This window comes from Salvia splendens, chromosome 18, assembly GCF_004379255.2.
Source record: "Salvia splendens isolate huo1 chromosome 18, SspV2, whole genome shotgun sequence".
Classification (NCBI taxonomy): domain Eukaryota; kingdom Viridiplantae; phylum Streptophyta; class Magnoliopsida; order Lamiales; family Lamiaceae; genus Salvia; species Salvia splendens.
The window spans coordinates 1,395,929-1,464,911 of NC_056049.1; the positions used below are offsets into that span (position 1 = coordinate 1,395,929).

General features: G+C 38.5%; 12 protein-coding genes, 1 long non-coding RNA gene and 2 pseudogenes across 18 annotated transcripts; 10 read left to right on the forward strand and 5 right to left on the reverse strand.

Annotated features, from left to right (window-relative positions):
- The first annotated feature begins 7,486 nt into the window (after positions 1-7,486).
- LOC121776236 lies at positions 7,487-10,661 on the forward strand. Of its 2 annotated transcripts, XR_006045266.1 has the most exons (3): positions 7,487-7,701; positions 9,660-9,942; positions 10,469-10,661. It is a non-coding gene; the product is annotated as an uncharacterized LOC121776236 (long non-coding RNA). The 2 variants fall into 2 exon arrangements; XR_006045265.1 differs by lacking the exon at positions 7,487-7,701 and having other exon boundaries at positions 9,565-9,942.
- A 4,595-nt stretch (positions 10,662-15,256) lies between these two features.
- LOC121776016 lies at positions 15,257-17,105 on the forward strand (annotated as a pseudogene).
- Positions 17,106-18,175: 1,070 nt separating this feature from the next.
- LOC121777829 (berberine bridge enzyme-like 18) lies at positions 18,176-18,757 on the forward strand. Its single transcript, XM_042175182.1, has one exon. The coding sequence runs from the start codon at positions 18,176-18,178 to the stop codon at positions 18,755-18,757; it is 582 nt and encodes a 193-aa protein (XP_042031116.1).
- A 222-nt stretch (positions 18,758-18,979) lies between these two features.
- LOC121777832 (berberine bridge enzyme-like 15) lies at positions 18,980-19,693 on the forward strand. The gene is made up of 2 exons (XM_042175185.1): positions 18,980-19,354; positions 19,403-19,693. The coding sequence occupies exons 1-2, from the start codon at positions 18,980-18,982 to the stop codon at positions 19,691-19,693; spliced, it is 666 nt and encodes a 221-aa protein (XP_042031119.1).
- A 1,014-nt stretch (positions 19,694-20,707) lies between these two features.
- LOC121777076 lies at positions 20,708-23,493 on the forward strand. Its single transcript, XM_042174211.1, has 5 exons — positions 20,708-20,932; positions 21,755-22,279; positions 22,380-22,605; positions 22,721-23,172; positions 23,267-23,493. Exons 2-5 carry the CDS (start codon positions 21,755-21,757, stop codon positions 23,285-23,287), a joined length of 1,224 nt encoding a protein of 407 aa, XP_042030145.1. The 5' UTR covers positions 20,708-20,932; the 3' UTR covers positions 23,288-23,493.
- On the forward strand, positions 20,944-26,209 carry LOC121777078. The gene is made up of 3 exons (XM_042174214.1): positions 20,944-21,232; positions 25,232-25,591; positions 25,662-26,209. The coding sequence occupies exons 2-3, from the start codon at positions 25,256-25,258 to the stop codon at positions 26,079-26,081; spliced, it is 756 nt and encodes a 251-aa protein (XP_042030148.1). The 5' UTR covers positions 20,944-21,232; positions 25,232-25,255; the 3' UTR covers positions 26,082-26,209.
- Positions 23,614-25,296, reverse strand: LOC121777079 (putative B3 domain-containing protein Os03g0621600). Its single transcript, XM_042174215.1, has 3 exons — positions 24,322-25,296; positions 24,026-24,204; positions 23,614-23,941 (listed from the first exon to the last, which is right to left on the reverse strand). The coding sequence occupies exons 1-3, from the start codon at positions 24,599-24,601 to the stop codon at positions 23,708-23,710; spliced, it is 693 nt and encodes a 230-aa protein (XP_042030149.1). The 5' UTR covers positions 24,602-25,296; the 3' UTR covers positions 23,614-23,707.
- Positions 26,210-26,232: 23 nt separating the features above from the next.
- On the reverse strand, positions 26,233-28,035 carry LOC121777077. Its single transcript, XM_042174212.1, has 3 exons — positions 27,699-28,035; positions 27,183-27,535; positions 26,233-27,056 (listed from the first exon to the last, which is right to left on the reverse strand). The coding sequence occupies exons 1-3, from the start codon at positions 27,751-27,753 to the stop codon at positions 26,448-26,450; spliced, it is 1,017 nt and encodes a 338-aa protein (XP_042030146.1). The 5' UTR covers positions 27,754-28,035; the 3' UTR covers positions 26,233-26,447.
- A 2,129-nt stretch (positions 28,036-30,164) lies between these two features.
- On the forward strand, positions 30,165-32,387 carry LOC121775904 (interactor of constitutive active ROPs 4-like). Of its 4 annotated transcripts, none has more exons than XM_042172990.1 (3): positions 30,165-30,399; positions 30,937-31,017; positions 31,100-32,387. In XM_042172990.1, the coding sequence occupies exons 1-3, from the start codon at positions 30,233-30,235 to the stop codon at positions 32,223-32,225; spliced, it is 1,374 nt and encodes a 457-aa protein (XP_042028924.1). In that variant the 5' UTR covers positions 30,165-30,232; the 3' UTR covers positions 32,226-32,387. The 4 variants fall into 4 exon arrangements, with proteins under 4 accessions (XP_042028924.1, XP_042028925.1, XP_042028926.1 ...); XM_042172991.1 differs by having other exon boundaries at positions 31,103-32,387; XM_042172992.1 differs by having other exon boundaries at positions 30,261-30,395.
- Positions 32,388-32,633: 246 nt separating this feature from the next.
- On the forward strand, positions 32,634-33,920 carry LOC121777833 (aspartic proteinase CDR1-like). Its single transcript, XM_042175186.1, has one exon. The coding sequence runs from the start codon at positions 32,634-32,636 to the stop codon at positions 33,918-33,920; it is 1,287 nt and encodes a 428-aa protein (XP_042031120.1).
- Positions 33,921-35,621: 1,701 nt separating this feature from the next.
- Positions 35,622-36,410, forward strand: LOC121777834 (aspartic proteinase CDR1-like). Its single transcript, XM_042175187.1, has one exon. It carries the CDS (start codon positions 35,622-35,624, stop codon positions 36,408-36,410), a length of 789 nt encoding a protein of 262 aa, XP_042031121.1.
- LOC121777759 (tyrosine--tRNA ligase 1, cytoplasmic-like) lies at positions 36,160-39,476 on the reverse strand. 2 transcript variants are annotated; one of them, XR_006045557.1, is made up of 11 exons: positions 39,307-39,476; positions 39,074-39,221; positions 38,284-38,573; positions 38,111-38,207; positions 37,611-37,716; positions 37,446-37,528; positions 37,157-37,302; positions 36,930-37,035; positions 36,755-36,814; positions 36,461-36,553; positions 36,160-36,280 (listed from the first exon to the last, which is right to left on the reverse strand). XR_006045557.1 is itself a non-coding variant. In XM_042175110.1 (10 exons), exons 1-10 carry the CDS (start codon positions 39,390-39,392, stop codon positions 36,533-36,535), a joined length of 1,143 nt encoding a protein of 380 aa, XP_042031044.1. In that variant the 5' UTR covers positions 39,393-39,476; the 3' UTR covers positions 36,306-36,532. The 2 variants fall into 2 exon arrangements, 1 of the variants encoding a protein (XP_042031044.1); XM_042175110.1 differs by lacking the exon at positions 36,160-36,280 and having other exon boundaries at positions 36,306-36,553.
- A 1,284-nt stretch (positions 39,477-40,760) lies between these two features.
- Positions 40,761-43,180, reverse strand: LOC121777658 (gibberellin 2-beta-dioxygenase 1-like). Its single transcript, XM_042174977.1, has 3 exons — positions 42,717-43,180; positions 41,664-42,012; positions 40,761-41,119 (listed from the first exon to the last, which is right to left on the reverse strand). Exons 1-3 carry the CDS (start codon positions 43,103-43,105, stop codon positions 40,868-40,870), a joined length of 990 nt encoding a protein of 329 aa, XP_042030911.1. The 5' UTR covers positions 43,106-43,180; the 3' UTR covers positions 40,761-40,867.
- Positions 43,181-64,844: 21,664 nt separating this feature from the next.
- Positions 64,845-66,497, forward strand: LOC121777835 (annotated as a pseudogene).
- Positions 66,498-66,765: 268 nt separating this feature from the next.
- On the reverse strand, positions 66,766-68,911 carry LOC121777654 (cationic amino acid transporter 8, vacuolar). The gene has a single exon (XM_042174973.1). The coding sequence runs from the start codon at positions 68,747-68,749 to the stop codon at positions 66,953-66,955; it is 1,797 nt and encodes a 598-aa protein (XP_042030907.1). The 5' UTR covers positions 68,750-68,911; the 3' UTR covers positions 66,766-66,952.
- Between the last annotated feature and the right edge of the window lie 72 nt (positions 68,912-68,983).

Sequence of the window (68,983 nt, forward strand, 5' to 3'; positions counted from 1 at the left end):
ACGACTTCCTCCTAACGTGTAGAAGCACCTCAAACCCGCTAGGCACCGGCGAACTTGATGGAGTTCCGAGAATCGAGCTATGCAATGCTCCTATATGTGAACTAGGATGTAGAGAGCTAGAGAAGAGAGAAGCTTGTTGTGATGTTCGTTGTGTATTCTACTCTCCCAAGCTCCACCTATTTATAGGATGGGGAAGGCCACCTCAAAGGTCTTGGCATTAAGGGACACCATAAACCAAAATGAGGTGAAAGGCCAAAGGACTTGGAAATGAAAGGCTAAAAGCCATTCCATTTCACACGTTTCCAACAAGTTGGGACAGAGTAAAATTTATCATTGTTTTTTTATTTCTATTTTGGAGTTGATCATTTTTTTTAAAGATTGTTTTTTCACATATTCCATATTTTTTCAAATTTTGAATTTCTGTAATAATCACGTTTAAACTTGTGAATACTTTTTCACATACTGACCAAGTGTTCGCAAGAAAGTAAATGCCGAAAGCAACATTGGAAGGCGTTTATGATGAATTTCATAATTTATAGCGTAATTAAAATAGCAAACAATCATTGTAAATTAATTTCCTAAAAATCATAAATAGTGCATGGTATATGTTGGCAAGTTTCGTTGTAAATTCTTGTTCTTTTCCTTTTTAATTTTGCCTTTTATATGTAAAATTTATGGGAAGATGTGTGTGTGTGTTTATGATGAATATCCTAATTTATAGCGCACTCAAAATAGCAAACAGTCATTGGCTCAATGCAAATTAATTTCCTAGAAATCATAGATAGTGCATGTAGTATATGTTATTGAAAAGTAAGTTGAATTTCGTTGTAAATTCTTGCAATTTCCCTTTTTTAAAATCGCGTTATTTCGCAGAGGCAAGAACAGAGGCGGCGCAAGGAGATACTCTAATTTATTACTCATTTTTAAAATATAAACATATTAGTATTATTTTATAATTTAAAATATAATAATTAAAATATAATTTGAGGTTGCGATCATATTATAAATATTTATACGAAATTGGAGAGGTTGGTATCGGGACGGCATAATTATACTACCTCGTCCATGAAAATATAGTCTTTATAATAGATTGTATGAATTTTAATACTCCCTCCGTCTTATAAAAATATGGGCAATGAGTATGACACGAGAATTAAGACAAAATTAGTAAAATAAGAGAGAAAGAGGAGAAAGTGATAAGAAGAATGATAGTTAAAGTAGTGTTAGTAGATAATGAGACTTACATTATTAAATTAATATAACTTTCCAAAAATGGAATGCACATATTTTTGTGGGATGAACAAAAATAGAAAGTGTACATACATTTATGGGATGATAGTACAAAATAAGTAAAAAGAGAAACTAAGAGAAATATTATTAAAGTATTAATAGTAGAAAATTACTACTTAAAATAGAGACCAACTAATTATAATGAACAAATCCAAATGAAAAAAAAAAAGATTTTTGATAAAACAAGATAGTAGCATTAAGTTTCGAAATAAATTAAAGACTAAAGGCCCATTTTGGTCCTTAACATATTGCGATTTTATGATTTTTGTCCAAAATATTATCTTTTAAATTATTCGGTCCCTCACAAATAAAAACGGGTCACATTTGGTCCGAATTTGACGGAACTGTTAAAATTTAACGGTCAACGAATCTTAATCCGATTTAGACCGGATTAAATTAATAATTATGTTTTATTAATGTCTAATATTTAATTAATCCAAAACTAAAAAATAAAAAAATTTAAGTTAATAATATTTATTACAAAAATAAATTAAAACATAAAATGATTTAACAAAATTAAAACAAATGAACCGACGCCTCTTTCTTCACAATTACTCATTCAATTTGTTAAACCAATTTGTTTACCATTCGTCATTAAAGAGAGCAGAAGCCACCATTCTTTTTGTTAAACCAATTTGTTTACCATCCGTCATTGAAGGTATACTTCATCCACCCAAATCCGAGTTCACACTGCATACACCACCATATACCACAATCTGTAATCAACCTACTAATCGAATAAATTGAAGCAACCCGAATTAAGAATCGGATATAAAAGAATCAAGAATTGACCCAGCGTCGACAGTGTCTTCGGGGTGGAATCAGGGCTGCTGCGGCGACAGCGTCGCATTTCCGGCATTGCGCGGACGCGGAGGACGGCCCTTACCGGCGACGATTGCCGCTTAAATCAGTCGACTGGTGCAATCACGAAGGCGATCCTGCAGCGGTGAATTGGGGATCTTGTTTGAGAGAGGTTGACAATACCTGAAGGAGAGGGAGCTCAAATTTCCTGTTCAATTTTATGTTGTGATTTTCTCTGAGGGCCGAGGGATCTGGGCATGTGTTTCAATTTGGGGGTGTAGTTCAATTGTTCCATTTTATTAAAAATAATTTCAAATAAAATTATAATTTTTTGGAAAAGAATAAAAATTCACTTAATCCGGTCAAAATCGAATTAAGATTCGTTGACATTTAAATTTGAACAGTTCCGTCAAATTCGGATCAAATGTGACCCGTTTTTATTTGTGAGGGACCGAATAATTCAAAAGATAATTTTTTGGACCAAAATCATAAAATCGCCGTATATTAAGGACTAAAATGGACCTTTAGTCTAAATTAAAATTTGTATATTTCGAAATATATAAATTTCATCACGCGGAGCTTATGACTTACGCTTTCCTTCTCCTGTCTTTACCAGTCAATTCTATGTGAAGTTTTCCTTACATTTTCTTGCTGAAGCTGTTAAATTTAACATTAAAAATAGCAAATCTGTCCATGAATTAAAAATAGATACTACTCCACTATCTATCTTCATATACAGTGATTAGTTTGAAAATTAAAAATAATTAATAATCAAACACCTCTATATAAATCAAACTATCCCACTCCTCAAATTCACAAATTCAGATATCACTTCTCCATAAACTCAAACTGCAGCCTTCTCTCAAATTCCCAATTCAGACTTCACTTCAAATTTTGTAGGAATTTGATCCTCATTCTCTGTTTACCACTTCAACTTTGTTTTATATTTTCATTTTAGATTTATTTTTTTCATGCAAAATTGTACTATAATTTTCTACTATAAATACATATATATATCTAGCTTAACACTTGTTTTTGTTTTATAAATGCAGGGCAATTGATAGTGAGAAGTTGCAATGACTCTGTTTTGGAAGTTATTGTTGGTGTTTATGAATGTAGTGATTCTCTCACAATGTTTGAGAGATCCATTCTCTGCTAATGGCGTGAAGCCATTATTTTCTCCAACAAATGAGAATTATCCAACTGCACCGGCGCCGCCGACTCCTCTGAAGAACCGTTCGATGCTGACTGTATATGAACCGGAATCGGATCCGCCACCTAAGCCAACTTCTAAATCTTGTAAACCAGGTTGTAAGTAGTCACTTATAAATGATGTCCTGTTTATTTAAATTAATGTAATCATAATATAAGAGTATTTTCTAATTGTTCACTTCTCGGATCGTAAAAACCACATTTATGGGTTTTCTAACTATTCTTTCCCGAATTACAAAAAAGAGAATCAGATCTCACACGGTAACTTTTAGAAAATAAAAAATTGGTTGCATCAATATAGTTCAAAATTTTCACGAATTTAAGCTCTTCTAACTCATGAATTGTAATTCATGCGTGAATTTGATGAGCAAAATTCGTGAATTTAACACGTATGGACTTACTACAACGTGAGACATTATCCATTCTGATGTTGGATCGATCACGAGAATGCATGAGCATATGTGAAAACGAAACCATGGATCGCTCAAGTTTCTAAATCTCACTTATTAAATTATCCAAAAGCTACCACTCAACTAACAATAAAGTCTATATATACGCAATAAAATCCTATTACAAATTGAAAGCGAAAAGATAAATTCAAATGTGTAAGGAGCTTGGATTATATGCAAACTCAACCTCTAATCCTAACTAAAACGACTGTAAACAAATCCAATCTCTTAATCTTCATCTCAAGAGGCCTAACACCAATACATTGTATGTGTGTTGGAATGATGCATCCAAATCGAGGGATGGAATCAAGACGATGACTAAGAGCATCCGCATCGGCGTCTCGAAGGGGGCTCGATCTCGTCCCAGCGAGACGAGACCGCATCGAGACGCCGATGTGGAGGCTCCGTCTCGTCGCTTAGCCCAGGGGAAGGGGGGGTGGCAGGCTGTCTCCCCACGCGCCAGCGCCACGTGCACATTGGGGAACTTGTTCGACAAGTACCTGCACATTGGGGAAAACACTAGGAGACTGTGTTTGATGAACTTCTGCAAAGGCGTCCGGGTAGCCTTCACCGACGAATTTCTCCTGAACCCAAGCCACGTAGATTGTCAGTTTCTGCTCCGACTTCACGAACAAGTGCACGGATTCCCCGGGATGCTTGGCAGCGTCGATTGCATGCATTGGCAATGGAAGAATTGCCATGTGGCGTGGAGGGGATCATACACGAGCGGCCACAAAGGCACCCACCCCACCGTTATACTCGAGGCCGTTGCTGACTACCGGCTATGGATTTGGCATGCGTTTTTCGGGGTCCCCAGATTTCGCAGGCCATCAACTTCACCGCTAACAACCGCCAGTTTAAAATGGGGTACTATCTTGCCGACGACATCTATCCGAAGTGGCCAACCTTCGTGAAGACGTTCAACAGGCCGATAGACGACAAACAAGCTCTTTTGGCGCAGAAGCAAGAGGCTGCTCGCAAGGATGTGGAGAGAGCATTCGGGGTTCTACAAGCTCGATTCCACATTATCAAATCTCTGGCTCGTATGTGATTTATGGAGAATATGGTCGACATCATGTATACGTGCATAATCTTGCACAACATGATTGTCACCGACGAAGGACCTGCACCGGGAAATTGGTTCGACCCTGAAACCCCGGGAAGCTCTTCCGCAAGTAGTCCGCCTCGCAGTGGAGTGCATCCTTCTTTGCAAGAGCGGTTGTGTGTTCGGGCAAGGACACGTGATTCTATTGCCCACGCCCAACTCCAGGAGGATCTAATGGAGCATATTTGGGCAAAATTTGGCAACCGTTAGATGATCACCGCATCACTTTCCATGATTATGCGGATTTCAATAAATTGTAATATTAGGATTTCAATTATGTATTTTCGTATTTTCGGATAATGTAATTTTCATGATTTTTAATGCTTTTATGAATTATTAGTATTAATTTAATATTTCAATGAGATGTTAATTGAATTTGTTGGAAATAAAAATAAAAATAAAATTGAATGAATAGTTAAGGGATGAGATGGTTAAGAGATGGAGACGGATGCAGGTGTTGTCTCTTAGTTAAGAGATGTGGTAAAAAGTGCATTGGGGCCCATGAATAGTTAAAGGATGAGACAGTTAAGAGAGAGTATTGAGACATGGATGTGAATGGCCTAAGGGGATGAACGAGGAAAGATCAAGCCAATGACAGATTTTGTGGATTGTCATTTTCTTTGTACTTTCATTCTGTTTTCTTTGGGTTCGGTCATTCTTGTAAGGCTGCTGCTGCTGCATCGCACTATATATAGTCGATACATATATATATATATATATATATATATATATATATATATATATATATATATATATATATATATATATATAATCAATATACTCCATCAATTCATTATTATTAAATGAAGAAAACTTATATTCTCTCCGTTCAATGTTAATAGAGTTATTTTTCTATTTTGGGAAGTTATAAGATAATTGAGTCATTTCTATTTTTGACAAAAAATTTTCCTTTTATTTTATTATCTCTTACTTTATTCACCATTCATTTAACATATTATTCTTAAACTCAGCGTCAACGTCAGAAAGAAATACATCTATTAATAAGAAATGGAGAGAGTACTACTAAATAATTTACTCAAAGGAATACATTTCGACATACTTGAAACTATATGTTCTTCCATGTGTGACAGTGTGAACTTATACAGTCATCAATGCTGACATTGCCATGCGCTTACATATAAAATATAATTTCTTCATTCCCTAAAAATAAACTCTTTTCTTTTCTTTTTATCTGTTGCTAAAAATAGAAACTTTTTATTTTATGAAATTTCTTTTTCTTTGATGACGTGAGATTTATTTTCCATTAGCACACTTTTTTTTATCTACTTTTACTTTACCAATTTTGCATTAAAATCTGTGTCGTTTCAAAAGTTTCTATATCTGGAGGACGAAGGGAGTATGTATATATATTCAAAACATGTTTTTTTTTATCAATTTCTTTTTTATTGGAGAATAAGTACAATTATAGATATGTAAGTAAATTAAATTTAGACATAAGATAATGTATATGGCCCATTGAAGCCCATCAAATGTAGCCCAGTTTTATCCTACAAAAGGAGCCCACCAAGTTCTGGCCCAATATGTTTCTATTGCATTTAAATGTCTTCGTGCTTTAATTTCATATTATAGTTATTAATTAGGATCTATCAAACTATTCAAGTAGAGATTATAATTATTTTTTCGTATTTACTAATTTTTATCTTAAATTAGTATAATTGTTTAGTACGATCGATTATTCTATAACTATAGCATATAGTTTTTGAAGGTTAAGTTTTTATAATCAATGGTAATTAGATATGACGAAGTGATACAAGATTTTGATATAAATTCGATCACAATTGTTTTCTCGGAATCCTCTATCCATTTATAAATCAATCTTCCTTGGGACGAATGGAGTATCATCTTAACCGAGACGAAGGGAGTACTACTTTAATTAATGATTCAATATCATTTCAGGCATCCTCTAAATAGTACTGCTACATGTTAGTATTTACTTAATAGACAAAATTATTATTCATATAAAAATTAAAAAAGAGAAAAATATTAATTAACAACCCCATGTGATACCTATGGTTTATGAAGTTTGATCAAATTTTGGTTTGTCTCGCACTGTTTTCAAATTTAAATGACAAATCATTAAGTTTGAAAAATTCTTAAATATAATCATGATAACTTTTTGAGCGTAAGCCGATTTTAAATTGGTGCACACATGTAAACTTTTTATGATGTCTATGAATATTGCCGTACATGTGTACTAATGACACGATGCATACGACTAAATAATATCGTTTTAAGCCTAAAAACTGAAAACTAAAAAAATAATAAAATTTGGTCAAATGGAATAATTGAAAATTCTAAAACTTTATAATTTATCATTTAAATTTTAAAAGGTGCTAGACAAATCTGAATTTAACCAAATTTTATAATTTTATAATTAACTATTCATAAAAGTTACTGGAAATCACGAATGCGCAAACTGTATTATTGAAAGTATTTTTTGTAATTCACTCATTAACTAAACCAATCATTTTCTGTACCAAACACCAATGAGTCCGTGACACTTCTGCTAAAGGTAAAAAAGTTATCACACTTTGTAATATACTAAAAACGTTAAGAGATAGTCCAAAAAGGACAACTTCCCATCAATATTATACAACCACCAATTTCACAACAATTCATATCTTCCCCACCCTCCACAACCACCACCTCCGATCGCATCCCACCGGCGACTCGAATGACTGAATTTAAAAGAATTTGTTAGTGGACCGAGGCCGAGATGAGCCCACTATTGTCCGGCCCTCTACACCGGCCCCATACTTGGACAATGGCAGCGCTGTCTCCGATGATCTCTCGTTGCAGACCTAATATATTCATTGCTTCGAGGTATGTCGATTTTGTCAAGATCAACACATAAAAATTTAGTGATCAAAACATATTCGCATTATGTGTCTATATTACAGAAATATTGTTATGTCTATCTTTTCTTTCTCACTTTAAACAATTGTTTGTAATAATACGGATGGAGAGAGTTTTTTGAAAGACAATGCTAAAGTAATAAAACGAAATATTATAGGAAAACAAAGCAAAGTTCTAAAACAATATAAAAATTAATCAGACAGGAGATAAAGGAGTACAACGTTTCAAAATAAAAAATGAAGGGAGCCAAATATGTACCGCTTAATGTTTAGAGATATACGTTTTTTCAATATTAGAAGTAGATCTGAATATTTTTTTGATCCACCAACTTTACTAAAGTATCAATTTTGGTTTGTAACATTCGATAATATCTTCTGAAGTTCATTAACTTTGATATAATATCGTTTGGGCTACTTTTTTACTGTTTTAAACTTTTTTAGATGAAAAAACCCTGAAGGACATTTCAGTCTATTTATTCACTTTTCTTTACAAAAATATTTAATTTATCTCTTAATTTTTCCTCTTTATAATAAGAGAGAGGGACAAAATGAGAAGAAAAGAGAAAAAAAGAAGGAAGAAAGGGGAAAAAAAATTAAGAGAGATAAATTAAATATTTTAATAAAGAAAATAGATCAAATCGATTGATATGTTCTTTATGGATTTGAGGGTATTTTTGTCCAAAAAAGTTTGAAACAGTGAAAAAGTAGCTCAAACGATATTACATTGAAGTTAATAAACTTAAAAAGATATTTTCAAATGTAAAGAACCAAAATTGATATCTTGGCAAAGTTTGCGGACCTAAATAAATGTTCGCTCTTATTTTTAATAATTGTTATTTATAATATATAAATATTTATTGTAATTATCATTCTTTACATTCTAATTATATCAAATCCACCAAATTTATGGGATAACTTTTCCACCAAAATGAGTTTGATTTTCGGGGCCCAAACGGGCTTTGTTTTTTATTACGGGCTTCAAATGAGTAATTTATCGACAGTCAAACAAACATACAAAAACTTTGATCAGTGTGCTTATCCATCATTATCTTATTATTTCCGTATCCATCATTTTCTTATTATTTCCAAATTCCAGCCAATCAAACAAGGGTACAAAGAGAAGAGGGAGATATGATATGCCAAAAAAATTCCTTTATATTTTACATGCTATACATGCATTCGGTTCATTTCAATGTTTTCGTACTTTAATTTATTGTTGTATAAAAATTAATTTGAATTTATTACATCCAGGCTGCAAAGTTTATAATTTGAAATATATTAAAAATGGAGTATATTTTATTAGGATAGATTCAGGGCTTGATGGATGTCCATGAAATTGGAGGTCACGTGCAGCTTAATATAACTTGAAAAGATGATTTAAAGCACGTGCAGCTTAATATACACGCTACTAGATTACTAATAATCTAGATCCTTCTACATTTTCAGAGACGGCGCAGAACGAGATGCCGACATATTATTTTTTTATTAAAGTAATAATACAATATTGTAATTGGATATTGAAACTATGCTTTAGTTAACTAAAAGGTTGGTTACTAAACATAGTACTCCCCCGTCTCGCACTACTTGCACTTATTTCCTTTCTGAGCGTCCCAAGTTATTTGCACTCTTTCCATTTTTAGTAACAATTTATACCTACAGCCGTAATTGTTGACTTTGTCTATCACTCATTCCTTAATCTCCGTGCCCAAAAGGAAATGTGCGAGTAGTGCGGGACGGAGGGAGTATAATTAAACCTTTTTCCTTTTTTTCTAAATTTCCTTTCGTGGCTTACGGGCGAAGCTAGGTTAACCCAAGTGGTGGGCAGCCAATATTCAAATTGCTCTTCACTATATAAGTAGCTCACAAATTCACTTTATTCTTCTGATTGTTGAATTTGCTAACCACTTCTTTTCTTCTTCTATAAAGATACTCACTCGGGAGTTGCAATGAAATCGAGTTGGGTAAAATTGGCGGTGATTTTGCATTTACTGATTCTCTCGCAATGCATGCGGCATCCGAATGGTATTTCTGTTTCGGATCAAAGGAAGCCCTCTTTCTCTGGAATAAATGACAATCATCCGACAGCGCCGCCGGAAGCAAAGACAGGAGGCAATCGTTGGTCTGCCGCACCGCTGGAGACAGTGTTTGAGCCAGAATCAGATCCACCACCTAAGCCACCTCCTCCCACTTGCTTACCTTTTTGTTGATGGTTAGCCAATCTTTTTATAATATACTCTCTCTCTCTCTCTCTCTCATATGCCAACAACTGTCTACAATTTTCTTGGATTTGCTGCATTATGTGAAGAGATTCTGTTGAATTTAAGTGGTAGTGAAGCAAATCCCAAGATCTAGTGATGATTGGAGATGAAAAGGGTGATTGTAATTGAATTGTTCCTTTCTGCTGTGGGGGTATAAATGTGTCTGAATTGTTCCATTGAATTTACTTCCTCTTCTGTCCGCGAATTTTAAGAAATGTAAGTGGAACATGGATCTCACTTGTATATATTACTTTTAAATGATATACGAGTGAAATGAGTTAGTCGAATATGGAGACCTCTTTACCTTTATAGTAATTATAAACAGGAACTCATATTTGCGGATAGAAGGATTAGATATAAGAGTATTTATTTTATTTGATGGTGAAATTGAAGATGAATTTGGGGTTTATGCGTTGGATTTGATGATGTAGTATTTGTCTGTTTTATGATCAATTGTTTTGGTTTTTCATGGTGCAGAGTTTTGAAGATGTAGGAGAGCAGCAGATATAGGGTTTGGAAGGAAAACAACACAATAAAGAGGAAGATACCCACACAAATAAGATATAGGTTAATTGTTTGGATGCAACAGTTTTGTGATGTTCTTTTATTTAAGGTTATATCAATTCAACACCTAGAACAGAAATAAAGATTTGTTTTCCAACGTTGCTAATCTTTCTCTCTCCGCTAATGCTTTTCTCTCCATTTACCAGTCAAATTTGTCAACAATCATTTTCCAACCTTATCTGAACTGCAATAAAAGAATATCATAAAAGCAATAATTAATTAATGTGTCGTTTAATGCTCAATACGCTTTACTAACCATTTGTTTTAAAGGCATATAGGAATTTTATAAAATCTGAAAACATAAAATTAATTCAATAATTAGAGTTTTCCATTGATTTTATAGTTGACTAAATTATTTGGAATTCAATACGAAAATTTCATTGTGATTCAAGTCAATAGTTAGAATTCTCATTCAAATTTGATTGACTGATAGCAAATTAAATATTTCAGTTGACTTAAATATTGACCGATCAAATATGTTTAAAACTTCACACACTACACACATTTCACGCACTACACATTTAACACACTACACACTACACATTTCACAAACTACACACTTCACACAATTCACACACTACAAACACTACTCACATTTCACACATTTCAAGCATCATATTTTTGAGTTTTTTTAGCTTTTAGATTTTTTTTTAGATCCTAACCTAACCGAATAAAAAAAATGAAATTTTTCAAAAGCTTAAACTGCATCAAACCGAAAAACTGAACTAAAATTAAATTTTAGATTGTGTGAAGTGTGTGTAGAGTGTGTATTTCGTGTAAAATTTGTAAGTGTGTGTAATGTGTGTACAATGTGTATATTTTGTGTAGTGTGTTTATTTTGTGTGCAATGTGTGTATTTTTTGTGTATAGTGTGTGAAATGTGTGTAGTGTGTGAAGTGTGTGTAGTGTGTGAAATGTGTGAAGTGTGTGAACTGTAACGCCCCGACTTTTCGCATCTTTTATTTTGATTATTCTAGAAAGAGCGTCAAACTTTAAGTCGAACGCCGTCCTTATTATATTTCGAGAATTTATGGAGTTGTTATCCAAGAGCCTAATTTCTATTTTGCTATTTATGAATCAAAAGCCCAAGTCTTTCCATGTTTTATTTTCGATTACTCGATCAAAGTGAAGAAAGTTTCGATAGAACTAGACGATTAAAGGAGCATTGGATATTAAAGGAGCATTGGATGTTTACGACCGATCAAGAGAATTTTCGATTTTCATTTAGTACAAAAGAATTCTAGTCCAAATAAGCAATCAAGTCCATAACGATCTAAAATACAAGTGTTGGGCTATGTCTTTTTTTTTTCTCTCGAGTCCAAGTTCTTTTATGCTCTGCCCAATAGTGGAAGATCAGCCACTTGAAGCCAACCTATCTCTTTCCCGCTTCCTGCAGTGAGCAAACAAAGCCATTTAATACCAAGACCTGTGCAACCACCGTATTAGTAGAAATGAGACAGCCATGCTTTTCCAACAGCCTACAAACCTGAAGCATTCAAAGAAGGAGGAGTTATTAAAGTTAAGTACATCTACACAAAATGTCAAAACCTGACTGTCCCTAATCAAAATCTTGACCAAATCCCAATAAGTTATAGGAGCTGCAACAAGAACACAATCTCCATGTAAGTCCTTGGAGTACAATCTGCACCGAAGTACTACTCAATTAATGATAAAGTAATAAGCAACAACTAAAAAGGAGAGCCAACAAGATTATACCAAATCAGCTCCAATAAAGCCACGAGTATACACTACAAAGGCTGTCACAACAGCTAGCAAGAAGCTAAGAGGGGGCAGACTTCCTTGGCCATACCGGAAACAACCAACAAAGACCAAAGGGACAGGATCCTTTGGCAGAGATTAAGGCAGACCCAATCCCAACAAGCTGCAATCCCTCTGCCAAAATCCCAACAACAAGCAGATTTTCAGCCTATATATATGTGCCTCCATCCAGTCCCAACTCTTTCTCACACCAATTGCAAAATCTCAAAATCATAATCAAAGTAGCAGTAGCTTGAGTATGCAGCAAGAGAAACACAACTGATCAGAGGACAATCTCCGCGAGTTAAAGTCGGAGAGAAAAATTCAAGTTTGGGAAATTAAACAAACGAGGTGGGCTTTTCTAACTAAAGTATTTTATGGGCTTTCTTATGTGCAAGTTTTCTATTTAAGATATGATATGCTTTCAGTTATTTACGTTTCAAGTATGTTTGCTCTCAGTTATTTACGTTCCCAATATGTATGCTTTGAGTTATTTAAGTTATCAGTATGTTTTGTCTTGCCTAGTTTTGTTTTGAACTTTGCCTATCTCTTTGTCTAGCAAGGGAGATGTCCCTCTAGACCAATTCAGTTTAAGCGAATCCGGGTCTGTAAGTGGGATGAACCCATACATTCTCAATTCACACAGTTTCAGATATGACATTAGTTCAAGGAAAATAGATCGCTATCACAGATTTTTACTATAGAAATGATTTAGTGTCCTCGGGTCTTTTAAGCGAAAACCCCGAGTTCACTCAATAGTGGCTTGACAAAATCAGTTTCTTTTCACTAAAATATATTTCGGCACGTGTCCACTGAGTACACTAAGTACTCAGCCCTGCATATGTTTAAAAAATGTACAGGTTGAGCAGTGATGACAATGGGCGGTGTTGAGCACAGACAACAAAGATCTTTCGATAGAGTAGTACTTGGATGCATTGTGTCTCCATACACGGTGTCATTCGCTCTTGAACACTTCCGCACATGTCTAGTTCAATTTCAGTTTTGTTAGTCCGAATTAATGATATTCCTAATATGTTCGCACTCTGATACATTTTGAATATTTTTAGTTTTCCAAAGTTTATGTTCAGTTGTCCAAAAGTTTTTTCTCCTTTCTTCCCCGCTTCTTTCACCCTCACTTGGTCGCAGTAAACCGAACTTTCTATCCCTAGAAAGTGCGGTCGTGACTTGAACTGTGTGAAATGTGTGTATTGTGTGAAATTTGTGAAATGTGTGTAGTATGTAAAGTGTGTGTGGAATTTTCAATTATTAAAATTTTTAAAATTTTAATTTTATTATAAAATTGTGATGATATTAAATTTAAATATAATATAAAATAATATTTATATAATTTAGTTAAAATTTAAAATAAGAAGAAAGGAATATGAAATGGAATGGAATAGTCATTCCTTAGCTAAATGGATGGAATGTCTATTCCCATATGGAATGGAATGACAAGTCCAAATCGAATGGTGATTCCTAAGAAAAAAATTTACCAAGCAAAGGAATAGAATGAAGGTAGGAATGTCATTCTATTCCATCATACCAAGTACAGCTCATCTAAGCCCATGTATATATTTCGTTTCGCCTGTAATAGGATTTACCCATATGGTAAAGCCCACATAACAATAATGCAGCAAATAACCCATTAAAATTGTCATATGTATAACATTTGAAACATACTATTGCTTATTTTGGCCCATTATATGCAAAGTCTAAGACTTGTCTTTTAAAAATAGAAACTATTTTTAATTTGGATCATCTTTTTAAATAGAAACTTTCTTAATTTTTTATTTTAGGAAGTGCACCCCCAATCCACTAACTCTATTTCCACTATATTTTCTCTTACTCTCTCTTATTTTATTCATTTTTCTCTTCCTCTCTCTTAAATTACCACTTTTTTCAAGAATAGAATTTATGTTATATTAACTTTTTCGAACTCATTTTGTTTTTTGTTTTATTTCTTAGAAGTCCGTTTCAAGTCAAATAGAAACTCCTATACTATGACGGGGGGAGTATATACACACCCAACAAATCTTATTTCATCATAAAATAATCCATATATAATATATCAAAGATAAACAATATTTGTGAATATCCAAAGCAAAAAATTAGCGAGCAAATATAATTATATAATACTTCATTCGTTTCACAAGAATATAAACTCTTTCTCTTTTAGTTCATTCCATAAGAATATGCACTTTCTAATTTTGGAAACTCTTTTTTCTGTAATAAGGTGAGATTCACTCTCTATTAACCGTACTTTAATTATTTATTATTTTTATTTTATTAATTTTGTATTAAAACTCATGCCAAATTCAAAGTGTCTATTCTTTTGGAAGAAAGGAGTAAGAAATATGAACAATGACCATACAAATAATAAAAAGTTTAACTCAAAAGCAAAAGAGCATTAACGGATTAATAAAATCTAACATTAGTGTTACACAATAATGTGATCATCCACACAAGCGGCACCGACACAGCAACTGCTACGAACTTCTGAAACTGAGATCTGAAGATAACTGGGTGTGTATTGTAATGTCAATGGTTGTGAAATTAGTACTATAGTCTTTTCTAAAATTTATGTCTAACCGAATTTTTAATGGCACTATCTACCCCTATTATTCATCCATTTTGTCTTACCTTCTTTAACATATGGACACGTATTGCACTCAACCTATAGCATTGGCTCTTTACTGTCAATAACTACTAATTTCTGTAACTAATTAACAATATTTACATCCACATGGTTGTATTTTGTACTATTCCCATTTCAAAAGTTCATAGGTGAATAGGAGAGAGAATTCACGAATTCAACTCATTAAAGAACCTAATTGAATGAAAGAAGACTTTACATATTAACTTAAATCACTACTTAACTTAAAATTCCCTATATAAAGGTGGATGTAGCACACTAAGAAGTCACACCAAAAAACATGGCTTCATTTCAATCCTCCTTAATGGTGCTCTCCACCAATCACAAACCACCCTCCGCCTCTGCAAGACGCTTCCATGTGTCATGCATCGGCGGGGGCGGAGGCGGTGTAGACCGCAGAGACCTGCTTTTAGGATTGGGAGGTCTCTATGGTGCTACAGCTGCCAACCACAATGCCCGGGCCAATCCGATCCAACCGCCGGACCTGAATGTTTGTGGGGTCCCCAAAGCCAACGGGGAGCCTCTGGATGTGAACTGCTGCCAACCCGTGTCGAACGCTATCAAAACTACGTGCTGCCGACGGTGGGGACCCTGCGCGTGAGGCCGGCCGCGCACAGGCTCCCCGAGCACCACCATGGGTACCTAGCCAAGTACGAGGAAGCCGTGAGACAGATGAAGGCGTTGGACAAGACCGACCCGGACGACCCCCGGGGCTTCACGCAGCAGGCCAACGTCCACTGCGCTTACTGCAACAACGCCTACTACCAGGTCGGGACCGAACTTCCCATCTCCGTCCACTTCTCGTGGTTGTTCTTCCCTTGGCATAGATGGTACTTGTATTTTCATGAAAGGATCTTGGGGAAATTGATCGATGACCCGACCTTCGCCTTGCCCTTCTGGAACTGGGACAACCCGTGCGGTATGCATCTACCGTCGATCTATGACAAGGAGAGCTCCCCTCTTTACGACGCCAACCGTAACCCTCTCCACCGCCCTCCCGCCATCGTTGACCTGCAGTACAAAACCGGAGCGGAGGAACCGACCGACAATGGGTTGCTGGTGAGGAGCAATCTACGTACAATGTATACTGAAATGATGAAGATCAACAAAACTGAAGATTTTATGGGGCAGAGATATGTGGCAGGGGAAGAAGCCCCACCCTCTGCCAATGCAGGGAGAGTGGAGATAGGGTCCCACACCAGCATGCACATCTGGGTGGGGGACCCCAAGAATCCCTACCATGAAGACCTAGGGAACTTCTACTCTGCAGGGCGGGACCCAGTTTTCTACTCCCATCACGCCAATGTTGACCGACTGTGGACTATCTGGAGAGGCCTCAAGACTAAAGTTAAAAAATCCATCCGGACTACCTCAACGCGACCTTCTTGTTCTACGACGAGAACAAGGAGCTCGTGCGCGTCAGGGCCGGGGACGCCCTGGACAACGAGAAAATGGGGTACGAGTACGAGGACGCCGACATCCCCTGGGTGCACTTCCGGCCGCCCAAGAGGGCGGCCGGGGTTAAAATCCAGGACATCTCGCAAAACGCGCAGAGGCCGGAGAAGGTGTTCCCGCTCAAACTCGGCAGGATTGCTAGGATTTTGGTGTCGAAAACCGCCCCGGGCGCGGCCGACGAGAATTTATTGGTGGAGCACATACACGTCCACTCGGACAAATTCGTGAAGTTCGACGTCTACGTCAACAGCGAAGAAGACGAGCCAAAAGGCGTTGAAAACGCGGAGTACGTGGGAACCTTCGCGAAGCTTCCGCATAAGGGCGGCCACGGCGAACACTCGCTTGAAAAGGGGAAAGGAACGATTAGGTTTAGCCTGAAGGAACTGTACGAGGACATTAATATCGTTAGCGACGACGAGGAGATCGTCGTCACCATCGTTCCTCGGGCTAACGGCCACAGCGTGACCATTGGTGGTATCAAAGTCGTCAAGGCTTGAACTCTGATGATGCTTGTGTGTGTTGTTAGTATGCAATAATTTGATTCTTCAATTACTTGTGGTGACAAGTGTTGGGAATTTCTTGTGTGATTTTACCTTTCTGTTGTAATAATTCCGCTTTTCCGGCGGTTCACCGTTCATGTGTTGGGAATTTGTTTGCAATGTAATGCTTTTGTCTTGATATTTATCTATTTTAGTAATGTTTTATTTTGTTCATCATAATTTTTTTAATTTCTTAGATTATTTTAAGAAATACTACTAGTTTTCAATATTATTCAAGATTTATATTCTCATAAATCAAATTATCAGTACTAGAAATAATAATTTCAATAATCCAAATCAAGAAATCATATTTCTAGGAATTGAATAATTTAACCTTGATAACTTTAGATAATCAAATATGACTTACTGTTTATAATTAATAAATACACTATACATAAAGTTAAAGTTATTAATTAAGAATAGTAGCCAACTTACTATTGTAAAAATAAAAATAGACTCTTTGTGTTATATTATGAATATGCATCAACAAAATATCCTCCAGCCTAACGTTTCCGGTGAATTTCCGGGAACTTTATGGTGGTAAGGACTACATGATCGCGTGAAATTAAACGATTTTTACTAATTAAACATTATCAAGTTATTTTCAAATTTTATTATAAGCATTTTGACAATATTTTACTATATATTTAAATTTGGATTACTATGTTATAATAATATATGAAACTTATTTATCATCTACTATAAAAACCAAATGTAATTTTGATTATCAAATTAAACGAATCAAAAATAAAATGAGACTCATATACAGTGTATTTTTTAACTTTGTACAAACGGACAAACAATAAGCAAGGGGAGTAATAATAAACAAATTAACCAAATTATTTATTTCATACAACCCATAATAACGTGTCAACTTGTGATAAAATAAATTAAAGAATGCACATGGTCAACTGAGACTATTAAAACGTACGTATTCTAATATTCAAGCTATATATCATTTGAATCTAGTAACAACTTTATCTATACAAGAGCAATTTAGCTAATTTGAATGTTTGTATAAAAAAATCAAGAAACTAACATGTTGGTGTTTGTATAATTTTGTTGAAGCAAGTCTTCTCCTATAAAACAACACAAAAAATGTTGGAAAGTAGCCATCAATTATCAAATCATGAACATTTTCATTCTCCCTTTGATTCTTCTAATTCTCACCATCTCAATCTCACAAGCATCATCATCAGCCGACAAATTTCTCCAATGTCTACACAAAAAATTCAGCAACTACTCCTCCATCTCCAGCAACGTCTACACCCCAATCAACGCCTCCTCTCCTCCACCGTCAAATATTCCATCCACAATCTCCGATTCGCCTCCGACTCCACTCCAAAACCCGCCGTCATCGTCACGCCGGACCACGAATCCCACATCCCTCCTCTCCTCCGCTGCGCCAAAAGGAGCGATCTTCAGATCAGAACCCGAAGCGGCGGCCATGACTACGAGGGCCTATCCTCCTTCACGACGCAAGAAGTTCTCTTCCTCATCCTCGACTTGATCAATCTCAGAGAAATCGTAATCGACGTTGACCGGAAAACCGCCTGGGTCGGCACCGGCGCCACCGTCGGGGAGCTCTACTACCGGATTTCGGAGAAAAGCCCGGTTCTGGGGTTCCCGGCCGGGATCGGCCCGGCCGTCGTCGTCGGCGGCCAGTTCAGCGGTGGCGGCTACGGCACCATGCACCGGAAGTACGGCCTCTCGGCCGACAACGTCGTGGACGCGAAAATAGTCGACGCCCGCGGCAGGATCCTTGACCGGAAGTCGATGGGTGAGGATCTGTTCTGAGCGATCAGAGGCGGCGGCGGGGCCAGCTTCGGCGTGATCACTGCCTGGAAAGTCAACCTGGTGGACGTTCCTGAAACGGTTACTGTCTTCAAAGTCAAGGGTGCTGGAGCAGAACGCGACTCAGATCGTCCACCGCTGGCAGAGCGTGGCGCCGGAGTTGGACCGGGATTTGTTCATCGGTATCATGTTGTTTAGGTTGAATTCGAGCGCGGGCCGGGAAACATGACGATCAATGCGAATTTCTATTCGTTGTTTCTCGGTGGGGCCGACCGGTTACTGTCGATCATGGGGGAGAGCTTCCCCGAGCTAGGGTTAGTGAGGGAAGACTGCTTCGAAGTGAGCTGGCTTCAGTCGACCGTGTTTATGGGTGGGTACTCCGTTGATACCTCGCCGGAAGTTCTGCTGGACAGAGCTCGGGCGAAGGGTCATTGGAAGGGGAAGTCCAACTACGTGCAGGAGCCCATGCCCGAGTCGGGTTTGGAAGGTGTGTGGAAGTTGTTGTTTGGAGCAGAGGCGGAGTTTGTGCCGGTGACGATGAATGCTTATGGAGGGAAAATGACAGAGATTTGCGACTCTGCCATTCCGTTTCCCCACAGGGTGGGAAATTTGTATAAGATGCTATTAATGGTGTTGTGGTGGGAATAGAACAATAAGTATGCGGACAATTATATAGAGTGGAGGAGTAGGGAGTTTGATGAGTACTTGACACCTTACGTTTCGAGTAATCCGAGGGCGGCGTATCTCAATTACAGAGATCTTGATCTCGGAGTTAACAATGTTGTCGGGGAGACGAGCTACGAACAAGCTAGTCGTTGGGGGAAGAGGTATTACAAGGGTAATTTCGATCGCCTTGTGAGGATTAAGTCCGTGGTTGATCCTAAAAATTTCTTCAAGAACGAACAGAGCATTCCACCAGTGCACTTGAGGTTTGGCTGAGGGGGACACGGAGAAACAAACGTACCGTCTCATGCATGTACTCGAGTTTGAGCCCAGCGGGACATGCTAGTTTTTCTTATTTTCTAACTATCGAGTTGTGCTTTCATTGATGCTTTCGTTGTGATGCATATAGTTAAGAATTGTAATATGAGTTGCTGCTATCGCTACATGTTAAGTGATGCTTTAATTAAAATAAAAAAGGTGTAGTATTTAAATCGTGTTATTCTATTCTACTGAAATTATGGATCTGGCCACTTTAGCAAAAGTATTTTATCAGGAGTTGCATATTGCAAAGTGAAGAATACAAAATACTCCGTGCGTCCCACAATAAGAGTCATGTTTTGACATTTTGGTATGCCTCATAATAAGAGTTCTGTTTCACTTTTATTATAAATGGTAAGACGCATTTCACCAATTTATTATATTCACATTTTATTATAAAATTAATACTCCCTCCGTCCCAAGTTACTTGAGTCGTATTCCTTTTTGGGTTGTCCCGAGTTACTTGAGTCATTTCTCTTTTTAGCTAAAAACAAAACATCTAATCACACCTACTTTATTCTTTTTTTTACTTTACTCTCTCTTATTTCTCTTACTTTATTCCCTCATCTACTTTATTTAACTCACTAAACACAACTTTCTTAAATCTCGTGCCGAAAAGAAACGCCTCAAGTAACATGGGACGGAGGGAGTATATATAATTGAGACTCATATTCAACTAATTTACTCAATCTACTTTTTTACATTTCTTAAAATCTGTGTCATAACTAAATATGACTCTTACTGTGGGCGGAGGGAGTATGAAAGATGTCGAATGAGGTAGAGGTGGTGTTGTTGGAGGAGAATTTGTTTCACGTGGTGCTCCACCATGGTCAATGATGGCGCCACCTCCTATCCTCTTTTAAGTTTAGGGCTTGTTCTGTTTGTCATATAGAGGTCATTTAAATTATGTATCTGTGCCTATCATGTGTTCTATTTGACATACACCATAAATGCACAGCCCTACAAATGGGCTTTGGCCCGTTTCTTTTTGGCCATATAATGGCGTTAGTGTATCGGGGTCTGGCCCTACGATACATATTAGGCTCTAATCAGGGTTTGAGGTAAACCAATAACATTTGCTTTGAACATGCATAGAAAATTGGGGGAATCGTAGCATAACATTCCCAAACCAACACAAGCCCTTTGAACAAATCTGTGCAGAAGAGAAGCGACACTCACCGCAACGAGAGATTTCAGGTGAGTCTGTTCTTTGTTTTGTTTGCATTGATTAATTTTTTCGAAGGCTACAAACCCAATTCGAATTTGTAATTTTGAATTAATCCTCCTACCGGTTCATTCCCTATTTTTTTTTCGAAATCTACAAAACCCATGGAATCTCCCTTTCTAATTGAATAATTTGAATTTGTAATTTTGAATCCAACCCAAGTTTACAATTGAATTGATTAATTCATTTGAATTTGAATTTTTTTGGAGGCTAAAAAACCCTAGATCGTATTGTGGGGAATCTGCCTTTCAGTTAATGTAGCAAACGAATTTATTAATTCATTTGGCCGTTTTCGAATGCAATCCGGTGTTATAGGTTATATGGATTGTAGAATTACGTGGCTGATTCGTTTTGTGCGTCTCGACGTGTGATTTGGGGTTTTTGAATGCAAATGAAACCGCGTAATAGATGTTAATTAAGATGTCTGGTTTAATGATAAAGAATTAAAGATGCTGAATTTTGGTTGAACTCAGTGAGAAAAATGGGAATTTTGAAGTTTTCCACTGCAATGGTGCATAGTTTAATTTTTTCTCATCCAATTGCTTACTTTGAATTTGTAATGTTGAATCCAATCGATTCAAAATATAGTGTGAGAAATATACCAGTATTTCAGCAACTTGTTGTGTGAAAAAAATTAATATTGATGTTGCATCGTGCTAATTGTGATGTAGAGAATTCACAGCTTTGTGGTTATTATTTGAATAATGAAAGGGTAGTTGAATAGTTTAAGCTTCCTTTATTTGAATGATGAAAGATTAGTTGGAATTGAAACTTATTTGTATATCTATGCACAGATGAGGGAACATAAGAAGCAAAATGCTTATGTGAGGCAAATAATTGAGGACATAATTTGGACTCAAACCGTGGCGCGAATTTGTATACTGCACATGATTTTTAGCAAAGTTTCGAAGAAAAGGAGGCGAGCTGAATTTGCGTTGGCTTACGACATTCTGAATCGAGTACCGATGCAGATTCAACGTTTAAACAGACTCGTTGGGGTAACTGACACAGATTGTTTAGTTAATTGTAGGATGGACCGGAATACGTTTGGAAGGTTGTGTTCATTGTTTACAGAGTTGGGAATGTTACGCGTCCGGCGGTTCGTAGGGATAGAAGAGCAAGTCGCCATTTTTCTAGGTGTCATAGCACATCACAAGAAAAACCGTGTTGTTCGATTTGATCATTGGCGATCAGGGAACACAGTTTCATTCTACGTTCATGAGGTCCTTGCAGCAGTATTAAAGTTGCATTCCTTGTTCTTGGTCAAACCCGAGCCTATTCGCGAAGATTGTGTAGATTGGCGATGGAAATGTTTTCAGGTATGTTTTATATTTTAGTAGCGAAGACTATTCTTTTTGGAATAAACTATATATTCAGCATTTCACTACGTGAGTGTGTGGCTACTTCTTGTGCATACAGGGGTGTCTTGGTGCTCTTGATGGCACCTACATTGACGTTTTAGTACCAAACGAGGACAAACCACGGTTTAGGAATAGGAAGGGTCAGATAACAACCAACACTTTGGCCGCTTGCGACAGGCACATGCGTTTCACATACATATTACCCGGCTGGGAGGGATCAGCTGGCGATGCTCGAGTGCTTCGCGATGCCGTAACTCGTCCTCATGGGTTGCGAGTCCCAATAGGTAAATTGACTAGCTTTGAATAAGTTACAATATTCAGCAACATATATCAATTCAAATGGAAAATTTATATTTGGTTAGTTTTTACTAAACTGATGTTGAGTTTTGTCTGGTCTAGGTAATTATTATTTGTGTGATAATGGATATGCGAACAGTGAAGGTTTTCTAACCCCTTACAAGGGGGTGAGGTATCACCTCCAAGATTGGGGTCCTGATGCGCAAATTCCACAAAATGCTGTAGAGCTCTTCAACATGCGTCATACCAAAGCTAGGAATGTAATTGAGAGAGCATTCGCGGTACTGAAGATGCGGTGGGGTATTTTGCGCAGTGCCTCCTTCTATCCCCTCAAAGTTCAAATAAATTTAATTATAGCATGCTTCCTTCTCCATAACTACGTTCGGTCTGAGATGCCAATTGATCCACTCGATGACCTTTTGGACTGCATGCCTGAGAGCCAAGGGGCTGAGGCCGAGGGAGATCATAGGGACAGTGAATACGTTGACTACGTTGAGGCAACGTCATCTTGGAATCAGCGTCGCGATGATCTGGCAAACTCGATGTGGGCTGAAGTGAGTACACCTACATGCAAATCTGTTCTTTTTTTACATGTTTCAATGCTTACATATACTGAAATGGATTCATTGCTTTATTCCATTGTCACAGCGCATATCCACAATGCAGTGATTGCTTATGCGAGTTGCAAGAAGGATAGCTGCTAGCAATGTATTTCGTGTTTGGCAATATCATGTGGGACTATCAAACTTTATCAAATGTTTTCTCTAGTAATCATTAGACTTGTACACCTTCCTTCTGATTAGAAACTTGGTCAGCTTAATATGTCATTAATCTGAACTGATTTTTTTGTGTTTAATAATGTTTTCAACTTGGAACCCTTGTGGGAGTATTTATGTTTTTGTTAGTATAGTCGTTGTTTTTGGGCCAGCCTTAGAGAGTATTTGACTCCAACATATATAAATTTGTCTGAAAAAAAAACAAAAACAAAAAATATGTTCGCTTAAACTACAGGCAACATCCACATACTGAAATACATTCTGATTTGGGTCCACTTTGTACAATTATTTAAAAGTTACATAGGTTCCATAACTAAAAAGATACCCGAAATTTTGTGACTTCAGCCGGTAACAACTCGAACTTGCACATGCTCCCTACGGCGAGATTGTTGTCTGCTACAAATTTGTTCCAACCGTGAATTATTTTCACGTTATCATTTTGAATCTTGACGTAGACATTCCATGAATGATCACCAACCAAAAGATTCACAGATTGAATTTTGTTATGGTCAGCAATGTGGGTTTTCCACCAAATTTCAGGCAAGCACTGCGTCAGAATTTGCAAATGAATATGATTACTTTTTGAAAATGTACAAGTTTTATGCTTCCACAATTGAAATGAGGACAATACCATGATCCGGTCCAGTTGCGACGCAAGAAGGATAATGGTAAAAGAGGGAAGGGTCGGCACCTCCTCAACCCGTCTAACCGGACATCCCGTGTCGTCGTCGTCAGTGGATTCTGATTCACTAAATTCCTCATAGTATGATTTGTCCTTACGCTTGGGATTGTACTCCCAATCTGGAAAGTCTAGAATAAAAAATATACATTATCGCAACCAGATAGTTGAGGACATAAGATCAAAAAGTATTCTAAATAATTTAAAATTCATTTAATAAGCATAGAAACACTTCTAAGATTATGCACCATTAGTTTGAACGAAGATATCGGTCGATGGCATACAACCACTTGCATTGAACCTCATGACCTTGAATTCGCCTTCACCGTGGTAACTGAAAACAACGACGTGTTTCATCCCGAGACTATTAGCAGATACAAATGCATTCCAGTTTTGATCAAAGTAGCTCTCACGACCATCCCTTGTTACGCCCACCACCCATTCAAGGCCATTGAGCATTTGGAGTCTGCAGAGATTAGGTAAGCTACCTCCATGCTCGCACATCCATTCATAAGGAATAACCTTCATGTCAAAAAAGTATGTGTCGTTGTTAGTTTGGAAAGCAAGCCTCGCATGTAAAATACATATGAATTTTCCAACTTACCATGCGGTACAAGCATGACCGTGTAGTCAATGTCCGACAAAACGATGGTTTAATGTGCCTAGGAACCGGAAAGTTAGTGGTTATATGCAAAATAAAAATGTTCGATAATCGACAACAATAAATTACTTACTCCGGCAGCAGTGGCGGAGGAGCTGATGCTGATGCCATTGCATACATGATGTGATTAGAGAATACAGTTTGGTTCCGAAGAGTGATACTTTGGGGGCTTGTACAACATAAGCTCTTCAATATAGCTTTGTGGAGGCTACATCTTACCCGTGAGCTGATTTGACAAAGCATTTTCCAAACAAAATAAATCTGCTCCACCCATCACTATATGAAAGACAACACAGTAGCAACAATGAGCTGTAAAATCATGCAGGAATCTCCTATTATCATGCAGGAATCTACTCTAAACAAGGCTGCGATGGCAGATATGCCCCTCACGAGTCTGATTTGTCTAGTCATTCACGGGCATACAATTGCTTGGGATGGTGATGAAATAACTCATATTTAGCTGACCCTTCAATTGAAGCTTGGACCCAGCAACTTTGGCTTCTTTCATTCCTTCACTTGAAATGGGAACAAAAATCCCTCAACAAGGCTTTTTCTTTTACAAATCAAGCTGGACAGCTGAGGTAGATTCACTGCTGCTATCCTTGATAATCAAAACCAAAGAAATGAACAAGTGGAGCGGTTCCGTGATCCCCATACCCATCCTCGAAGAAGTGGCGGAGGTGCTCACCAAAGAAGTGGGGGTGCCATTCACATGGCCACAATTGTACGAGAGATTTCAGAACCTTGAAGAGAGACACATACTTTTCGACAAGGTAGTCAAAACCAACGGTGTGTATTGGAATGCTAACACCAACGTGGTCATGGCACCGGAGCAAGTATGGAAACCCATTTTGAAGGTAGGTGGATACAATGTTTGTTTTATGTCAGCTTGTTCATTGTAACTCCATGGCTCCGTTGTTCTTGTAGGAAAATAAATTGGCTGCAGCTTATTACTATTGTGGGGACCCCGAATTTCCAAGATTGAGGTTGCTGTTCGGACCGCAAGATATTAAGCAGGAGAGTGCACCACTGATATTCAATATTTCTGACACTACCGTGCCCGTAGAGGATCTCAATCTGATGTTTAAGCCATTAGATGGAGTTGGAATGGCGCCGACCGTGGAGCTAAGCGTGTCCGTCTCTTCTCCTCCCATGCCCAAAGTGCCAAAGATGAAACGCAATTTGTTTGGAGACGGGTTCACGAATGTGGGTAGTCAGTCCAATAACGAGGATATGGACCCGCGTATCGGGAAGAAATACCCCCCAAAGCCGAAGAAATTTCCTCCAAGCAATTTAGGTTCGCCACATGGAAGTTCATGTGGCTCTTCGAACACCCACAAGTATTGACGTTTTATGTTGTATTTGTCTTCCTTCTACTCTATTAAGCTAGGTTGTGTATGTGATCTATCTCGTGTACGTTTTGCTGGAATATCTATGTGGAAATTCAATCAATGAGATCAATATTTGCTGATTAAGGTTTTCCTTCAAATGCAGCTGATTAAGGAATACTAGGAAATCGTTTACTGATTAAGGCAACATAATCCTTCCTACAAAAGATGATAGATAATAATATAATCTACAGACAATTGCAACAAGCCAATGTTGAAGAGGGGCTTCCAAAAAAAAAGTTTCAGACAGAAAATAGGCTTTATAAATTATATCAGGCAAGCCATCGACCTACGCCACCCCTTCACCCGTTGTAGATTCCCCCATCTATCCCGAACCATATTTCGCAAGCACACGAAGCACGAACGCGATACGGTCATCATCCGGCATCCCAAGAAAGAAATCCAACCTTTCCACCTTCTCCAGAATAATCTCCCCTGCATCAAACTTTTGCTCCCTTGTCAGTCCAGGCAAGCGACCTAGTTCAGCAAATACTTCCTTCCGTGCTTTGCTCAGATCGAACTCATAACCAATGCGGAGGGATAAAGAATCCAACCTCACGTTGGTGGCGTCATTGATTTTCCCCAGCAGTTCAATGAGACCATCTATAGAATGGTCAGCCTTTCTCTTTTTCCCACCCGCAGGCCGAGCAGCTTTCTCACGGTTAGTGTTGCCTGAGCTTTCAACCGGAGCATCGGGAGGAGTGCTGGTCTGACTCAGTGGATGAGAAGTGGGCACATCAGTAGAGCCAACAGAGTTGCCAACCTCACCTCCATCGCTTGAGCCTGAGCCGGTGTCCTGAGTGTAAAGCCCATTGACCGCATCCATCAAACCAGTAGCTGATCCCCCAGCAGCCCTATCCTTACCAAAGATGACCTGCCAATGGTCCCAGAATGGCCAGCTCTTATCCCTCATGTAGCGAGCATGAGGGTCTTGCTGTACATACGAATTCGTAACATAACACACACCATCAGAATTGCCAATGTGAAGCAAACATATTGAGTATTATTTTTAAAACTAACTTGAAAACATGATGATATCCATTAGAACGAGATTTGGTACCTTGACAATTTGCGACCACTGATCGTCGTCGCAATCTATCTTGTAGTCGTCGTGGAGGTTGAACCCCACACCGCTACGACTTAAGATGCCACGCAAAGAATTGTAGCATCTTTTCCAGGAAGTGAGCTTCGAGTTAATATGAGGAGTTGCTTTGATGTCAGTGTTGGGGTAATGCTTCTTCAGGGCTTCCTCGAGTCTGCCAAGGTAGCCTGTCCGAAATCCATTATCGGCTTTCCATCCGGTGACAACAAGGTCCTTCAGCGCAACCACAAGAATCTCCTCCTCACGGTATGACCAGGTTCGGCGGGTTCGGTCACCGTTGCCTCTCCTTGACCGTCCAAGGCGGGAATTCACTGAACCACAACAAAATCACCCAATTAAAACTGTAAAGCACTGCAAGATCTAAGAACGAAATGCGAATTCACTGGTGCTTTCAAATAAATTACCAAACGAAATGATGTTGAACCATACGAAAATAAACTCTCTTTTATTCAATTCTGAGATAGCTATATGTACCTTGCGAACTCGGCACATCAGGGGAAGTGAACCTTGAACGCATGTAGTCAGACATCTTCAACTGGACAAAGTGAAAATAGCTTCTGCGGAATTTGCGAGGCGATTCTGGAACACTGAAATGGAAGAGCGGCGGAAGAGAGTTGTAATATATATTCTCCAATTTAGGTTTGGGTATTGTGGTATTTGATTTACAGCAAACCAAACACACGATATATATCACTTGTGCTTTATATAGTGCAAACCAAACAGCTGAAATGAATAACCCAACTTCTAATTTGTGTCATATTTATCTGGCCTCTCCTTATCTACCCTAAATCCTATTGGACAAACAGAACAAGCCCTTAACATTACAATTTTAGACAAATCATACACAAATTATAAATGCATGTAAAACTGAAGAATTTTAAATTCTAAAATTTTAATATTGCATACAATATTTGCAAATGTGTGTTCGATTTAAGATTCTAAAACTAGAATATTGCATATAAAACTTATTAATTTGGATGAAATAAGTATTCTTGTTTATTTTACAAACAATATAAATCAACAAATCCAACAAATCGCAGCAGAAGCGTGGTGGGCCTAAAGATTTTCACAAGCTAAATAGATGGTCATGATTAATTTTCACTTGTAAATCATATAAAAACCAACCGTACACATTAATTGTTAGTGGCGTACGTGATAAAAGTATTAATTTATCATAGTTTGGTGTACATCAAAATATCCTCAAATTATATCCTTGGCATTACAATTTGATTATTTTTTTAATTATAAAAAATGCAGGTGTGCATCGACATTTCTTTTCAAGATTCTCTATGAAAACCATACTACTTTAAAAGGCAAAAAAACGATAGTTATCCGAACGTGCTAATTTTGTCAACTTATTAATCAATTTTTTTGTTTTATAGTAATATGTTTCGACTAGATTTGGTCGTATAAGTTAGGTACAAGTAAATGTGACAAGCTGTAGGAATGGAGTAGTTGAGTTTATACTTGATCTTCACATGCCTTTCTCTACTCTTCTATAAAAATAAAAACATGTCCAACATTTTTGGTGTTTTAGTTCGTCACTTCTCGTTGTGAATATGTGATCCTCGTTGCTTGCCTTAATCTTAGGCACTGATAGTGAATTTACTAAAAATCTCCTGCTTTTTAAATTCTCTAATATTTGCCAACCAGTGAAACATAAGACACATTTAAATTCTCGATGACACAATTCAGGGCTATGATTTAGCTCTCGTTTACATTTTTGGATTCAATGTTTCTTGTTAGTTGTGGTTATCTAATCTCTCTCTAATGAATAGGATGATAAATAATGTCTAGACGTGACTATGTGTTTAGATGTGACTGTGTGACTCATTTACTTCTATTTTAATATATTTTCTCTTAATTTTCTTTTCTATTGTATCGGAATGTACCCATCTTCAATTTGGTTGGATATATATTACATTATATGGCATAATAATAAATTAACAACCACGTTATAATATTTGTCGCAATCTAATTAACAACTCTTGAAACAAACTAGTCTACCATTGCATATTTGTACTAATAATTGTTTTCCTCAATTAATATTCCAATAAACCTTTCACCAAATAATGAATTTATAAAGTATCGTTTAATAAATGCGTGTAAATTAATAAAAGTACTTGAAAATAATTATACTTGTATAATGAGTTAATTCGAAACTTAAATCTTCACTATCCATAATTCTTTCATTATTATTACCACTATTATTTTATCTTTTAGACCTACACCATTTGCTATTGGTTTCAACTTTTAAAGCTTCCATATTATCAATTACAAATGTTAAAAATCATTTATTGAAAATAATGCGGCATACATAATTAAATCCACTTAAATTTATAATCCATCAATTAAACATAATCGTACTAGCATTTATAATAGTTTTGTACATGTCCCTTTTTTTGTTGGCTAAAAACAAATCCAGTAAATTATTAACTTGCACTTTCATTTTTGTTTAGACATAAATCCCACGTTTTTAAAGGGGTAATCTAGTTACGCGTTTAACAAAAATAATATTTTTATTATTAATTCGGTAAATTACTTTTACTTTTGTCAAATTGTAGTATTTTGGAAAATTCAACTTTGTTTGAAAAATCTGACGAACACATGTGAAAATCTAACCAGTGGATTGTATCACAAGGTAGTGCAGAGATGTGGTGACTTTAAGATTATGAGTTCAAAACCTGACAATCGTTGGAAGACATTTTGATGTAATCTGCAAATCCGGTTAAGCAAAATTAGCCAGATCGCACTAAAGACAGATTCGAATATTTCCCGGTTTTCCACCCCTAGTTACAAGCCACCACATTATGACCGTTGGATTCCCTCCATCCAATATTTTTGAAATGACTCTCTTGTCCTTACCTTCCAATTATTCCAAATATTCAATTTTCGAAATTATTTAATTCGAATTTTCAAACTTCCTCTCTCTCTCTACCCGTCTCGTGTCCCAAGAAGAGCTGTCACATACACACGAAGGCAAGTAAAGTGCACAATTGCTCTCATAAATGCCGCACAGCGGTTTCAAATTCAATGCCGATTTCCATTTCCATTTCCATTTCCATTTCTACGCTACTCTGCTCCAAATCACCATTCACCTCTGCTATTTAACAATTAGCTCCTCACCACGGCTTGAAGAAGAAGAAGAAGAAGAAGACTACAACACCTTCTGTAGGTGTGATTTTGTCACAGTACTATGTTTTGTTCATATCGATTAATAATTGCGATTTTCTTTTGGAATAGATTATTCAATTCGTTGTGTATGCTTTTTAATTGAGCTTTTTCCCCTGCCAAATGATTTGGCGGCATTTAATTTCAATTGAAGTACTGTTTGTAGATCCAGCTGATATGAGTTTATGTAGTTTTACACACGGCTGAATCCGTTGAAATCGTGAAGTTATGAATTCTGTAGAGTGGTGAAGCAATTAATAGAATTGAAGCTCCTAATAGTTGCATTTTGATCGACTTCAGCTGTTTATTAGAACCATTGTATGATTGCTGAAGAAATTAGAGAAATCGGAAATTAGAAATCATAGTGAAATGCTGGTGTTAGTTAGGTTTGATTTGTGGCAAATTGTCTGAGAAAACTGCAATTTGATTTAGCTTATTGAATCTAAGTGATGTATTTTACAGTGTTGAATTTTGTAGTATGTGAATATGCTGAGCTTCATTTTCCAACTGAATTATCTAATGTTCTCATTCGATTAAGCAGATCAAAGTTTGAAGAACAGTTGATTTTGCTGTTAGAGATAATTGAGTTTCCCTCGAAGAAGAGAGAAATGCCAAGAACAAGGTATTTGGAATCTAATGCCTAGTGTATTCCCAAGTTATTCTGTTTTGTGTTTGGTTTTAATTTGATCTTTTTATGATCATAGTAGAACAGCAGAAGTAGCTGCACGGCCATCTCTTCGAGGGCCTGCTAATCAGAGGACGTCCAGCGCTGATTCTGATCCAACACATGTTCGTCCGAAGACGGAGAGGAGCCCCAAAATCGCTGAAGGTCGGACACAGAGAGGGACGCTGTCTAACCCCTTGCACCAAAAGAAACTAAGAACTCGCATTGCAGATTTGGAATCTCAACTCGGCCTTGCTCAGGAGGAGCTCAAGAGTCTGAAGGGTCATTTAGTCTCGACCGGGACTGCTAAAAAGGCAGTGCAGGATCAACTTGAGAGGAAACCTAAGAAATCGCAGAGGGCTCCCGAGCCGTTTGAAATCGAAGAAAAGCACTTAACTCCAGCTGAGGCCCGAAAACTGAGCAAGAAGGATAGTACTAAAATGTATGAAGCATCTGAGGAAATCCAGGAGGAAACTGATGTTTTCGAAGTTCCTAACGAGAAGACAACGTTGGAGCCTAAGGCTGAACCAGAAGATGATGAACTCAAGGCTAAGTCTGTCTCTTTGTCAGCTGAATCACCAGTCACTGCTGAGCCGGAGAGTCCATGTGATGAGTTGGCTTCAAAGGAAGAGGAGATAAACTTGCTGAAAGCCCGTTTAGAAGAAAAGGGGAAAGAACTGGAGGTGTTTCGTCAAGAAAATGAGAGCATAAAGAGCCAGCTCGATGAAAAATCGCTGAAGATATCATCAGCTCAATCTGAGATCAATAGCCTGAACAAAAGGTTAACTTTGGCTAGTGAAGAGCTGGAGAAGAGTAAAAGCAGCTCTTCCCAGATGAATGAGAAGTTAGAAGCGACAGAAAAGGAGAAAGAGTTGCTAGAAAATGAGATGAAGATGCTTCGTGTACAAACTGAGCAATGGCGAAAAGCAGCGGATGCAGCAGCTTCTGTTCTGGCTGGGGATGCGGAGGCGAACGGCAGGAGGATATCGGAGAGATGTGGATCCATGGATAAACTCTACGTCAATACGTTCGATCATGTTGGTGGGTACACGGGTTATGTAGGCTCGCCTGGGCTAATGGAAGACAGAGATGACGTTTTTGGAGGTGAAAAGAGGAAAAGCATTAAAATGTTTGGAGATCTGTGGAAGAAGAAGAGCCATAAGTAAGTTTTCAAAAATGCCTCTCTCTTTATTATAGACTGTTTTCTTGAAGCTCATGAAAATGGTTTCTCACCATTTGTTAGCATTTGCTTTGTTGTGTGTGCTCATTCTATGTATTGAATGTGATTCACCATTTAAGTATTAATATATATGTATTTACTTTTTCTATATTATGTTCGTTGTCACTCTCAACATATTTCATCAGATGTAGCATCCATGTGTAAAGACATAATTAAAATTTAAGAACAATCTCAAACGAAATGTCCAGTTTCTCATTTGAACCTAAGAAATAAATATAATATCACTCACAAGAAGAAAAAAATGCATATCACAATTACTGAAAACACCCTCTGTTCCCACATCTCCTCATATAAGTAGAACTCTAATTAGATCTTCTCTCCCATCATAATCATCATGCCTTCAATCAACATCTTCTTCCTCATCTTCGCGCTCTGGCTCCTCCGAGGGCTGACGTCCTCGTCGGCCTTCACCTTGGAGCTCATCCATCGCGACTCCCCCGACTCCCCTCTATACCAACCAAACCTCACAACTGCGCAACGCTTCCTCAAGCATGCCGAGATTTCCCTCGCGCGCGCCTCCCATTTCAAGGACCACGTCCACGCCGAGATCCGCCTCCCGGGAAAGCTCTCTGGGCCCGTCTTCACCGCAGATTTATACATCGGCACCCCTGCCGTCAAGAGAACTCTCGTCTTTGACACCGGCAGCGACGTAATGTGGATACAATGTAGCCCCTGCACCCGCTGCTTCAAGCAGGACGGCCCCATCTTCGAGCCAAAGAAGTCGAGCAGCTTCAAGCTGATCAACAAAAACCACCCCCTCGCTGGAAGCTTCAAGTGCTCCATGTTCGGCAAAGGTTGCAGTTACTCTGTTGGCTACTACAGCGGGCAGTCCTCGGCGGGGCGGGCCGCAACCGAGACTTTCTCGTTCGAAAGCAGTTTGAAAGCGCCCGCAACAGTGTCGAACCTCGTCTTTGGCTGCGGGACTTCCAACTCCGGGTCTTTCCCGCCGGCGATCAGCGGAATACTGGGGATGGACAGGGAGCCGACGTCCTTGCCCCGGCAGCTCGGCGCGGGGATCAAGAACCGGTTCTCCTACTGCCTCTCCCCGACTACATCCTCATACGTCAGGTTCGGGGACGAGGCGGTGATCCAAGGGAGGAACGTGCAAAGGACGCCGTTCCTCGAGACGAAAAACAAACGGAGCACCACTAGCTACGCCCTCCCGTTGATGGATCTCAGCATCAACGGGAGGAGGCTCGGGGCGAGATTCCCCGAGGGAATCTACATAGACTCCGGATCCTCGTTGAGCCTGCTGGAAACGAGTGTGTATGTTGCTGTGAAAAATTATCTTGCTAGCTATTTTGCCAGTTTTCACGATGTTAAGAGGCATACAAGGAGTAATGCACCGGACAAGTTTCTCTGTTATAGTTATGCGGCGGCACCACCGACTTTACCGACAATGTTTTTTCATTTCAAGGGGGCTAATTTGGCGGCTGCGCCGGCGAATTTGTTCTTCTTTCCGGGCAGGAATGTGTTCTGTTTGGCGGCGTTGGAGTCGAAAACTATTTCCATTTTGGGGTCGTTTCAGCAGAGGAATGTGAGGTTTGTGTTTGATTTGCAGCAGAAGATGCTGTCGTTTGCTCCTGAGGATTGTTCTAAAGACTTTCAGCTTGGTGTCTGAGTGATGATAATTGGTTGTTGGATATATGTATACATATATAAATAAGATTTAATATATTAATATGGAATTATCCATTTTATTATTATAAAATAATATATAAATTACAAGTCATTTAAATCATGCCCAAAACGATGTGATTTTGTTGTTATGTCGTATATTTGACCATCTACTATAGAGTCATGTACTTTCATTATTAGTTTCGTCAAGCAATTTCTCTAAAGCATGGAAAAAGTCTCCCACAAATATGGGGTAACAAAATGTTCATAATCTAAATAACTGAATTAACCGAAATCAAACTTATAAATTTGGATCAGATTTTTTTTTTAAATCTGGACTTTCGATTACAGTTGTTCTTTTATAACTACAAAAGTCTAAAGATAAAAATTTATGACATGTACTGTATAAAACTTTATTTAAATAAAATATTTTATTCAAATACTCCCTCAATATTCTAATCTAATACTAGTACATAATAATTAAAGCATTTCTTTTAAATTTTGGATTTTTTATTTGGTTCATATTTAGGTAAACAACTTTCGAATCTAATTACATTTTCTCAAGCAAAAATAAATAAAATGTAAAATACATAGCATTTACCCAACAGTTCACTCTAAGAAAAACTATCTTGCTTGGTCGAGTAACAAAAAATTTAAATATATACTGTATTTCAAATTTTAATACTTGTCACCTCCATGTTCAATGAGTATACCCTATTTGTCCACAAATTATTTAATTCAAAGTGACACTTTAATTCAGTGCAGATTTTAGGAGACGTAGATGAGAGCTGTTAAAAAAAATTAAAGGAATGTACATCAAATTTTATATATTGGTTTTAAGTTATATAATGGATATTGAGTGTAATAATCAAATTGAAACTGTTTAGACATTACATTTTTTTGACATTATATACATCGAATCATAGCAATGCAACAATTAAGAGCATTAACTCATAGGCCATTATAGATTTATACAAATTACTTTTTTTTTGCAAATTTATTCACCCGAACGTATTTAATTGAAATTTGTTTAAAATGATATATACTTTTAATCGAGAGAGTTATACAATTTTAAGTTTTTGAGACTTTTTGAGATTTCTAAAATTTATCAACCTGTCATTAAAAGTGACATATGTCATTAAAGATTCAAGAAAACGATAACATCAATGCATTGTGTGCATTATCTACACTCCCTCAAAGCTCCATGTTTAAATACATAATTCCTATTGTTGAGACTAATCACATAACCAAATATCCAATTTCTCATTTGAACCTAAGAACTAAATAACAGATGACACACAAAAAAGAGTAAAAAAGTAGCAAAATAAGCACATCACAATTACTCTAAACACCATCTCTTCCATATAAATAGATCTCCCTCTCCCATCATCATACTAAAACACAATGCCTTCAATCAACATCTTCTTCCTCATCTTCGCCCTATGGTTCCTACGACGGCCGACGTCCTTGTCAGCCTTCACCTTGAAGCTTGTCCACCGCGACTCCCCTCTATACCAGCCGAACCTCACAACCGCGCAACGCTTCCTCAAGCACGCCAAGATCTCACTCGCGCACGCCTCCCATTTCGACGTCCACGCCTCCCGGCAAAGCACGGACCCATCTTCACGGCGGATTTATACATCGGCACCCCCGCTGTCAAGAGGACTCTCGTCTTCGACACCGGCAGCGGCCTCACGTGGATGCAATGCAGCCCCTGCACCACTGCTTCAAGCAGAATGACCTCGTCTTCGAACCAAAGAAGTCGAGCAGCTACAAGCCGATCAGCAAAAAACACCCCCTCGCCAAAAGCTTCCAATGCTCTTTCTTCGGCAGCGGCTGCAGCTACTCCACCAGCTACTACAGCGGCCAGTTCTCGAAGGGCCCTGCCGCAACCGAAACATTCACGTTCGACAGCAGTTTGAAACGGCCCGCATCAGTGAAGAACCTCGTTTTCGGCGGGATACTCGGGATGGACAAGGCTCCGATGTCCTTGCCTCGACAACTCGGCGCATCGATCAAGAATCGGTTCTCCTACTGCCTCTCTCCGACCACAGGCTCGTACATCAGGTTCGGTGACGAGGCGGTGATCCAAGGGAGGAACGGGCAGAGGACACCGATCGTCGAGACAAGCAACAATCGGAGCGCCACAAACTACGCCCTCCCGCTGATGGATCTCAGCATCAACGGGAAGAGGCTCGGGGCGAGATTCCCCGAGGGAATCTACATAGATTCCGGATCCTCATTAAGCCTTCTAGAAACGAGTGTGTTTGTGGGGACGCGGCCGAATTTACCGACGATGGTGTTTCATTTTAAGGGGGCTGATTTGGCGCCAAATCTGTTCGTCTTTTTGGAGAAGAATGTGTTCTGTTTTATGGCGTTGGGAGTCAAAAACTATAATTGGTTCTTTGAGATATTAACAAGATATATAAATAAAATTCGAGTACATTTCTATTCAAATATAAGTCGAAATATAAATCTGATGGAAAATGAATAACAAGAATCTAACATAAAAAAAATGTAATACTATTCCAAGAAAAGCAATACCATGCTATTGTGATAATAAAGACCAAAAGTTTGCAATCCTCTTCGGAAGACTGGTTTTGCTTTCTCAAGACATCATCTGGTTACCTTGTAACCCTGCAAAGGATATACGCAAATTAATATAAAAAAATATGGCATAGTGAAATTAACTAGGAATTAACATAAACTAAGAGAAATACTTGTTAAACGAGACAATCGACTTTAAACTATGGTGCATATAAATAGGATAACAATCAACATTTGTTTTTCATCTCTTCCATGCAATTCAAAGTAGAGAAAAAAGTCAAATGTGCATACCTTCACCCTTTTCAGTAGATCCTTAGCCTTCGGATCGTTGATGAAATGGTCACGTACCGGCTGAATAATATTACAAAGCTAAGTAAATGCTTGGGTTGCAAAAAGAGTATTTGTATATGTAAATCAGCATTTTAGGATCAAACATAAATCAGATCCAAGTAAAGTTAATTATTACCTGCAGTATCCGGTTTAGTGATTTTGCAAGAGCCGGCTTGAGATCTCCAGGATGCAGCTGGCCACTCTCGTAGTCAGCAACTAAATCTTCAAAACTCTTGAAAGTCCTGAATGACGTGAATACGTGTAAAGAAGATAGCTATAAAATGTCCCAAACTAATATAAAACCAAGGTACATATCTTTACACTATGAATTGAAAACCCTAATCAGAAGCCTGAAGGACTTACTTATCACCCCCATTCTCTGGTTTCCGCTCAACTGTGAACTCATTGAACCATGGAATAACAATGTATTTGATGTACTCCAGGCACGGGTTCTTTTCCACCACTTTTGGAGGGCAGAAGGCTTTTTTTATCTTCAGATTTACATCAGCCTGTGACATTCGTTTTTATCAACCCAACAGAATTTCACAAGTAAAGAATTCGGAAGGTCCAAAACATGCCACAACTAAATCAGAATCGGGGCCAACTATTATAAGAAATTGCTGTCCTTTAGGAAATTGGAAACATATAATACCTCTTCATCCTCCATGAAGATAGAAGAAGAAGGATCACTCTTCGACATCTTCTCCTGTCCTTCCTGCAGCCCAGGGAGCATATCTGTGTGTAATTAAAAGCAGATGCAGTTAACATAATTTTTAATAGGACTAACACTTTTATGGAAAGGTAATACTCTGCTTACGATGAGACAGTATGATAGGCTTGTTTTTTCTTTTGATGTCATCGCAATACTCCCTAGCCAACATATTTACTTTGCGCTGGTCAATACCCAACTGGCAAATGTCAGCCTGTTCCAATACACAAGCTCACAAGTTATATATTATCACATTAAAAAACTCCATAGGTAGAAAGGTAATGCACAATGCAATAAACCATTTCACTATGCTCAGTAAGTGAAGAATGAGCAACAATTATAGCAAGTTCCGGTACATGTTTGCAGTATTTTTTCTGGTACCAATAGTGAATATCTTTGTTTCGTTGCTACCTCACTTAAACACAGCGTTATTATCTGGAGTCTCTTGCCTTTAATATTTAAGGTTCATTGTAAATCATTCTTTCACCTCACTATAGGAAAGTAATGAATTATACTGAAAGCAAAACAAAACAAAACATACATATGCAATAGTAGTATTCCTTTAATATTTCATTCCCAAATTAATCCAAGCAACAATGAAAAGTCACCTTAAGGAAGAATATATCAGCACATTGCATGCATGGATAGAATATCTGGGCTGCAGACAATTCATCTTGCTCTGAGCGGCCCATAATTTGACAGCACCTAAATAAGGACAAAAGGTACGATATGACATTAGTGATTGGACATTCACTTAGCAGAATGAGAAAATGACCCATACCGCAGCACCCTAGGAAGCTTGTTTCTCCGGGCTATGTCCATCACAAGGGGCCAGTACTCGTGAGCCCGAGAGTTGATCTCTTCAGAAGACCAGAGAAACTCCACCTGGCCTCCTTCAATGTTCATCCCTACAGCTTTCCATATCTCAATCAGGTACTGCCCTATCACTTGTATCTTTTTCAAGTCACCGCCCATTTTGTTGTTCAGCTGTGCGAACCAATCTGCAATCCATATCTTCACTTTGCATCCAGCGGAAGTCAGTTTATTGACATTAATCGCCTTCATAACTCCCTGCACATAGATGTTTGCACTTTCCATCAAACATTATCAACATATTACAGGTAAATTCACCTTCCAGCAGCAAAGATAAGAGCTGCTGACAAAACTGAAATCCACAACAAAAAAGTGCTATTGCACAATCACATCCCAATAGCAAAATAGAATCAAATGACTACGCCTACTATGTGAGATCAAGTCCTCAAAATTTTGGACAGCGACTTAAAATTTTGAGCTTAAGTTATGAATCATCCAACCATCCAACTTGAAGAAAAGTTAATTTTGGTTCTAAAATACTCTACGGTATCCGGTTTTATCGAAAATTAAACTCAAACCAAACGAACTAAATTATTCAATTCTTCAGCAAGTCAGGCAATTTCCAGAATACCAAATTGAGCATGTTTTGATCAGCTGAAATAATAACAAGACTGCATAAAGCGCGGAAAATGCTAAACAATACGGAAGAGAAAACATTTCTGCGAAAACATACAAGGAAATGGATTCAATTCAGCTACCTGGGCAATATGCATTCTTCCAGATGGTTCAAATCCATCATAGCACACAATGTTAGGCTTGTTCGCCAACAATCGCTCCAATTCATCCTCCTGTATACACTCCTCGCCAATGCTCCTTATCAAATCGTACCTCTCCTTCAAGCTCAATCTGTATTCAATTCAATCCAACAAATTCAACTTCTAGATCAAAAAGTGACACATAATTGCGCTTAGGTGAAATTGAGAGGACTTACTGCGGTTGAGGCGAAATGGAGAGAGACTGAAGCGGTTGAGATGGCGGGACTTCATTGCTGTTGCTGCTGCTTCCTTCGTTCTCCATTGAAAATAGGGTTTTGTGTGAAGAGACAAAATTTCGGATAGAGAAATTTAACTTTTGACTCTGCACTTTCGGCGACTCTTCTTTTTAATTATTTTCTTGATTATTAGTCAATAGTACAAAATAGTAATGAACTTGAGTACCACCAAATCTAAAGTAAAGAAATTTAAAAAAAGAAAGAAAAAAAATCTATTTAAAAATTTGAAAATCCCCACCCGTGTTCTTTGCTACGTAAGAGGAGTACGGTTGTGGACCTGGTCCCACTTTTATCATCTTTATTTCGATGCTCTTAGCTAAGGCACAAGTTCTTAGCTAGAACACAATATCATCAATTATCTCCATGGGTCCCACTATTATATTATTCAATTTTAATACTTCAATTACTAAAAACACTTTCATAATAATAAAATACTTTAATAAACCTAAAATAAAATTACAAATTCCTAAAATTAAAATAAAAAAAGTGGATAGTTCAAAATCCCAAAAATTCAACAAAGTGGGAATTGCATAATTTAAATTCGAAAAATGAAAAAGGACATATTTCGGGTTTGGAAGAAGACTACAATCATCTTAATATTTGCAGCTCTTTGCTCGGGAGTCATCTAAGATTGGTCGGCATTGATAGCTCTCTCCGAATACCCAAATAACGTGTTTGGATTACGAGGGATTGCCGGAGGGGGTGGAGGCACGGGAGTCTGAGCCGCCGGTTGGGATTGGCTCGTTGAGATGCCTGAATGCTTTGTGGGTCACCATTTGGAAGACCGTCATGGCGCTCGTGATGATGTCGGTTTTGTGGAGCCGCTCCTGGCCGAATGCTGTTCCTCGAGGAAAAACCCCTGGAACTTCTGTATGCCCTCGCTTGCTCTTCCAATCGCATTGCGCAACATACTCTGGTTGCGCTCCAGAGTTCCTGCCGGACGTTTTTTTTTATAAATAAACTCCTATATATAGGAGGAAATTACAACTGATGTCAAGAGGGCTTGAACTCGGCACCTCATACAATAATGTCTACGCTTCTTGCCACTAGGAACATAGGCCTTGTAGATGATGCTGATGCGCTCCTCTCATTTTGGTTCGTGTCGATGGCTACATCTTTGGACACCGAAACATATGCCCCGAACATCTTTTCAATCTCGCCCGAAGTGTACAGATTGCTGACATTGATTTCCTATCCACACTTTCATCCCATGATTTTTCGAACCCCAAACGTATTACTCCACACTAGTAGTATTCATTAACTAAATCACCAAAAGAATGCTAATTTAAGCACATGTAATACAATGATAACATCACATGAATTTACAATGGAGTACGAAAATTGTTTTCCCTAGTATTTCCATGTCTCAACTAAACGCACATTGATATTTATAGTGATGCAAAAATCCTTATATTAATCAACAAGAACATTTACATGACCTATACCCACAAGCAAATAAAAAATTACATCGAACTAGCTACTAAAAACCCTACACACAAGATCATGAGGCTACAATCTTCTCAAAGAGACCTAATCTATTATCGGCTAATTTTGACTTATAAGCCGATTTCTTGTATTCAAACCATGTAAATTCCTTGTACAAACTATCTTCTTCCCCTTGCATGAGTGATGCCAATGGAGCTATCTTTTCACTCAATGGTGGCCCTCCAAAGTAAATCATCGATAGCCTCGATTTCGATCCGCTGGCCACTACTCTGTGTTTCACACTCTTGAACCTTCCGTTAGTCATTACCTGCACCAATACGGACAAAAATAAATAAGACGATGGAGCACAACTTATTCAGTAAGACACGTCCCCTACAACTAATATGTCAATGGTACATTTTAATCAGAAATAAAACAAACAAATATCACACATATCAGTGTAAATTAAGAACAAGAATCACTGCATAAATCACATAAACATTCATTAGTCAATCTTTGGAAACCTTACATCAGTTAGGGTTAGTAATAGAAAATTCAAGCAAAGTATAGCCACGTGGCACAGCGAATGTGCCTTGCCACGTGGGCATGTATTCGGACACGCCTCATATAAAGAATGAGGACTAATATTTCGTGCTTGACCAAGTTTACTTCCATTTGAAAATGAAAAGAAGTTAAGTGAAAGAAGAAAATTAGAAAGAGAAGTTTCCGTAGCAACTAGTACTACTAATTCAATTCAAAATTATTTAAAATTTGCATTTAATTATTCCTTATTGCCTTTTACAGAAATATGGTCCCACAGATCTGACATATTTCTAATAGGACGATCCAAAAAGAAAAACGAGTCACTGTACCTGTAATGAGTCGCCGACGTTAATGAAGAAAGAGTTGTGATCGGGCGGGACAGAGATCCAGCGGCCGTCTTTGAGGGAGATTTGGAGGCCGGAAATGTTGTTGGATCGTAGCACGGAGATGATTTGTGGGTCGGTGTGCTCGCCGAATCCGATCAAATTCCTGCCGTCGGATTCAAGAAAATCCGGGATCGGAGGGTAGTGATTCACCCGGAAAACAGAGTCGCTCTGCTCATCCATCAGCAGCTTGCTGAACGCATCCCTCGGCTGAATCCTCAGCCCCTCCGCCACCATTTCGAGAATCTCGCAGGCCATCTTCCTCACCGCGGCGATGTATTTGTTCACCAGGCAACTGCAGCATTCCGAAGTATACATTAGGTTAGAACCAACGCAATTTAGTTGGTAAGACGTTTTTCTCATGTGAGTAATAGGTCGAGTGGTCGACTCGTTTAAGGCTTTGTATGGTGGAAGAGAATTAGAGAAATAGTGAAATTTGTAGTGTAGTCTAGTAAGTGAGACGTTTGCCTCTCGGAAAAATAGAAAACTATTATTGATTCGTGCACGAATAAGAGTTGCACGTGTGGCGGTATGGGGAAAATTGACCGAAATCACATTATGTCAGACCTAGGATACAATAGTGTGTATTTAATGATAAACAGAAATAAAGTTTAATTGGTAAGACGTTTTCACTGTAATAAATTTTGAGTCACTCTTTTTAAATTTGGAAGTGGAAAAATAGAAATGTCCTATTTGACTCATGGGTTGACAATTTGAGTCAGCATAGCATCAAAATAAATGGAAAACTATTATTGATTCTCGTAAAAATAAAATTCACTGCTTACAAACTATTAAGAGTTGCATGTGCGGGGAAATGTGACCAAAATTAACATTATGATGACAAATAAAAAAAATTGATTTAGTTGATAAGACGTTTTTCATTGCAATAATAAATAAGTACGGTTGGGGTTTTAAATTTTTTTACTAATAGATATAGAATTTGAGTAGTGACAGAATAAATGAAAAATCATTATTGATCATCTTAAAAATAGAACTGACCGGAATTTCTCGGCGGCGTGGCCAAAGATGGCGGAGAAGTTATGGTAATCGGAGCTGGAGTTGGCGGTGAGGAGGAGGTATTCAAGCCAGCCGACGTCGCCATTGTGGCCGATCTTCTTGTCCCCGTAGCCGAAGGGGTCGGGTGGGCCGGCCTGGGCCTTGACGGAGAGAGGGAGCGAGAAGAAGCGGAGAGCTTCGGATTCGAGGTCGCGGATGAGGTCGGCGGGGACGCTGTGGTTGATGACTTTGAAGAAGCCGAAGTCCTCGCAGGCTCGGACGAGCTGAGCTTTGGTGTCAGGCTTGGAGAGGTCGATGAGGGGGATGAATGCGGCTCGGTGGTTAGGTTTGGACAACTGTTCCATTGCTGGCGGTTTGGAATGGACTACCATTGCTGGTGGTGGTGAGGAATGGGGAGAGGCTTGGGTGGTGAGGTGAGGTGAGGTGTTGAAATTGAATAGATTGGGTTTGGGAGAGGCTTGCTATTTATAGGAAGTTTTGGGGTCATGGGATTTAATAATGGAGGGAAAGAAGATACATGAGAAATTGTGGGGTGTGACGTGGAATAGTTTATCCATTCATTTTAGACATGTGAATATTATTTTTATGGTTATAGCATATGAAATATTTGTTTTGTATTTATTGCCGATCATGAGATTACATATGAATTCACGACTAAAAGTAGTTTTTCAACTTATTTTTTTCTTTAAGTAAACAATTTTTTTCTTCAATCGGATACCTTGCATGACAACTCCTTATATTTCTTCTTTGAATCTTTCGAAGTTTGTTATCTGATCTCAAATCTTGTGCGACACCCATCCCTCATTATAATGTGTCCATCCATATTCTTGGACACTAAAATATGACTAAGATATACATTGATGTATTATCTAGCACTGCTTTAACGAGTATCAATTTTACGCCTGAAGTAACATGGAACGGAGGAAGTACATTTATAGATTATCTTGCACTGCTTCAACGAGTACTGATGGGGTGCGTACTAAACAAGCCCGACAGCAATGACGGCCCATCAGCCCAAAGCCCAAGGAAGAGTATGAGTTCGGCATTACCAAAGAGTTCGGCCTCAGCCTACAGCTCGGTAAAAGCCGACCAATCAAGCTCTGCGAGTTCGGCATTACCAAAGAGTTCGGCCTCAGCCTACAGCTCGGTAAAAGCCAACCAAGCTCTACTCTCAGATCGGCAACCAAAGCAGTTCGGTCTCAGTTTTCGACCGAACAAGGAGTTAGTGGACCCATGCAGGATTTCCACAACTTCCAACACACCCACTACCACGTGGCGTCAACTCAGGCCACGATCTTAGGCCATGACCTCACGACCTCCACGACCTAGAGTGATGATGTAAGCCACGATCTTAGTTCAATGTATAAATAGAACTTAGATCTGATAGAAAGGGGTGAGAAGCTCTCTAGAGATAAAACACCATATAGCAAATAGCAAGTTTGTATTTGTAAGCTGTAGAAAACAGATCAAGCAATACAATCTTGCCCTCCCTTTTTCCCGTGGACGTAGATTTACTTCAGTAAATCGAACCACGTAAATTCTTTGTGTCATAATCTTCATTCTCTACCAGCATTTACTAACGTCAGAAATTCGCGGATCCATCACTGGCGCCGTCTGTGGGAAACAGAGAACCAAATTTGTGATAAAGCGAATTTTTGACCATTTTTTCAACCCAAAAAATGCATACCAGATCGCAGAGTACCCGTATTCCTGCCCGTGAGAACCAGGAGGAAGCCAATCCACCCCATAGGTCTGGAAAACAGCCTAGGGATAAATCCACCACCAGTTCTCATGGCGGAGGAACAAGCCGCTCCAAAAGCCGTCACACCGAGTCTTCCCAGCAGCCCGATTTGAACGAGGCTGTCAAGCTGTTTTTGGCTGAAAAGCAGGAGGAATTCTTAACCTTCCTGCAGAGAAGCCAAAAGCAGCCGGAGGCGAAAACGGCGGATTCTCCCTCTCCCTCCATACGAGACAGTCACCACCGCAGTAGTGTCATGTCTTCCAGAAGAAAGAATCCTCGGTGCCGGAATCACAGGAGAACTCCATCTCCTCCATACCGAAGAAATGTCGGGTTCGCCATGTACGGAGCATTGAGGACTCCGTTCTCGGACGATATTACCCGAACTTCCCTACCACAGAACTACCGAACTCCGTCGATAACCTATGACGGACTCGTGGATCCTCATGATTTCTTGGGACGCTATCAATATAACATGGCGAACCAGGGTCTCAACGAGGTCCACATGTGCAAGCTGTTTCCCGAACTGCTTATCGGGAACGCAAGAAGGTGGTTCGATAGCCTCCCCCAAGGCAGCATTAGATCCTACCGAGATCTAATGGATGCTTTCCACAGGAGGTTCTTTCAGAAAGCGGAAGCCCGGATTACTTCGGCTCAGCTGCTTTCTATACGTCAAGGTCGCGACGAAAAGATCAGCGACTTCCTGACGAGATTCCATAAGGAATGCCTACAAGTAGATAATCTCAATGATCTACTTGTCATTTCGGCATTCCAAAATGGAATCCTGCCCGGAGCTCCCTACAGAAAGCTCGTGGAATGCAGTCCGCAAACAGCTCAAGAGATGTGGGACATTGCGGACAAGTTTTCTCGTGCCGATGAGGCAGACCGTCGAAAACGGTCTTTAGACAGCTCATCTAGAGAAGACAAAAAGAAGCCCGATCATAGCGATCAGAGGCTTCCTCGCCGAACACCTTCCCCACCAAAGGAGAGATAGCGGTCATCCGAGGTGATCGAAAAAAGAGCAAGTGTGTTCGCATATTGCGCTTAAAAGTGCCGAGCAATCAGTTCGGCACCATCAAGCATAGCAATCACAGCAGCCGGAGTCAGAGGCAGGCGGAATGACCGAAGTCACACCGGAGCCGAACTCGATGGTGTACGGCACTGAAGCCGTGATTCCGGTTTAGATTGGCATACCCAGTCCCCGAACTCAATTTCTCCTCAGAAATGAATGGTGACGGACTGAGAGCCGAACTAGATCTTGCCGAAGAAAGAAGAGAATTGGCCTGCATAAAAGCAGCCAAGTACAAGGAGCAAGTAGCCCGGTATTACAACCAAAGAGTGAAGAAGCTGCAATTTCAAGTGGGAGATCTCGTCTTGAGAAACAACGAAGTAAGCCGAGCAGAAAAGCTGGGCGAACTCGAACCCACATGGGAAGGTCCATATCGGGTGTCAGAAGTCCTCGGCAAAGGGTCTTACAAATTGACTCACATGTCAAGAGCACAAGTACCCCGAACATGGTACGTTTCCAACCTCAAAGTTCCATTTGTAAGAGACAGTCCGGTCAATGTGCTTTCTTTGGTTTGCTTGGTCTTTGTTTGTCTCTGTGCGTTTTGTCTGTGTGTTTTGTCTGTTTCGGTGCGTGTCGTCTCTTACAAATGTTACTGAGGTATCTTGTTCTTCGAAGGCTGATCCCCTTCTTAGAACATATATAAGCCAACGATTGTGAGTCAAAGCTTCTACAGAAGATACAAGACCACAATTCAGCTTAAACAAGCAGTTCGTCTGAAACGAGCTGCAACAAGCCAACGATTGTGAGTCAAAGCTTCTACAGAAGATACAAGACCACAATTCAGCTTAAACAAGCAGTTCGTCTGAAACGAGCTGCAACAAGCCAACGATTGTGAGTCAAAGCTTCTACAGAAGATACAAGACCACAATTCAGCTTAAACAAGCAGCTCGTCTGAAACGAGCTGCAATAAGCCAACGATTGTGAAGTCCAAGCTTCTAAAGAGGATACAAGACCACAATTCGGCTTAAAAATCAAGCACTTCGTCTGAAACGAACTGCAACGAAAGTCTGATTCTCGCGATAAAACTTGCCTGAATTAGGACAAGGGAAAGTCCGATCCACGCGATAAACCTCGCCGAATTAGGACGACCAAGTTCGGTCAAAGAAGTTTACCTCATAAGACCGAGGACGACCATGTCTAGTCAAAGAGGTTTACTGCATAAGACCACTTCGGTTAACTGGGAAAGTCCGATCCACGCGATAAAACTCGCCGAATTAGGACAAGGGAAAGTTCAATCCCGGCGACAAAAATCGCCAAATTAGAACACAAGACGAGTCCGGTCAAAGATGTTTATTTCATCAGACCAAAGACGAGTCCGGTCAAAGATGTTTATTTCATCAGACCAAAGACGAGTCCGGTCAAAGATATTTATTTCATCAGACCAAAGACGAGTCCGGTCAAAGATGTTTATTTCATCAGACCAAAGACGAGTCCGGTCAAAGATGTTTATTTCATCAGACCAAAGACGAGTCCGGTCAAAGATGTTTATTTCATCAGACCAAAGACGAGTCCGGTCAAAGATGTTTATTTCATCAGACCAAAGACGAGTCCGGTCAAAGATATTTATTTCATCAGACCAAAGACGAGTCCGGTCAAAGATGTTTATTTCATCAGACCAAAGACGAGTCCGGTCAAAGATGTTTATTTCATCAGACCAAAGACGAGTCCGGTCAAAGATGTTTATTTCATCAGACCAAAGACGAATCCGGTCAAAGATGTTTATTTCATCAGACCAAAGACAAGTCCGGTCAAAGAAGTCTACTTCATAAGACCGAGGACAAGTACGATGAAATTTTTTCGCTAAGCTGTAAATACACAGTGTTAGAAGCGAAAACAAAAACAAAATTTCATTTTCAAATCTTGTTCGGCACACAACTCCGCTACCCTACAAGATGGCGTTACGCTATTACAAAGGACTATTCTACTGTCCAGGGTTGCTAAAGTTGAGCCATCTATTCACAAAATCCTCGTGAAGCTGAGTTCGGGCGTTCCAGGCAGCCGCAGAATAAGCAGGTCGACGAGATGCTCTAATCGACCTGCCACCTCTTCTCTGAGCCCGGGAAGCCCTAGCACCTCGGCGGCGAAGAGTCTCTTCACGAAGCATTTGTTGATCTTGCTCACTCATAACCACAGCTCTTCTGCGAACTTCAGTCCGTCCTCGACTTGACGTCTCCGGTTGTCCCTGAGTTCGTTGCTGACTTGGAGTAGGGTTTTGAGCAAGTGAATCAGAGGTTTGAGCTGGAGTACTAGCATCTGTTGGCGGGAAATGCCGGAGGAATCTCTCAATTGAGGGACGCCGGGCAAGAACTATGTCGTACCGAGAGGCCCAGCGCCGCAATGATGTCACGACTTGTTGGCAAGCCGAGCTCTCCAGCGCATTGTTCCTCCGGAGTACATTATATTCCTCCCACAGTTCGTCAACTCGACTCTGAACATCTGATATGGTCATTCCCCCGCGCACACGGATGTAATCCTCGTACGCAGTCCTCTCAGCAATGGTCGTATTCAGCTCGGCCTCCAGATCATTCTTATCGGACTCTAAGTCCTTATTATCGGCATCCAGCTTCACTAAACGAGCCAGAAGCTCGTCATTCTTCGTCTGATCGGCTATAGCTCTTCTCTCAGCTTCGTCCAAAGCCGAAGAGTACAGCCGTTTCCAGTGAAGTATCTCCATCTCCTTGGGTACAAAGCAGCTATATTAGTTCGGCAGCTGTACCGAGCAGATAGTAAAATACAACAGGAATAAAGGCGAGTACGAAAAGCTATACGAAGACAAGTGTAGAGAATTTTTCATTCACAAGGAAAATTTTTTTACACTAGGGCTTCAAGGCCATTTTACAAGGAAGAAACTAGACTAAGAGAAGGGAGACGAAATCATACTCCGCCAGCTTCGTCTCCGGCTCCTCGGTCTGGTACAGCTTCTTTCTCCTGGGCTACCTCAGCCTCGGCCTCGCCTCCTGCCGGCCTCGCCTCCGCCTCCTGATCGGCCTCCTTCTCCGGATGCCCGGCCCGCTCGACTTCGGCCTCCAGCTCCAGCGGCTCGGCCTCACCCTCTCTGTTGTAAGTCGAAGCGGGTGAAACGGGTCCCACAGAGGCAAAGATAGCCTCCAGGTTCTCGTCCCGATCAGCTCGACAACTCCGGACTCGGTCTGCAGAAAGCAGGACCGAGGATGAAGCGAGCTCCTCAAGGAGCGGCAGATTCTGAAGCCGAGCTGCTATCTCTCGGCTGTACAGAGGCAGCACGACGTCGGCCCCCTGCTCGCCCTTATCGGCAATTAGCCTTACCAGACTACCGACAAAGGCCGAGAACTGGCTGCTCAAAAAGAGTTTCTCCGTGTAAACACGGAGACCCTCTCCTTGGGCAACCACGGCGGCAGCATCACTCCGTTTCGTCTGCTCTCGCTGGATGACGAGCTGGTTTTTGGCAAACTGAGCTTCATCCTGGGCCGAAATCCTAGCAGCTCTGGCTTTCTCAAAGTTTGCCTCAGCCTGCTCGGCCCGGTGACAAGCAGCCGCCAATTTCCTCTGCATCTCAGCATAGTCGTTGGACGCTTTGGAGAGTTCGACTGCGACGAGCTTGGAGAGCATATCGTTCCTCTGAAAATGGATAAGGAAAAAAGTCAACAGAGGGCACCAAAAATACAGGACAGAAGCCAAGCCAAAGAATCAAGAAGACAATTCACCTCGGCGAAGTCCGTGGGCCATAAAAATGGCTCACAGATATGCTCCGAAGGAGGCGCCAAGACCACGTCTTTCTCTGGCGCTCTCGGGGGCTTCTGGGTCTTCCCCTTCCTACTTGCCGAAATCGACTCCGGCTTCTTTGGACCCGAAGAGGTCTTTTGCCTCTTCGGATTCTTCTCGGCATCAGGCGCCGAGCTGGTAGCCTTCTCTCTCTCCGGTTCCTTGGACTCCGAAGATTTTCGGGTAGCCTTGTTCAGCATGTACACTGCCAAAAAGCAAGAAAGCAAGGTTAGTTTTCTTCGTTAAAGCAGTAGAGCATAAAGATAAAGAGAAATCCTCACCCTCGGCCTCTTCGTCCGAAGACGAGATGTCGAACACGACGTCGCCCTTGACGAGCTCAGACTCCGTGTATTGTTTCCTAACTATGGGAATCTTGTTGAGCTCGCCATCGAGCTCGTCCAACGGTTCAGGCCGAGGATGACGGATAACGGACTTCGGCCCTCTCCAGGGAAAACTAGGAGCCGCAGTCCTATTATAAAAAAAGAAGCGATTTTGCCATTTCGGCCATTTGGTTTTACAAAAGGCCCTAAAAGGCTGTAAAGGGACCAAGTAAAACCAAGATCCCTTCCTTTTAAACTGGAAAAAATTAAGGATTGCCCTCAGAGACAGATCCTTATCTAGCCTACGCAGTTCGGCAGCAAAAGCCGATAAGTGCCTCCAAGAGTTCGGAGTCACCTGACCTAAAGGGAGTTGAAAAAAATCTAGCAACTCTACAAAGGCAAGGGGAAGGGGGAAACGAAGCCCGCATTCTAAGCTGGCTTCGTAGACGGTGGCGTAACCTTCCGGCGGCGAGTCCGCCCTATAAAGGTCGTCGGGAATCGCAACCTTCCCCCCAGGAAAAGAGTATTTTTCGTGAAGGGATATCACAGTATCCTTACTCAAGATACTGTGAAAATACTCTACGGTCTTCTCCCCGGATTCTTTCCGGCTAGAAGACCCCTTACCCCCTTCACCACCGCTACCAGACTCAGACGAAGAAGAAGCAGACATGGTCCTTACTCTTTGCAAAATCTGAGGAAATTTTTGAAAGCGGAAGAAAATCTTTTTCGCAAAGGAGATAGAGTGCAGAAGAAGCAGTCGCAAAAGTGCTTCAATGATGAAGAAGGGAGGTATTTATCAGATTCGGCGAAGATTTCAAAATCGTCGCACCGTTTCGAATCCCACCTTTTCAGGATTCAACGGCCGGATTTTACTGTCGCATTTAATGCAGCCACATGCAAGGCACGTCCCCTGACGTCAGCCTCCCCCGTACCTTTATCCAGAATGCCGAAGTGACTCGCTTCGCCGAAGTGATTCACTTCGTCTTTCGGGGGGGGTAGTGATGGGGTGCGTACTAAACAAGCCCGACAGCAATGACGGCCCATCAGCCCAAAGCCCAAGGAAGAGTATGAGTTCGGCATTACCAAAGAGTTCGGCCTCAGCCTACAGCTCGGTAAAAGCCGACCAATCAAGCTCTGCGAGTTCGGCATTACCAAAGAGTTCGGCCTCAGCCTACAGCTCGGTAAAAGCCAACCAAGCTCTACTCTCAGATCGGCAACCAAAGCAGTTCGGTCTCAGTTTTCGACCGAACAAGGAGTTAGTGGACCCATGCAGGATTTCCACAACTTCCAACACACCCACTACCACGTGGCGTCAACTCAGGCCACGATCTTAGGCCATGACCTACACGACCTCCACGACCTAGAGTGATGATGTAAGCCACGATCTTAGTTCAATGTATAAATAGAACTTAGATCTGATAGAAAGGGGTGAGAAGCTCTCTAGAGATAAAACACCATATAGCAAATAGCAAGTTTGTATTTGTAAGCTGTAGAAAACAGATCAAGCAATACAATCTTGCCCTCCCTTTTTCCCGTGGACGTAGATTTACTTCAGTAAATCGAACCACGTAAATTCTTTGTGTCATAATCTTCATTCTCTACCAGCATTTACTAACGTCAGAAATTCGCGGATCCATCAAGTACCAATTTTCCGATCTTCAAAAGATTCCTCACCTTTCAAAGAGCAAAGTCTCTTCTCAATTTTGTTGAAAATAGGCTTATAACATGTCTAGGTTTCCCATGGGTTAGGCTAAGGGGATTTCATGATAAGTGATAGGTAGTTTGAATCTATACATCCACACGCATATAACTCGTATCATTAATTACTACTAGGCCATGTGTCTTAATTAGGAGAAGAAGCACAAACACGCATATAACTCGTTTCATTAATGCTTTTTTCATTTATGTCCCAACCATAAAACTTTTCTTAATAACCTTTTCCTATGCTATGTACATTACGACAATCATTGAAAAAAATAATTATTCGAATTTCAATTATCAATTATTAATTGGGGATGGTAGGCAACATTGATTCTCTACACCAATAATTGATCAACAAACCCAACCAATCCTAAAAAAATAAAATAGTATAAAATCCATACCCATATAATGTACTTATACAACCACAAACTTTGATGAAATGCATCTAATGCACAAGAATATTAAAGTTGTTTTCGAATGAAGGATCACAAATTATTCTCCATTTACCTAAGACAGTAGTAACTTGAACAAATATCGACCTATTAACTGGAGGGAGTCTTATTAATCAAACTACGCTTCATCGATAAAGACATTTTATTCTTTTAAAAATAAAAGCAATAATGGATATCCATCTATCCTGACTTATTGATTAAAGGGGAAATGTCGTAGCTACGAACTATGCATTAAAATCATGGTTTGATTCTGCAATTGGGTTTTGATGTCTCCGATGAATGGAACAGAAACCGACCAAATTAATTTTCCATGACTGCCCAAAATTGTTAAAACAACACAATTCTGGAGTTGTCTGTCTATTTATTTTTGGTTGATGATTTTGAGGTTCAGATGCCACTCCTCTATTGGTATAACAATCCATGTGCACAAGATTTCCATCAATACACCAACTTGCATCGCCTTATCATTGATTCCACTACCCATCTTTACTTTATTTATTGCAGCAAGATCTCCAGCAAGATCTGACCCTCCGTTGTCAACTGCGCTATTTTTACTTTATTTATTAGTACAAAGATTAACCATATTATATGTGATTACTAGCAAATACCAATTCCTATAATTAGAGCTAGCAAAGTAAGCCCGGCCCGATCATCTTTTAAAATGTATTGAGTTAATGTGAAACATTTAATGAGTGATAGAAGAAGTGTTTATTTCTGAAAATGAGAAAAAAAGTATTTCATTTGTGTAAATTAATATAAATTTAACGAACCAGAGACCTTTGGCCTCATTCATATTATCGAATTGAAAGGTTTTGTTTTGGGAAAAGAGTATTTCATATGCTCAAATTGATAGATTTTGTTTTGTTATATATGAAAAATATTTAACCCACGACACAAAAACGGCTGGTTGACTTACAAATCTACTATGACTTTTCAAACAACAGAACTCTAATAGTATCTTTTAGTCAAAGGATAAGAAAAGAAGAGATAATTACATCATTGCTTTCCATTGCAATTTTAAATTGAAGATAAATTAGAAAAAGAGAAGCTGCTGCAGTTCTCCATTTTATTTATTTTATACCATAGTTTGGTCGAAATTATATTATCACAGATATTATACAAAATTGAATGGTCCGAGATTACTAAATATTAACATTGTTAATGGAAAAGTCTAAAACTCATCATCAGCCAAGATCAAACGTGACATTATCTCGAGATTATATCGGATCCTACTCCTATATAAAGAATGCAATTTTATTTAGTTCGTCAAATTGAACACCATTTACTTTTGTACATGGTATTTTTTATTTTTGGAATAATAATATATCGAGTTCATTTACTAATAGATTCCACTTGCAATGAAGGTGGGCCCACATAGCGGGGCAACACACCTTCGAAGCCCGTTTGTGGGCCCGTATAGTTAGTCCAAGTCCTTAGATCTTCAGACTCTTCCATCTTTTTCTCTATTATGATTAGAATTTATTCCCTCCGTCTGCGAATAGGAGTCTCGTTTTTCCATTTTAGTCCGTCCACAAATAGGAGTCTCAGTTCACTTTTACCATAAATGGTAATAGGGTCCCACATTTCACTAACTCATTTCACTCATATTTCATTTAAAACTAATATATATAAGTGGGACCCATATTCCACTAACTTTTTTTCACCCACTTTTCTTAACACCTCTTAAAACCCGTGCCGCCAAGAAATGAGACTCCTAATGGCGGATGGAGGGAGTAATACTTTTATTATTTGATTGTTTGTACAATTTGATCTGGAGATATATATATATATATACTAAAATACCAACTTGACCACTGGATCATTATTTAAAATGGATATCCTAATTATGTAACCATAAACTAAACTATTATTTCATTCCAATTATGTACATAAATTAAACTTTTAATAAAATTGTACTACCTCCGTCCCCAAAAATTTATCTCACTTTGACCTAGCACGGGGTTTTTTTAAGAAATATAATGATAAGTGAGTTGAAAAAGTTAGTGGATTGTGGGTCTTACTTTTATATAGTTTTATAATAAAATGTGAGTAAGAATGAGTTAGTGGAATACGAGGTCCACTAAAAAAATGGTAAAAAATAAAATGAGATAAATTTTGGGGGACTGATGAAAATGGAAAAATAGGATAAATTTTCAGGGATGGAGGTTGTATTTTTTTTAGAAAACAGCATAATTTGTGGACTTCAATTATTCATTATTTAAATTAGGCATGTTGAGTTCACAAATTGTTCGGGTGAACACGTGTTCAAGACGAGTGGAGGTGACGTGGCAAAAATAGATTCATAAAAATGGAATTATTAAGATTGATGTCGGCGACTAACTTGAAAAGGCCCACAATAATTAATACACTCTTTTTTGTTTTAAAAAGACAGCTCGGCTCAAACCCACCTCATTTTTATTACTCGTCCTTCCCTTATTAATGTTTGATTTGATGAATTAGATAATATTATTTTTTAGGAATATTATTTGAGATAAGATGAATCTCAACGTTGGGATAATATCACGTAAAATCAATCTTGATTTATGAATTTTAGTTTTTTATATGATAAAATTAATCTCAGATAAAAAGCAGAGGGATTTTATTATTCTTTAAATTGCCGTTCGGATAAATAATTATCTATCTAGAATTAATGTGCGAGATTGTTTGAGTTAGAGGGGGATGAGTATAATTTAAATCATATTATTATTCATTTAAGATTAAATTGTGAAAGAACCAAACATCGATACATGTTTAATCATGAGTTGTTGTTATTGTGTTTGAATGTAAGGCCGTAAGGGTATATATTATATAGAGTAAAGGTCAAAATTGGTCCTGAACATATAGCCATTTTACGATTTTGGTCATAAACATTATCTTTTGGATTTTTTGGTCCTGCACATGGACATTTGATCATTTTGGTCCTCCGTCAATATTTCCGTTAAAAACTAACGGTCAACATTATCTTTTGGATTTTTTGGTCCTGCACATATGGACATTTGATCATTTTGGTCCTGCACATATGGAATTTTGATCATTTTGGTCCTCCGTCAACATTTTCGTTAAAAACTAACGGTCAACGGCCGATTTTTGACTAAAACAATGGGTTGGGTCGGGTCGTGTTTGGGTCGGGTTTGGGTTATACGTTAAGAAAAAAACAATATTTTCTTAAAATCTAAGCATAATATTTTCGTTAAAATCTAAGCATAATATTCTTTAAAAATTAATTAATATTTTTTAATTAATAAAATTAAAGTATAGTATTTTTTAATTAATTTTTTTCATGAATTTGAAGAAAATATTATGCTTAGATTTTATTAAAAATAATTTTTTAATTATTTAATTTTATTATATAGATTTAATATTAATATACTTTACTTTTATTATTTTGATTAAAAAATGATTATTTTAATTTGGCAATTTTTTATTTTATTGTGTAATATCATGTTTAAATCGTATAATAACATCATGTTTTAGTCGTTATAATATTTTTAATCAACAAAAATAACTAAAAATTAAAGTTTTATAATTTTTTAATTAATAAAAAATAATTATTTTTTTTCTTAACGTGTAACCCAAACCCGACCCAAACACGACCCGACCCAACCCATTGTTTTAGTAAAAAATCGGCCGTTGACCGTTAGTTTTTAACGAAAATGTTGACGGAGGACCAAAATGATCAAAATTCCATATGTGCAGGACCAAAATGATCAAATATCCATATGTGCAGGACCAAAAAATCCAAAAGATAATGTTGACCGTTAGTTTTTAACGAAAATGTTGACGGGGACCAAAATGATCAAATTTCCATATGTGCAGGACCAAAATGATCAAATGTCCATATGTGCAGGACCAAAAAATCCAAAAGATAATGTTTGGGACCAAAATCGTAAAATGACTATATGTTCAGGACCAATTTTGGCCTTTACTCTATTATATATAAAATTTATGTTTGTAAATATGCATATTTCTACAGTGAATACATCTCCGTCGATCTATGAATAAAAAAATGAGATCAAATACTAAAAGTATGGTGTTTTTTCATGCCGTCCATTTTCAGTGAGAATACATGCAGTTGTTTTGTTACACAAAGGAAAATTATTCTTATGTTTTATAATAAATAAAATAAAATTTATTTTAAGCAACCAATATAATATACATTGAGTGGAACATGAAGTTACAAGACTTCACCATGTGAAATTAGTTCATATAGTAATTAGATATTACCATATTAAAATAAGAAGTACTTGAGATAAGTAGATAAAGCATTGTTAGGGGGATTCATTAATTATGCAAGTGAGTTTATGATTTTGTACCACTTGAAATGTCATTTTCAAAGGATTAGAATCAAAATTTGATAGTTAAATTATTGAAAAGGATAGATGATATTGGGGAGAGTTGGTCTAAATTCAAGAATTGAACCAATAATTGGTGAGACATAGGCATAGTTTCCTATATCTGTGGTATGGTTGAATGATGAGCCATTTTAAATTGTTTCACTTTGAAAGCTACTTTTCATTCGGGCTTAGATAAGGAGGTGTCACACTACCATACTACAAGATATGGCCACACCATTTGCTACATGCTTCAATTAGATAATATCAATTCATATTATACAATGTACATTTTAAGTATGTCTTCATTTTATTACATAATATCTCGGATAATATCAATGTGATGTCTATTCTTGAAATAGACATTAGAGTCAACTTCATCTTGATGTTATATTTTGAGATAAACTCAACTCTTTATTAATGATATTGCTATCCATGGATTAAAAAATGATGATTGTAAAGAAATGTTTAATTAATTAACTAGTGGGATAAACAAAAATAAACAAATTTTAAAATACTACTTATTATAAAAAAAGGCGAAAGTTCTTGTAAGTCCAAATTTGTGTGCCTCATCCAATTAGGGTTTATCAATTCTCAATTAGTGTATATTAATTCATATGTAGTTAAATCTTTTATCTTAATCACAATTAATATTTAGTAGACAATGCTTTGTCCATCTAAACGTACTAAATTTTCCTCTTATAATTAGTTTTTTTATGAACAAAACAACTCAAATTAGAGGATAGTGAGCACAGGTTCATCAGATCAAACAAGGCTCTGCTACAAAGCACAAAAAAACTAAGAGCCAAATAAAAAACAATCCACAAACTTTTCTCCTCGAACTCCCAATTTGATTTGAAGTGTTAAAATGTGATCTTATTCCTGATATCCTAAAATAGACTAAGATATCACATAAAACATGAATATTCATGTCTATTTAGTTACATATATTGTAGAAACGTCAGAAGTGGGATTAAGCAAATTAATTTTGAAAATATCATAAATTCGCATTCATAGAATCTTCTATAGTGACGTGGAGTTCATTTAATAATTTTGTTTTAATATGTAATGCATTATTTTGGTCAAAAAGAGGTGTTTCACCAGTCCATTTCTAAGTTTCTAATTGGATGCCTGTCAATTTTAAGCATGAATCTAGTTTGTTGACGCTACTTGAATTCATAAAATGATTAATTATTTAAATTATTTTTATTTGGACACACATAGCTTTATATCCTATAGTGTCATTATATAAAAAAATATCTTCAATTTTCGAAATTATATATTTAAATCCCAATTCCTTTTATTGTATAAAAAATGTCTTGGGTCCATTTCCCCCGTTAATTTAATTTCTTAGAAACGACATCGTTTTTTAATCAAACATAATGTACATGGTTTTGGTTCACAATACTTGATATATGGCGTCATTTTTTATGAGTTATATTAGATTTAGGACCTTAGGAGATTGAAAAACAGGTGCTTGACATTTTTTATGCAAAAGCAATACTTTAGTTAAAATAAGGAGTAATTTTTAAAGTTCATGTTATTTTTCATAAAACAAGTAATGATATTTAATTTTTTTTTTCTAGGTCGTGTGGTTTTACAATACTAATATTAATACAAATTGAATGTGTTTTATAAGAAGGTGAACAATAGTTTCCTATCTATCTTCGTGGTGACCTAATTAAATCCTTGATTTATTGGACGAGGGAAAAACTTTTAAGTACCAACTTAGTTAGGTTTTGTAGTTGAATGTATGATTCTAGTTAATGATATTTAATGACTCATACATCAAGACGATACTACTAAGTTTCAAATCAACAGCATCATGAGCTCAAATTGACGAAATTGAATAAACTCTAGCGAATGTTAATGCATGTCATTTCGAGATTTCGAATATGGTTTCTGTTGGCAATTGAAACATAAAAATGAATATAATAATATCTCACATCGGTGTACACAAAGAGCTTAATCCACTATATAAGTCTCATGAGCCTCTCCTCCTATCACCAATTAGTTTTAGGATGAAACCCATGAATTTCTATCACTTACAAAGTTGAAATTTCTATAATGAAATTTTATTATTTGTAAAAGGTATAATCGGTAGATTAATAGTCCATTAGTTAAAAGGTGTGTTTTGTAATGAGCGAATTTACATTATAATTAAATAGGATAACAACCAACTTAAATTTAATAATTTTGAATAATTAGTAATTGTATTGGTCATTACAACCAATACAATTGATAAGAAGTTGGTATTACAACCAATAAGTATAGGTATAGGTGTGTAACTGTGTATAAGTAAAAAGCTCAGAGTAACTTCATGCCAACACTATAAGTTTTATTTTCTCTGTCTGTTGAGACCAATGTTATAAATAGTTGATAAGTGGAGTTGTGAATGAAAGAATTTAACCAATTATAGCCTTCTATATGCAAATGCAACCTTGTTAAATGTTGACATTTACTTTGATTAACAATATAAATTGATAACAACAATTCAAACCAATTCAAGTTAAGACAAAACCTGAATATAACTAGTTTCAATGGTAAGAAACCTAAATATCAAATTGAAGTGATATTTATTCACTTGTAAACTTTTCCACCTATGTTTAGAAAGAATATATTATATCACTGCAAACGATATTTATTTGAGATAAACTCTTCATAAAATCACAACAAAAGCCACACATTTTTCGTGGCAACCAACATATGTTCGTTGCTTCGAATTTGATTGGTATAAGTTTAACCTACTTTACAAATAACGAACATAAAATACTACTCCCTCAGTCCTACAAAAAATTTCACATTTGTGGGACGGCACGTGATTTTAGCAGATTTTGTTATGTGTGCAAAAAGTGGATATAGAAAATATGATTTTTATATTAATATGAGAAATAATTTTTTTTCGAAAACGGAAATGGGACATTTATAATGGGACAAACTAAAAAGGAAAATACGACATCTTTTATGGGACGGATTGAGATAAATAATTGAAAGACAAAAACATAACAATCTTAGACTAGGTGGACTAGAGTCCAGTTGCATCACATGACTCTTACCAACTTAAATCTGTCACATCCATCCCACTAAGGGCATGGGCAACGGTGTGCTAGACGGCGTGTAGACACATGTATAATGCCGAGAGCATGGGTTTCACCGTTCCGTGAATAGGCGACACGTGAATTCATTGATGGATCTAAGGCCTCAAGGTGCTAAATTCCTTACCTAAGTAATTTTTCATGTAACGTATTTTTTTAAAAAAATCAAATTTATCTAATTTAATGCAAATTATTATGTAAACCTTATATGATAATTTAAATCAATCAGAAAAATACAAGTATTAAACAAAATTTGAAAAATATTCCTATTAATATTTTTATGCGTTCATCCCCGCGTTAAATTACTCATCTCATACTTTTCTTTTTAATAAATTAATTTGACTGCGAATTTGATAAATTGGTACCATAATAAATACACTTAAATGTATATTAACGAATATATAAAAAATCTCATATTGATCTTTTATACACACACATCCCACTACTATTGTACTTCATCTATATCTAAAACCTATTCTTTAGCTCGGCATGATACAAAGTTAATCATGGCATGATACAAAGTTAATCATTGAAACATTGAAGCTAATGTTTTCATCTACTCTATTAAAATTATCATCGTCTGGTAAAAAAACAAATAGCAAAATTATCAAATTGAGGCATAGATTCTCAAGTTGTAAGATATTTAGGCAAATGATGTCTATTTTTTCATGATAGAAATGATTATTAAATAGTACCCACATTTGATTGATATGGTAGGATAAGATGTATGTCCCATCTATCGACTATAGTATCCACTTTTAATGCTTATCTACGAATGATTCTCGACATGTTTGTACTTTTGAGTCAATAATGAGTCTAACTCTATAACCTAGTTTAAGTGGCTTTCTTATGGTCGAGATATGCCCTTCGTCCACTTGGATAATTAATGTTGGCTTTTGAATAATCCAATCATTGATCAATATGGAACCAATTTTAAAGATTGAATTAGAGATTAAATTAAGGTCATTAGATCTAATTTTTTGATAAGATGTGCTGCTGCGTAAATATTTTTCGGTTTTCATTACAAGTCCATTTTACTTCATTGTATTATGATTATTACTTCATTCCGTACGTAATACCTTGAAACTACAACATGTTTCTACTTGCTTCCAGTACGTTTTAAAATGATTCAACATATGCTTTATTCGAATTCATTGACTTGAGTTTTTACTTTATTCACTTAAAAAAATGCAATTTATGCAAGTGGATTTATTACTTCATTCAGAAACGTTATTACTTCATTGGATAAGATTTTTACTTTATTCCATTAGGACTTCAAATGCTCTACACATACTTTATTCAAATAATTTATCACATCATTCCATGTGTTTATTACACCATATCAGCATCGTGGCGGTGGTGATAGACATTGTAGAGAGAAAGAACGGTACGCGACGAAGAAACAACATTTACGTACTGGAATGAAGTTAAATCTTCGTAACATGTTAGTATGACTTATTTGCCTTCGGATGAATTAAAATAGGCTCGTGATGAATGCGAAAATAATTTATAAATTTGTGCATCTCATCCATAAAAAACTAGATGTAAAAGCCCTAATTTTGGTATGGTTCTGTGGTTCGGCAATAAGGAGTGGATTTGCATATAATGGGACTCTCCAATCATCTAATTTAATTTGGAAAATAGATAATGCAAGCATGTGTACCAGGATGGGGATCCTCTAATGTGCAAGTTTGCACAACAACTTTTGCTGTTACACCCGTATAAATAAAATAATCAAATAAAATAAATATATACTCCCACGTCCCATAAAAATATGAGCATTGGATATGGCACGTGAATTAAAACAAAATTGGTAAAGTAAGAGAGTGGAGGGGAAATGTATGGTAAAGTAAGAGATAGGAGGAGAATGGTATAAAGTAGTGTTATGGACACTGAGACCTACATTATTTAATCGATATAACTTTCCAAAAATGGAATGCACATATTTTTGTGGGACGGATAAAAATAAAAAGTACATATATTTTTATGGGGCGGAGGAACTATTATTTTCTTATTATGTGAGTAATAGCAAGGGCTACTGTGCAAATTTGCACCATAGAAGATCCCCACCCATGTGTACCACCACTTATTTCACTAAGTATCCTCATTTTAGAGTAGTTAACCATTTAATTCACAAACATGTCATGAGTTACTAATATACTCCCTCCATTCTGCTGGAGTGGAGTGGAGGCATTTCATTTGGACACGTAGATTAACAAAAAAAAGTGTTTCTAGAGTGAACAAAGTAGGAGATATATAAAATAGATAATTAACTAGCGAGTAAAGCAGTACAAAGAATAAAATAAGATGGATTAAATGTGTTAATTTTTTTTTCTAAAAAATAGAAATAACTTAACTATGATGAGATGAAAAAAAGGAATAATCGATTATAGTGAGACATATGAAGATAAGTAAAGACTTGAAATAGTATTTAAAACGATGTCGCTTTGTGTAATAAGAAACGTGCTATGGCATCCGACCATACATGTTAATATTCCGGGATTTAAAATTGACCCGCGAGATATTTTTGTTGCTTTCCTAATAATAATTTAGTACCACCTCACTTGATATTTTTGTGAAAATAGTAGTTTAGGATTTTAATGGATATTTATAAGTTCTTGTAATACTCATATTGTATATTGTAAATTAGATTCTTAAAAATCCGATAATTTTGATCAGATAATTGAATCCACGAACATGTTGTCGTTGTTGGAAAAATGTTATACTACTAATATAACATAGAGTTGGGCTTTATGAGCAATTTTGGGCCTATTTGCTACGTAGCTTTACAGTTCTATTGGACTGCCCAATTCAAACTCGTCCAAAATATTTATAGGATTAGTTTATCAGTTAGTTTAAAAAATTATTTTTCTGTCCATCCACAAAATTTGTCACCATTTTTTTTATAATTAAATGAATAGAAAATTAACGCATAGTTAGGGCCTATAACACACCACACTTTTGCTAAATACATCGAGATTACAAGTGCCTGGAAACTGTTCGATGGAATGCCCCAATGAAATGTAGCGAACGGCTCATGGTATCTCGATCTGTGAGTTACTGTAAATATGTCTTAAGTTAAATGTTGTTACTTGGAAAAAATGTTTCTTCAATCAATTGCTTTTTTCCATTCTTTGGATAAGTTAGTCTTAAACTCAACGAATTGCTCCATGTCCTAATTTATGTATGCAACAGATAATCTCAAATAAATTAATAATAGATTACTTTATACTCCCTCCGCCCGCGTAAAATAGAGCCCATTTTCCATTTTTTAGTTGTCCACGAAAAACAGAGACCATTTAAAAAAATGAAAGTTTTCAGCAACTTCTCTCGTACTTTTTTCCTTTCTCTCTTACTAATAATATGGACTCTACATTACACTAATACTACTTCTCTCTTACTTTACCAATTCCACATTAAAACTTTTGTCATTCACAATGTGTCATATTTTTCATAGATGGAGGGAGTATATTGTATGTATACAATAGATAATCTCTACGAAGTGACCTAGTTTTTGTATATTGTAATCTCATAGTAAAATATGACGGTGATCAAAATATTCAAAGTTGAATATTTAACTCACTTGCGGTGGAACAACTCAAAATGGAAGTGATATATTTCCGATTTTTTTTTAAAAAAGCAACATATTCAAGAAAACAAGAAACCGAGACTAGAAAAAGTTTTGTAGTGTGATTAATTTTGTACCGTATTATATATGTGTCCTTATCGCATCAACGTAATAAGTACATAATAATTTTGTATTCGGTTCATATAATCCGTTCATAAAATTCATATTACTATCGTAATTATTTTAATTTCTTAAATCATAGTAATTATTATCGGAATTATTTTAATTTCTTATTTCTTATTTATTTTATATTTAATATTTTATTATATTTAAAAGCCATTTATAATTTTCTCACTTTTCATACGTGGTTTCATATGCGTTATCAAGTCATATCTCATATACGACATGCCTGAAACGGTTTGTGTCATGTTTGGTTCATGCCGTTATCATATTGTTATCGTATTGTGTGCATGTTAGAATATAGCAGGTGGGATTCATATCTGAATTAAGGGTTTCCTTGACATGTCGCGTTTGATTTAGGTTTTAATTATCGGTTGGATCATTATCAGGTTGACTCAATAACAATCCAATCCACCCACAAAATAATGATCAAAAGTGTTAATCAACAAGTGTAGGACTAGTATCTAAAATTCCTCCATTGGTCTCCTGTTTTTTATGATGTCTTAGAAGGTCGAGCACCATATGTTAATTACGTAGTGAATGGTCATCAATATAATAGGGCATATTATCTTACTGATGGCATATATCCTGCATGGGCTACATTTGTCAAGTCAATCACTTCTCCACAAACTCAAAAGCATAAGTTGTTTGCTCAACACCAAGAGTCTATTAGAAAAGATGTTGAGCGAGCATTTGGAGTCTTACAAGCATGTTTCGCATTTTTGCGAAGGCCGTGTCTTGTATGGGATAAGATTTTGATGGGAAAAATTATGATGGCTTGTATCATCATGCATAATATGATAGTAGAAGATGAACGTGATACATATCGAAATTATTATGATGCAACTGAGTTTATTCAAGATACGCATACAAGAGTACATGGAGAAAATGTTGAAGCCTTTTGCTATTCCACTCAACGGATCGGGAGCTTGTCATCATATATGACTAATCGAGCTCAACTCCGCAATAGAGAAGCTCATAGTGCTCTTCGAGAAGATTTGATTGAGCACATTTGGATTAAATTTTGCACAAACAATTAAATATGTTCTAATGTTTATCTTGTTTAAGCTAGCTTTTTTTCACTCTTCATTTGTATTTTGGTTTGTTTATTTCTATTATCGTATTGTATTTTTTAATGTGTAATTTATTATTATATTGTGCTTTAATTATTTGAATATCTAATATTTTTTGTTTTAAATTTGAATCGTATACTTTTTTATTATAATTTTTAGACATTATTTAATATATTTAAATTAAATATAAATCAAAATATTAATAAAAAATATATAAAAAAGAAAATATTTAATTGGGTTGGGTTGGGTTGGGTTGGGTTGGGTTGGGTTGTGATCACTGATGGAAGTAAAAAAGTTGATGGGGTTGAATTGAGTGAAGGTTGTGTATGTGGAGGATAGAAAAATGAATATTTTATTAAAAAGTTGATTGAAGTTAGATTGGGTGATGGACATGGACGGAGATAGTCTAACGTCCTCAAAATCTAACCTTTGAAATTGCATACAAATGGTCACTGCAAATAGTACATTCACTACTAGACATATATGACAAATGGAGAGTGGTACCTTTGAAATAATAGTACAAATATATGAAAACTACTCCCTTCGTCCCCTATTAATCGTCACTTTTTTCCATTTCGGTCCGTCCCTCAATAATTGTCACACTTCATTTTTATCATAAATGGGAAGTAGGTATCACATTCCACTAACTCACTTTACTCACATTTTATTATAAAACTAATATAAAAAAGTGGGTCTCACATTCCAGTAACTTTTTCAACCAACTTTTCTTTGCATTTCTTAAAACACGTGCCCAGTCAAAGAGTGACAATTAATCGGGAACGGATGGAGTACATTACTATATAAATAAAGACATCCCTCACACCTAAGGAAATCACCAAACCATGGCTTCCCTTCAATCCGCCTTCACATTGCTCTCCTCCGCCCCAAAACCACACAGCTCCCGCCTCCCGGCCGTCGCCACCGCACTCAGATCTCATGCAGCAGAGATGGAGGCGGCGGCATTGACCCTAGGCCTGGGAGGCCTGTATGGCGCGGGCAGTGGTGGCCGAGGCTCTCCTAATCCTGGCTCTCGACCTAAGCACCTGCGACACCGCAGGTGCCACGGTCACCCGCAACGTGGATGGGAAGCAGGAGGTCGTGAAGCTCTAAGTCGACTACTGCCCGCCCTTCACAGACAAGCAAGCGGACTACAAGCTCCCGGTTTTCAAGAAAACCCGTGTCAGGCGGGCCGCGCACCGCCTGACACGGGCGGAAGTAGAAAAATACAAGCTAGCAATGGCGAAGATGCGAGAGCGACCCCAAGGGCTTCACGCAGCAAGCCAACATCCACTGCGCTTACTGCAACGACCCCTACGACCAGGTCGGCCACCCCGGGTTCGACCTACAAGTCCACAACTCATGGCTATTCTTCCCTTTCCATAGATGGTACATATATTTCTATGAGAGAATCTTGGGTGAACTCATTGGAGACCCAAACTTCGCCTTGCCCTACTGGAACTGGGACCACCCTAAGGGCATGACCATGCCCCCGGCCTTCGATGACCCGTCCTCGCCCCTCTTCGACGAGAACCGCAACCAGGACCACCGCGGTCGGGCCGTGGTCGACCAGGCGTAGTGGCATCACCGACCCGACCCAGCAGGTCTGCAACAACCTGGCCCTAATGTACAAGGAAGTGGTCGGAGATGTCGAAAACGCCCTTGACTTCATGGGGGCCGTGTACCGTGACGGAGACGTCGCCCACGGGTTCGGCCTCGGAGGGATGTCCGAGAAAGGGTCCCACACCGGGGTCCACATTTGGGTCGGAGACCCGAGAAACGAATTCAACGAGGATATGGGTAACTTCTACTCGTCCGGGCGGGACCCTGCTTTCTACTGCCACCACTTCAACGTCGACAGAATGTGGACGATTTGGGAAAACCTCCCGGCAAACTACTCGAAGAAGATCGACGATGACGACTACAAGAACTCGGCCTTCATGTTCTACGACGAGAAGATGAACCTCTTCCGAGTCACGGTAGCGGACTGCCTAGACTACAAGAAAATGGGATACGAATACGAATACAACGACCTTCCATGGCTCAACTTGAGGCCGCCTCAGAAGCCCGTCCTGGCCAACCTCAAGGAGCTCGCGAAAGGGCTTCCGGCCGCGGGCAAAGTCTTCCCTCTCAAGCCCGCCAAAACAGTCAAGTTTCTGGTGCCGAAGCCAGCCAAGGGGAAGGCCGACGAAGCCCTGGTGCTGGAGAATATCGTCGCTGATAACACCAAGCTCGTCAAGTTTGATGTGTTCATCAACGACGAAGACGACAAGCCTAATGAGGTCGACAGGGCAGAGTGCGTCTGGTCGTTTACTCATCTCCCGCACAGGGTTGAGGGGAAGGAGAGCACCAACAACCTTCGCTTGAACTTGAGGGAAGTCTATGAGAACATCAACATCGCCGACGATGATTCTGTCGTCATCACCATCGTTCCACAGTTCAACGGCGACGCTGTCACCATTGGTGGTATTAAGATCATTCCCCGCAGCGCTAAGTAGTCTGCTGTTGCTTGAGTTTGTCGACTTCACTTTTTTCCAGTGTGTTTTGTGTGATTGAATAAGCCTTTTGTTTGAGGAATGAGTGTGTTTTTGCATCTTCAAATTCTCTGTATCTAATGCAGTGTATATTACTCAGTTTTCAGAAACTTTTACATAGTTTCTGTTATAAATAAATGATCATTGTTCTTAATTAGTACTTCTAATATACTCCTATAATTCTACACAACCCAAAAAATGGCATTGGAATGCATCATCACTATCTTCAAGATGAACAAAAACAGAGTAGTTACATTGTACAATTGATATTCTTGAAATTACTTGAGAAAATGAGAGAAACACAAAAAACAATTCATACCAAAAAATTGAGTATAAATATCTAAACACCAATATTTACAAATACCAAAAATTGAAATCAATATCAATACCTACAATCCCATCTCCATCTTCTCCCATTTTCAGCTCTTATTCATCCATTCCTCCAAATGAGCAACATCATAAGTAGTATGAACTCCCACCAACACATAGTAAACCACCATCACCACGCTACATATCAAGAACCGCCATATCGCAGTTGCCCCGAGCGACCCGATGAGGAAAATATTCATCACAATCGACAGGGACGGCAGCCACGGGACGAGAGGTACGCCCCACACCTTCGCGCTCCTATGCTGCGACGTCAACGCCATCCCGGCCGTCCCCAACGCCCACAAACCCCCACACACAACATACCCCACGAAACCCCTCTCCCCCGAGCTCCAGAGGAGCGTAATCCCGAGAGACGAACCAAGGATAACTAACAAGGCCGCGCCAAATTTGACCGCGTCGTGCCTTGGGGTCACATCCTTGACGTAGTACCGCCTCACGAGCAATGCCACGGCCATGAGCATGAAGATGAAGAGCGTGCTGAACGAAAGCACGCTCGAGAGCACGTCTAGGCTCGTGAACAGGGCGAGCACGCTGCTCACCAACGTCGTGAGGAGCGTGGCGTAAATAGGGGTGCCGGTTTTTGGGTGGATCAAGGCGAAGAAAGGCGGGATCATGTGCGATCGTGCGATCTGAGTGGTGTAACGAGCTTGCCCCATTGAGCCGACGAGCAAGCTCGTCGTCATCCCTTTCAACGCGACAATGCTGACGAGATACTTCGCCCATTTGAACCCGATTTGGTCGAAAACGACCGAGTAAGGCGCGTTCCGGTCGACATCCGTGTATTGCACCATCATCACCAACACAAGCGACATCAAGCAGTAAACAACCGTGATTAAAGACATGGATCCGACTAATCCGATCGGGATATCCCTCGTCGGCTTCTTCACCTCCTCCGCCATGTTCGCCACCATGTCGAAACCGGTGTAGGACCAGTAGACGACGGCTGCCGCAGTGAAAACCCCCTCCGCGCCGTAGGGGAGAAAGGGGGATAAATTGTCGGTGCTGCCATTGATGAATCCGAAGATGATGATGAAAACAATCACCGCAGCGCTGAAAATTGAGCTAATCCAGTTTAGAATTGATGAATGCTTCGTTCCGGTCATGGCAATTCCGTTAACAATTAGCAGAATTAACACAGCAAGGGGATCTAGCACATTGAAGCCCTCAGCGAAGAAATTAACCCTAAATCGGAGGAATTCAGGGTTATTACTGAAGATGCTAGCTAGATAGGAGGACCAGGATCGGCCTAATCCGGCGGCGCCGACGAGTCCTTCGAGCAAAATGTTGCCGGCGGCGATGAACGCGATGAAATCCCCTAATTCGATGCGGAGGAAGGAGAAGGATCCGCCGGCGATGGGGATCTCGACGGCGAATTCGGTGTAGCAGAAGACGGAGAGGAGCGCAGAGAGGCCGGAGACGGCGTAGGAGGCGACGATCGCGGGGCCTGCGGTGTCGCGCGTCTCGAATCCGGTGATGCTGAAGATGCCGGAGCCGACGACGGAGCCAAATCCGAGCCAGATGAGGTCCCACCAAGTGAGGCACTTCTTCATCTCGTGCTCGGATTGCTTCTTCGCCTCGATGAGCTCGCCGGATTCGGAGGCGCGGCCGAGGAGGCGGTCGCGGAGGCGGCGGGGGGTGGCGGAGAGGGCGGAGAGGTAGGCGGAGAAGCTCTGGAAGGAAGGCTCCGGGAAGAAGTCGTGCTTGCTGAACCGCCAGTAGGATTTTTCTCCGGCGGCGGCGGCGGCGGAGGGGGTGGTCATGGTGAGGGGAGATGTTAGGTCGTCGAGAATTAGATTTTGATTTTGATCTTGATTAGTGTATCCCATTAGTGGAGAGTGATTGAGATTTCTTATACAGAAAAGGAATTGAGGGATTGGTGGATTTTGCGGAGGAATTTGGATACGGATTTACAGATTTGGATGAATCAGGATTGAAAATCAGTAAGATTCAGTTGTTGAGATGAATCTTTTTCTTTTTGGAGTTTCTGAAATATTAATCCAACTGTATTTGTATTCATTTTTTTTGCCGTTTTTTTTATTTCATATTCAACGATTAACTGT

Coding starts and splice junctions, on each gene's coding strand:
- LOC121777832 (XM_042175185.1), top strand. CDS start 18,980: ATGACGATCAATGCGAATTTCTATTCGTTGTTTCTCGGTGGGGCCGAC. Junction 19,355..19,402: donor CCATTCCGTTTCCCCACAGG/GTGGGAAATTTG, acceptor TGGTGGGAATAG/AACAATAAGTATGCGGACAA.
- LOC121777658 (XM_042174977.1), bottom strand. CDS start 43,105: ATGGTAGTCCATTCCAAACCGCCAGCAATGGAACAGTTGTCCAAACCT. Junction 42,013..42,716: donor CACGCCGCCGAGAAATTCCG/GTCAGTTCTATT, acceptor GGAATGCTGCAG/TTGCCTGGTGAACAAATACA. Junction 41,120..41,663: donor ACGTCGGCGACTCATTACAG/GTACAGTGACTC, acceptor GTATTGGTGCAG/GTAATGACTAACGGAAGGTT.
- LOC121777078 (XM_042174214.1), top strand. CDS start 25,256: ATGGGAACAAAAATCCCTCAACAAGGCTTTTTCTTTTACAAATCAAGC. Junction 25,592..25,661: donor TATGGAAACCCATTTTGAAG/GTAGGTGGATAC, acceptor TTGTTCTTGTAG/GAAAATAAATTGGCTGCAGC.
- LOC121777079 (XM_042174215.1), bottom strand. CDS start 24,601: ATGAAGGTTATTCCTTATGAATGGATGTGCGAGCATGGAGGTAGCTTA. Junction 24,205..24,321: donor TATCTTCGTTCAAACTAATG/GTGCATAATCTT, acceptor TTTTTATTCTAG/ACTTTCCAGATTGGGAGTAC. Junction 23,942..24,025: donor CGCAACTGGACCGGATCATG/GTATTGTCCTCA, acceptor ATTCTGACGCAG/TGCTTGCCTGAAATTTGGTG.
- LOC121777759 (XM_042175110.1), bottom strand. CDS start 39,392: ATGGAGAACGAAGGAAGCAGCAGCAACAGCAATGAAGTCCCGCCATCT. Junction 37,717..38,110: donor CTGATATATTCTTCCTTAAG/GTGACTTTTCAT, acceptor GTATTGGAACAG/GCTGACATTTGCCAGTTGGG. Junction 36,815..36,929: donor CACTAAACCGGATACTGCAG/GTAATAATTAAC, acceptor AATATTATTCAG/CCGGTACGTGACCATTTCAT.
- LOC121777076 (XM_042174211.1), top strand. CDS start 21,755: ATGAGGGAACATAAGAAGCAAAATGCTTATGTGAGGCAAATAATTGAG. Junction 22,280..22,379: donor GGCGATGGAAATGTTTTCAG/GTATGTTTTATA, acceptor TTGTGCATACAG/GGGTGTCTTGGTGCTCTTGA. Junction 22,606..22,720: donor TGGGTTGCGAGTCCCAATAG/GTAAATTGACTA, acceptor TGTCTGGTCTAG/GTAATTATTATTTGTGTGAT.
- LOC121777654 (XM_042174973.1), bottom strand. CDS start 68,749: ATGGGATACACTAATCAAGATCAAAATCAAAATCTAATTCTCGACGAC.
- LOC121777829 (XM_042175182.1), top strand. CDS start 18,176: ATGTCTACACAAAAAATTCAGCAACTACTCCTCCATCTCCAGCAACGT.
- LOC121777077 (XM_042174212.1), bottom strand. CDS start 27,753: ATGTCTGACTACATGCGTTCAAGGTTCACTTCCCCTGATGTGCCGAGT. Junction 27,536..27,698: donor TGATGTGCCGAGTTCGCAAG/GTACATATAGCT, acceptor GTTGTGGTTCAG/TGAATTCCCGCCTTGGACGG. Junction 27,057..27,182: donor AGTGGTCGCAAATTGTCAAG/GTACCAAATCTC, acceptor TCGTATGTACAG/CAAGACCCTCATGCTCGCTA.
- LOC121777833 (XM_042175186.1), top strand. CDS start 32,634: ATGCCTTCAATCAACATCTTCTTCCTCATCTTCGCGCTCTGGCTCCTC.
- LOC121775904 (XM_042172990.1), top strand. CDS start 30,233: ATGCCGCACAGCGGTTTCAAATTCAATGCCGATTTCCATTTCCATTTC. Junction 30,400..30,936: donor GACTACAACACCTTCTGTAG/GTGTGATTTTGT, acceptor TCGATTAAGCAG/ATCAAAGTTTGAAGAACAGT. Junction 31,018..31,099: donor AGAGAAATGCCAAGAACAAG/GTATTTGGAATC, acceptor TTATGATCATAG/TAGAACAGCAGAAGTAGCTG.
- LOC121777834 (XM_042175187.1), top strand. CDS start 35,622: ATGCAGCCCCTGCACCACTGCTTCAAGCAGAATGACCTCGTCTTCGAA.